General features: G+C 59.0%; 3 protein-coding genes across 5 annotated transcripts in view; 2 read left to right on the forward strand and 1 right to left on the reverse strand.

The window, feature by feature from the left end:
• Positions 1 to 12,253, forward strand: part of LOC119091952 (uncharacterized protein C12orf56) — a 23,313-nt gene extending 11,060 nt beyond the window's left edge. Inside the window, exons 4-8 of the mRNA XM_037214886.1 lie at positions 3,853 to 4,050; positions 5,874 to 6,032; positions 7,935 to 8,060; positions 10,572 to 10,753; positions 11,296 to 12,253. Of these exons, the coding sequence (XP_037070781.1) occupies positions 3,853 to 4,050; positions 5,874 to 6,032; positions 7,935 to 8,060; positions 10,572 to 10,753; positions 11,296 to 11,464 (834 nt within the window). The 3' untranslated portion in view covers positions 11,465 to 12,253. The remainder of the gene's footprint in view (positions 1 to 3,852; positions 4,051 to 5,873; positions 6,033 to 7,934; positions 8,061 to 10,571; positions 10,754 to 11,295) is intronic.
• Positions 12,254 to 17,971: 5,718 nt separating this feature from the next.
• Positions 17,972 to 30,262, forward strand: LOC119091976 (Bardet-Biedl syndrome 7 protein homolog). 3 transcript variants are annotated; one of them, XM_037214919.1, is made up of 16 exons: positions 17,972 to 17,998; positions 18,385 to 18,530; positions 19,647 to 19,770; positions 20,075 to 20,189; positions 20,573 to 20,702; positions 20,893 to 21,089; positions 21,560 to 21,752; positions 22,660 to 22,744; positions 23,163 to 23,271; positions 24,605 to 24,722; positions 25,056 to 25,208; positions 25,559 to 25,761; positions 26,296 to 26,460; positions 26,814 to 26,923; positions 28,804 to 29,037; positions 29,409 to 30,262. In XM_037214919.1, exons 2-16 carry the CDS (start codon positions 18,429 to 18,431, stop codon positions 29,585 to 29,587), a joined length of 2,217 nt encoding a protein of 738 aa, XP_037070814.1. In that variant the 5' UTR covers positions 17,972 to 17,998; positions 18,385 to 18,428; the 3' UTR covers positions 29,588 to 30,262. The 3 variants fall into 3 exon arrangements, with proteins under 3 accessions (XP_037070814.1, XP_037070815.1, XP_037070813.1); XM_037214920.1 differs by lacking the exon at positions 17,972 to 17,998 and adding an exon at positions 18,009 to 18,196; XM_037214918.1 differs by lacking the exon at positions 17,972 to 17,998 and having other exon boundaries at positions 18,211 to 18,530.
• Positions 30,263 to 35,002: 4,740 nt separating this feature from the next.
• Grip (Glutamate receptor interacting protein) lies at positions 35,003 to 60,214 on the reverse strand. The gene is made up of 16 exons (XM_037214270.1): positions 60,022 to 60,214; positions 48,280 to 48,448; positions 47,477 to 47,758; positions 46,913 to 47,085; positions 44,046 to 44,172; positions 42,993 to 43,170; positions 42,443 to 42,552; positions 41,731 to 41,876; positions 41,118 to 41,243; positions 40,555 to 40,716; positions 39,622 to 39,718; positions 39,509 to 39,558; positions 38,680 to 38,874; positions 37,598 to 38,001; positions 36,596 to 36,721; positions 35,003 to 36,189 (listed from the first exon to the last, which is right to left on the reverse strand). Exons 1-16 carry the CDS (start codon positions 60,032 to 60,034, stop codon positions 36,091 to 36,093), a joined length of 2,457 nt encoding a protein of 818 aa, XP_037070165.1. The 5' UTR covers positions 60,035 to 60,214; the 3' UTR covers positions 35,003 to 36,090.
• Positions 60,215 to 69,939: the final 9,725 nt, after the last annotated feature.

The raw sequence follows: 69,939 nt of genomic DNA on the forward strand, positions 1-69,939 counted from the left end.
AGGACCGCGGCAGGCTTTGAGCTAACCATCGCATGGAGTAGAAAGGAGCTAAGAAGTCAACTAACTTTTAGCTAATGGGCTCAAAGGAGAGTGAAGCTCTGAGCTAACCCCCGCCGTTCTACATGTACATGAAGACTAACATAGCCAGCAAGAGGCGCTTAGTGACGTGGTGCGAACGAGATGCCATTGGGGCTTTGCGTCACACGGGGTCAAGAGGGCTGTCTGGCGTCACCTGCCCCTCTCCCCGTGGTAGGGGACGCTAGCATAGGCGGGAATGGAATCCCGCACCTGTTTCCCAAACGCCCAGTGAAACCACTGCACTACCGTTGCCTTGACAAGCGAGTTGACAAAACACGCCATTGTTATCATGTAGATAACTATGCATTGGAATATCCTATTTGCATGAGTTTGGCAGAAGCAGGTGCACTGATGCCCATCGTGTATCTACTGGACAACTGTGCTTGGAATATTGACTGGTTTTCGGCCTGTTTAAGCCTGGCTATCTTCTGTCAACGAGGGAATGACTTCGTAATATCTTCCTCTTCTGTGGATTTGGCGAAAAAATTGCAGGACCCAATATTCTGGTTGGATATTAGTAGCAATAATCTAAACAAGGCGCCTATGTAGTTTGCATGGCCCGGCCTGTCTGGGCTTTGGGCTGTAGCGTGTCGTATCTGAGGGCGGCTTCGGAAAAGGCAGCACTGCTGCCTAACACTTCCCAATCTATGAGCGGCGCACCCGTTCATCAGTCGACAGTGCGTCATAGCAATGTGCAACGGGCATCACAGTGCTAAGAGCTCGAACTGATTTGTGGGCAGTGCTCCACCTATGTCATGTAGCCGGCTCACGTCTCTCCCCTGCTCTTATTCCCGATAGGCGACAAAAATCCTTAAGAACGTCCGAAAACGGTCGGGTCCTGGGAATACGCTAGATTGTGCGTGAAAGTATCCATCCATTGGCCTGCTTTGTCAGTAGCATCGTCCGTTTTCTCCTCCTACAGAATTAGTTAGTCTTGAGTCAATTTGTACTCTGTACCTGTTTGCCGAAGTCTGGGCCGTCTTCCAGATTCCGGTTTTCAGGCATCTTCGTGAGAAATTTTGTGTTTACTGTGTTTGTAAAATAGGGAGCTGAAATTGTGATGATATCACAGCTTTGTAGAAACGTGACGCCTGATCAAAGGTCTGATACTGAAAGGTATTGAAAGTAAAGCAGGATGGATTTTAAAGATTTGTGCCATTTGTTGCTCAACTTGCATGTTAGTGCGACGCGTGGATGCAAAGGTACAAGTCCGTCAAAACTGTTACTGTCCAGGCCAGGTCAGACTGTTCAAGTTTTATAATTTGCTTTTAAACTCGCCGAGACTCACTGATTGACGTAAAGGCTCGCTTTCCTGTGGCCTCGCACGTAGCTATGCACACACATGACACCCATGAATTTGACCTTGCATCGCTTATATTAGCCCCTTTCGAAGAGTCGCGCCGGTGACATTGATCATAGTCTGGGGTGCATGGTTTTGCAAAATATATGGGTGGGCGGGCTGTGAAATGATTGATGAGAAATGAATACTCTTGTTCTCGAAACGCGAGATGAAAACGATGAATGCCCGCAGCTGACCCATTTTTTCTCCTAGTTGGGGCCTGGAATTTCACAAGTAAAAAGGAAACTACAACTCTGGTTATAGCATAGTTGGCACCTTTTATTCTGCACATTGTACACATCTGCATCGACTATCGTGACAATAAGCGCGCTCCCTGGTGTATGTAGTTTTAACAGCAGCTCAAGAATGCTACCATGTCATCGTCTGTTCATCTGAACACAGATTTAAAGCAATGGAGCTAGTGCATTAGGTAAACTGTCATTGATTGGAGCAAATCACATCATAGCGCTGCGGTGGGGATAAAAGTGGCACGCCATGCTTAAGAAACCCGACAATCTTCCAATGTTCTAACGAATCGGCGGGCTCCATTGCAGGACGTATAGAAAAGAGAAGTCTAACGCTGGCCCTTCTGCCAAAGCAGCAGGAGCTGATTACCAGCACTAGGCTGATCCGTGTGGTTATTGAGCGTACATTTGGGCGCAGTTATTGGCGCAATGCGACGTTTCTTCCGTGCCCATCTCCATAGCAATTCGAGTCACGTTGTGTGTCGATGGAAGACGATGCACACCATCCATCGATCGTCACACCGCTGCGGAGACGCGCACGATAGATCTTAATTAGACGGCATCACGCGCCAGGTGGACTGAAAAATGCAGCGAGTCGAAGATTAAAAATGGCGGACGTTGCGTCGATCGATGCTCTCGTTCCTCGTTCATTTTGAGGAGTATCGGCTGACGTCACTGGTCAGCGGTTTTGCAAATCTGATCGATCCCCCTGCCATCCCTCGAAAATTTTACTCACTGTGACGAAAGCGATGGCTGGCATAGCCGTGTCAAGTCATGTACATTGTGTTACGATTCCACATGTTTCTTAGAAAGATTTAAGACGCTACCTCTCGTTATCTACCCTGCGATGAAATTCCATACGCCGCCTAGAGAAATTTACAAAGTAAGGCATGAGCTCGTGAAAATTTCTTTCATAAGACAGCGCGGTTTTCAGACGCGCCTGAGGCCATCACGCATTCTTATATCGCATACACGCGGGAAGATTTGTGATCCAGCATTGTGAATAATAGGCGCTACAAAAAACATGCGCAAGTTAATATCCGATGATATCTTACTTCTGGCTGCCGTCGTGGACAAGTACAGCCGCAAAGGTTTTATCTTTCAAGGAGCACCGTTTCTTATCTGTTTCGTTTCCAGTTTGTTGAAAGTAAAGCGTAGCAGTCACACTATTTACTCCTCATTCGGCATGGCCTGTCAGCCATTCTGATGAGATTTATGGTCATGCGACGATGCCGAAAATGGCTAGCCCAATCCATCGCCTGCGTCCAGGGCTAGACCCAACACGCAGCCGTGCAACGACACAAGCCGGGGGCCGTCGTTTCGGTGCTGTTTGACTAAAGGCTTGCTCCGACTCCTCCCTCGCCGGCCCCCGCGCTGTCTTGCTCAGGGCGTGCGTGATGTGGCCGCGAAATTATGCATGTGTACATCCTCCAGCTCTTTGACTTCCGGTTAAATTAACGGCGAGCTCAGTAATACTGAATTGAAAGCCACCAGTCCCAAAGCCCTCCCTTTGAATATTACTATCACCACCTGTCTCCAGAGGTCGGCAAACGTTTGGGCTCAGACGTCAACATTGGGGTAATATTTGCCCATTTCTCTGCGCTATTTACCATAATGCAATATCAGACAACAACTTGATTACTTTACCTATGTTAGATAATCAAAATAAGTGGGCCTGAAATTACCATGCCAAAAAAACTTCCCGAAGCTACTGCACCGTCACGCACCGAGCCTGCAGTGTCGCACCCCAGCGATAACGGCGGCCGTACGCGTGCGACAAATGAAACACGCTGCTTGGAGACGTCGGCGCGTAGTCAAAACCATCACGGAATCACAAGACCATGCGTCAGGTGCTGGCTGGTGACTGGTAATTCCGAGAGCCCCTGCATTTCAGAGTAATCCATCGCCACTTGACGTGGTGCTGATGGTGAAGGTGAGATCCTTACCCAACGAAGGTGTCGAAGCCTCGCAATAATTATTTAAATGTGTTGTAAATGGATAGTCACTATGGGCTTTCAGTGTAGTTTTTCAAAAGAGACGGCCACTACCACAACCTGCTGACTCCGAGCCCTGTCTCTCGGCCCCCTGTCTATCTGACCTCCTGTCCCCTGCTCGAGGGCGGCCGCCTGTTTGACCTGCTGACCCCGAGCCCTGCCCCCTGTCTATATGACCTCCTGGCCCCTACTCCAGGACGGCCGCCTGTTTGACCTGCTTACCTCGGAGCTCGCCGCCTATCTCGTGTCCACGAGTTCGTTCGACCCAGCCGAGGACGACGACGAGGAGCAGGGACTGCGAGACCGCGAGGACGAGCTCGACCTGGTCGTCCTGCTGATGGAGACATTCGGCGCGCTCCTCCGCGACGCTGAGACGATCCCGCAAGCCGTCAAGGTGAGCGGTCGGTCGGGCCGGCCCGGCTGTTAGCGGCACGACGCCGCCAGCCCGCACGCGACGGCCGCTCACGAGAGTTGAGGGCCGCTCCGTCTGGCGCGGCTGGCGGGCAGCGGCGCCTCGGGAGCCGTTGGCTCGCCCGCCACGCAGGTGAAATGTGACGCCTGGCTGCGGTGCGGTGGGATCGGACGGCGCGGAGCTCTACGCTGCGGCACTTGTAAGCGGCTGGATAGTATCGGCGGCACGGAGCCGGCCGGGCGGGCCCGTGCTGGGTTGGACACCGGGGCATGGGAGGTTTGGATATAGATCCCTGGTTGAACCGCGGACCACCGCCAGGCAGTGGCGAGGCTGCAATCTATGGATCCCTCCGAAACATCGGATAATATCTGTACACTGTAACCCCAGGCTGAAACGTTTTTGGAGAGCTTATCTGTCACGAACTGTCTGGATGTGACGCAGCATTTCCCTCCAAATATTGGCCAGTATAATTGAAGTATGGTCGTGTGTTTTCCAGCCGCGCCTTTGACCAAAAAATTCCCGCGGTTTAAAAACAAAAACAAAACAAGTATAGATGTTTGAATCTTCTAAGCGCCCATTCGCATATATAACTGATTTGCATATGGTTTGACAAAAATATTGTATGTTTTAATTCTGTTGCACCTATTCACGTGTCAGACGACGAAAGCCTTAGCTTCTGATCAACACTAATTGTCGATGAAGTTCCGAACGAAATGATCTGCATGAACACCCACGAACCACACGTTTCATTCTGTTTCAGCGTAGCAGTCAGTATTTGGGTAACACTGGAACCTGATGACGCCTTCCTGACCACTGAGAACCCGCTCCTAATGACTTACTAAACTTAAGCCATTTGCAGCCATCCTTTCGCTCGTACTTAAATCGCTATGCCAAACTCGTATATTGCTGACGCCTGTGACTAACGTGAACGCCGTTGAGTGGGTGCGATAAAAGGGCATGGAACTAACAGCGGTTTTGTTAGTTACGAGTGCTGGTCCAGCGACATCAGCGAACGTATTTGCGAAGGCAATTATGATAGAATATTTACCAATCAATAGCATCGCATGCACCGTTTGCCATTGTAATTATGGTGCCTTTGATGTGCGCCACACTGCATTCTCCTCGTGCAAGTGCGGTAGACGTGGGATTGCAAAATTCAGGAAAATAAGAGTGCAGGATTGTTTCTAGCGATGCACGTATCAACCATTCACAGGCGCTTATGAAGCGGCTGGGTTGTAGGCTGTTTGGATTAGATCCCTTTCAGCCAGGCGTCACTATTTCAGGGTTATGGGGTGAAGAACAATGGTTAGCGGTGGGGCAGAATCGCACGCACCTGGCGGTCGATCCGCAGAGCATAAGGCGACAAGGGGACCCCTATGCGGGATATGTGCTGAGCGTTCGACCAGGGCCCCGACAGGGGCCACTGAAGCCCACTCATGGCTGGTGCGTGAGCTTGCCCCAGGTAATCGGGCGTCACGAGAATACAGGGCAAGGACAACATAAAGATGACAGGGTGGATAGAGCAGCTAACCCGATCCCGCCCGGCACGGTCTCGAATTCGTGCAGGCGTGCTAGGCACACCATCACACGGTTTTGCAGGACGGTCACCCCTTTCCTTCCCCCCCCCCCCCCCACAGCTAGCACGCGACACGCGCACCTGCGCCGGGCCCGCGGCCTCGCGGCACAGGCGCCGGTGCGCCGCTGTTTCTGGGTCATCGAGCGATCGTCGGATTACACCGCGGTCTTTCGACGGACCGGACCGGGCCGGGCCAGTCGCTGACAGTCGCCCCCTCTCCCCTCCCCAGATGCTGCAGCACGAGAAGGGCGCCCGGCTCACGCGGCTGCTGCGCGCGCTCATGAGTCAGCCCTGGGTGCCGGGCCGCTACCTCAGCACCGCCAAACACATGCTGGCCGACTTCAGGGAGTTCGTGGGCGCCGGCTGGGACAACCTGCCCGAGGCGGAGGTAAGAGCGGCCCGACTGTGGTGGACGTCCGTCAGCGAGACTGCATGGACGGCGGGGTGGAATCAAGCAATTACGATACGAAGACTTGGAAGTGGAGGCAGGTAGGAGACCTACTACTCGTGAGGACCTTCCTCCTCGTGGAGGCAAGAGGAAGCCTGTCAGAAGCGGAACAGTGGTCAGGGTTAGTCAATGCTGCTTAGCATTCAAGGTTAGAAGTGCACCAAGCATGTCGGCAGTGTTATGCATCTATGGCCAAACAGGATCCCGAGGATGACAGCTCTCAGAAAGCCGCATATACTTTCGGAACAGACTGCCAACATCAATGGAAACAACGCCAATATGGTGCGAGCCCCACGTGCTGTATATTCGTCAGAAGAGCGGCGGTGTCTTTTCCGCACACGCCTCAAGTGACTACAAAAATAACCGGCTTCGTCTAGCATTCGTCGATTTTATTAAAAACGGCCGAAAAGCTCGTATTCAGTATGACGCGCCGCCGGCCAAAATAACGGCATGAGTGGGATATGAACAAATGAGAAGGAGCGCGTGTTCTCCAGTGCACGCCAACTATCGTTCAGGCACCAAACAGACCGACTGCTCGACGAGTGTCGGCGCTAGGTCTGAGGAGTGCCTACATTGTCCTTCTATAACATAAAAAATCCATTATGCATAGACGGGGGTCGATGCTATTTGGCTTTTACCCACCCAGCCGGATTCCCTTCCATCAATACAGTAGACCCAACTCCAAAGCTGTATTTACAGGGAAAACCGTTCCGTCCTGGACATTGTCTTGTGCGACGTCGCGGAAACGTACAATGGAACGAGTTGATGTATCAAGAAAGCAAGTCTTGTGCAGCGCACGTGCCATTCTTAGAAAAAGCACCCATCTAGCTACTGCCAACACGTCAGTACCAAACGTTCCAATGACGTCACTTCCCAGGGGTTTGCTGTATCCTACTATGCAGCAAACCTGTATATAGGGTGGATGAAGGTGGGTTAGCCTATCATATGGAAGACTAGCCCTGCTTACAGCAAACTTACGCATGTATCACGATGCGTGTTCGATGCACGCAAGAGCCATCGGTCCACGCGCATAGGCACCGTTGACACGGAGGTCTTGTTGCCGCCCGCTGACAAGCACCTCCCCTCACTGAGATAGAATGTGTGCGGACCTGGAGGCGTGCAGAGCTCGGGTTGAGGTTGATATTGCAGGGTCGCTTGGTGAGTGCATGTGGCCAGTATTTTCTGGGCACGTACACATTTCTATCGCGCAAAGATTTGTTATGATAAATAGGATTGGCGTACGCGTCGCCCACCAGGTAAGTATCCAGATTGTCTGGCGGGGCTTAGGTGGTGTCCTTGGCTCGAGCTCTGAATATTTTATATGCAATATCTCAAGAACGCTGAGCACGAATGACATATGATTTACGATAGTGCCGGCTGATGGGAATAAAGTTGAGTGATTTACGTCTGCTTCTATATCCCCGCGATGTCTGACTGGTTGCTGAAAGTCGAGTTATCTTTCACGATGAACAGCATTGTGTAAGTTGTAGATGTAGACTGCTCAGTGGCATCATGCCATTCCTTGTGAACAGTATTTTATCGTTACTCCGACTCTGAATGCCAGCACTGTGGGGCTATGTGTGTTGGCTGTCGCGCCGTCCTTAGGTAGAAGATTGTCCGCTTGAAACTAATGCCCTTATTTGAAGCCCAACCTTTCTCTACCTGAAATCCAATTTGAAAAGCGTCGAAACCAACTCGCCATCACAAACCAACGGCATTCTACCAGATGGTTGTCACTGGCGGCTCAAGTGTCCGAACACGTGCTCCCCTGCGGCCGTCTCCTGCCACAACGCGTGTCAGAGCGCCAGCCGCTTGAGCCTGACGCCCGCCCGCCTCCCGCAGCTGATCAAGCTGCTGGCCGAGGTGACCAACACCTGCTCGGGCACGCTGTACGAGCTGCTGCAGGTGCTGCATCACGTGGACCCGAGCGGCGCCGCGCTCCGCCAGGGCCTGCACAAGATCAACCTGGTGAGTGGGGGACCACGGTCTGCCACGTCGGTGGCGGCTTGCAGACCGTAGAGGCGGACTACCTCCGGCTGGCGGTGGAAGCAGACTCCCTCGGCTTGAGCCATCCAAGACCGTAAATTTTGTCGTTTTCGCGCTTTAAGGGCGGTGTGCGGTCGGTGATCACACACGCGTGTATCTATCCAGATCAATCGTGTATATATCCAGATCCACGGTTCGGGTCTGAGGTGTTATGACTGAAATCCAGGGTGCCTGCGTAGAGACCCTGGAACGTGGTAAGTGCGGTTCGAGCGGCGCTTACGTAGGTTTATAATGAAGGCCGCTTTAGGGAGCCAGCTGTTTGCAATTAATTTTCCCCATCGTCTGATTGCCGTGTCCATTATGGGGCTGGCGGGAGCTCATCGATCAACAGGGCCTTGAAGGGCCGCCCCATGACTGGTATTGATCGCGTCCACTGCACGCGCTTTGGGCGACGGTGCATGCAGAAACGCAATTCGGGTGGCACAGAGTTCTTGGCTGGAGGCATTGAGCGCGTCGGCGCACAGCTATGGGCTTTTGAGAACAAAGAAGGGTCGGGAGGAGCTCAACGCGTAAATGCGCGGCACTGTTACGGTCAGACCTTAGATCGCAATTACGTAACGTTTGCTGCACATTTTGTGGGACGAAATAGGTCAAGCCTTTGGGAAGGAAACCCAAATAAATCACATAAGAACAAAACTTTCTGTTCAGAGGAATGATGCAGAAGATAGATAGAGTTGGAAATACTGCTGCTTGCGGCGATACGAGATTGTTTTATCAAACCTGAAACGTACCTGACCATGCTAATAGAAAATACATGATCCAGCGCAAGCGACAAGACAGCCGTTAAAGACATCGGCTCAGTCAAACCGAGAGACACTATTCACCAGTCAGACAGACACGTGCGTCAGACACGTGCTTCAGACACGTACGTCGGACACGTACGTCAGACACGTATACATACGTCAGACAGGATCTCGTGCACGGCACACGTTCCGTCTCAAGTTTAGTAGGTGTCCTCTGATTGGATGGATTTCTGAGATGAGCGCCCACGCTAAGCAGTGTTTGTTGAGTGAGTACTGGCACGCCATCCAACCGTAAAATTCTGAGTCAGCGACAGAACTTTGCGGCGAAAGCTTAACGTGCCGCAGTGCTCGGCACGACCCGTCTCGCTCTCTGACGTCACCAGACCTTTACCGCGACCGCTGTCACTGCCCGCGCGCTTTTTCAATCAGGGACAAAAAGCGAGCGCCTGAGAGGGCTTAACCCCGCTCCAGCACGGGTGAGTGAGTGGCAAGACAAGCGCTCTAACCAACTAACCTATCGGTTTGTCATCGATGTAAGTGAGTATCGATAGGCTGTATCTCTGGCACCAGGCGGAAATGGCACCGCTCTTGTGCCCCCGGCTGGCTGCTGAGCCGGGTGAAGCTGGGATGACGCATAACTGCCATGAAATTGACACCAGAACTACAGGACCTCTGCGTCACATAAAGGTGCGGGGCATCTCTGTGTGAGAAGCCGTTCGACCACAGGTGTCATCAAAGGTCATCCCATAAAGAGCGTCATTACATTATGGTGTCTTTACAAACGGCTCTGGGCCGAGCCATGTGATAAAGCCATGCTGATCTTCCTTGCGACGTCGCGAACATGAGCACATCCGCCCCGATCTCGCGCGGTCAGCTTGCGACGTCGCGAACATGAGCGCATGCGCCCCGATCTCGCACGGTCAGCTTGCGACATCGCGAACATGAGCGCATGCGCCCCGATCTCGCGCGGTCAGCTTGTGACGTCGCGAACATGAGCGCATGCGCCCCGATCTGGCGCGGTCAGCTTGTGACGTCGCGAACATGAGCGCATGCGCCCCGATCTCGTGCGGTCAGCTTGTGACGTCGCGAACATGCGCGCATGCGCCCCGATCTCGTGCGGTCAGCTTGTGACGTCGCGAACATGAGCGCATGCGCCCCGATCTGGCGCGGTCAGCTTGTGACGTCGCGAACATGAGCGCATGCGCCCCGATCTTGTGCGGTCAGCTTGTGACGTCGCGAACATGCGCGCATGCGCCCCGATCTCGTGCGGTCAGCTTGTGACGTCGCGAACATGAGCGCATGCGCCCCGATCTGGCGCGGTCAGCTTGTGACGTCGCGAACATGAGCGCATGCGCCCCGATCTCGTGCGGTCAGCTTGTGGTCTGTGGCTTCGCGATCGCGTGAGCGAAGTAAGCGCCCGAATCAGCGCTATGGCCCCGCCTACAAGAAAAGGTCACGAGTGATCGACTGTGATCCTGTCACCTGGCGGCACCTGTTCACCGTCAGGCACCTGTTCCGCCCCGCTCGTGACCACGCCTGGCACCTATTTGACCAGCCGTGACCCTGTTTACGGGACCGGTCCTGTGGGAATGCTGGAGACCTCATCCAAAGAAGTAGCTTCCGCATGAGAACTGCTGACCTTGTCTGACCGCCGGGCGGTGGGTGACCTCTTGTGACCTTGTGACCTCAGGAGCAGCATCTGACGGTGGCTGTGACGCAGCTGCTGGCCTTCCTGTACCCGGCCAGGGCCAGCACGTGGTCCCCGAGTGAGGCTGTGCTGGTGTACCAGCACCTGATCGTGCTGCAGACTCTTGTCCGGCAGCTCCCCGGCACGCTGAGCTTCATACAGCGCAACTTCACCGAGGAATTCAGGTGACGGACACACACACACACACACACACACACGCGCGCACACACACACACACACACACACACACACACACACGCACGCACACACACACACACACACACACACACACACACACACACACACACACACACACACACACACACACACACACACACACACACACACACACACACACACACACACACACACACACACACACACACACACACACCGCGATAGTTCACTGGGTCTGGGTGACTGAGACTTATACATCTGCTCTTCGTGCAACATTGCACCGAACAAGAAGCTGAGAAGTTAGCTAAGAAGTTGATGCAACAGCGTCTCAACGATTCATCCGGACATTCACAGTGACATTCACCCGAAAACTTGGAAAGCTTGCAGCCTAGAATGTTTTTGTCAAAAACGAAGCATGATGGCTTGTTCAGGAGCCGTTCGAAATGTTAGTCTGAATCATATGATTCCTGTTCCGTTTATTGACAAGTGTGTCGCGGAAGAAAGACCCCTGTCATGGAGGGTTGTATAAGACATTGACTGACTGTTGCAGATACTATGTGAATACGGTGGTGGTCGGCCACAAGCTGCCTGAGACCTACCCCATCCGGCACCAGCTGCTGCAGGTGATGGAGTCACTGGCCAAAGGAATCCGTGTGCGAAACTGCTCGGCGTTTTCCGCCCAGCCCGACCCCCTCAGCCACGGTCGCATCCAGGCTTGAGAGGTCGCCCACGCCCGGGGCACGGCACAGCAGAGTGAATGCCTTGTCTTGAGCTCGCGTCCGAGACCGGAGAGCACGCCCAGAGGAGCGCGCCGTCGGGGCGCCCGGGGTGCCACCGTGCTGCATGGTCACGTGACGCCCAGGCGCACGGCTGGTAGCATTTGGACACGAGACGGGTCGAACTTACGTGGAACTGCGGAGAGGAAGCCCCGCGGCGTTTTCGGTCGTTGTTGGGGATCGTGGGAATGTGTGGGTGAAGAAAACTCGCATATCTGCAGCCCCGCCCCTTTGGTTTATTCGCTTGGTGAAGCGACGCTGTGCACGGTGCGCGGGACGTGTTTGCGGCTGGAGACAAGCCCGTTTATCTTGAGACTTTTCAGCAGGATGACCTAAGCGTCCCATTAGTGGCCGAAAGTCTCTGCGAGACCCGGCCGACAGTGCCAGAGCCCCCACGGAGCCCGCCGCTGCCTTGTGCCGCTATGGCGACGCGTGGAACAACCGCATAGAAGTGCGCTGGCTTGAAATTTCTCTGCAAAGATCTTAGTGCCTCGCGCATGTCCGCCTCGTCTGGTGTGATGGATGACCTATGCTATTTTCTTGTTGTTGGGTGGCGGATACGTGACTCCTGCACGCGGTGACCTGGCTCCCGTTGACGTTGCACCAGCCGATGGAGGACGTTTGACGCTATTATTGTTGCTGGCTCGACGTGGTGCCCGGACGCGCTCCACGCTCGCCAGGTTTGGTGATCGTGATAGTGTTGTGCCATGAATACACAGTTGTTGCAGACTCTCTCTGGGCTTTGGTTTTGCGAACCCCAATGTTGAAGAACTGACGAAATGTCAGGCTAGAACAGCCTGTTGATGCAAGCTAGAATGCTTGTGACGAGCTGGTTTGTGATAAACGCGTTGGAGTCTGTTTTTTCCCGCCAGGTTTTCAAAGCTAAGCCAGTTTTGACTTCGGTCTGCTGAATTCTATATAACATGCAGCTCTCGGGAACCGTTTCTTGTCCTTCATTATTCCACGCTTTCTAATCATTGTGAAACCGATGGCTTTGCTGCATGCAGACAGCATAAGATATGCAGCTTGTAACTACGTAACTAAGATATGTACCTTGACTGTGTGCTGATGGTTCGTCCGGCATGCCCGTAGCGTAATGGCCAGAAGAGGGCATCCCTGGAGAAAAGCTTCTAATCATGTGCGAAGAGTGCGACTAGGTGCATTCGATGGTGCTTGCATAGGGCACCACCTGCCAGCACAACAACCTTCTCCAATTAAGGAATATATATTATTCGATCGACCGCCAACAGCATATCGCGTAATGCTGCCGGCGAGCCGCAGGAACGATTTTCAAAGGTATATTACCCAATTTAAAACACTTACTCATGCGTAGAGGGCGCAACCGTGTGTAGCGCAGTGGTGCAGTTATGTGCAGTTGTCATCTTGTTAGCGCTATTGGCAGACGTTGTAAATCACTTATGGCCGACATCTTTCTTTTTTTGTTTAGGTCACCTCCTGCCGGCGCATTCTCACACCGGCCGACCTGTTCATATTGTGACGGTCAGAACAAGGCGGCCCGGGAAAGACACTTACAGTCGCCTGCGAAGAGCACGGCGGATAGCGCCTGTGAAGTGCTCTCAGCTGTCACTGCGGCACACTTCTCCGATTAAGGAGCCTAGTTTATTCTGTCGGCCCTCCGACAGCATATAACTTAATGTTAGAGTGTCGGCTGCAGAGGCGAGCTGCAAACACACGATGTCCAATTTGAAATGCTTTTACTCACGCGCGAAGGGTGCAACGATGCACACACGATGGCATTGGTGGGGCTATTGACCCGACAATGAGAGCACTCGGCTAACATGGCCAACATGACCTTGACTACTGGGCGAATTCGAGAGCAAACGAACTGCACAATTTCACTGTCCTGCTCACGGGACTCACTAGGCTCTCAAGCAGGCTTCTTGTAAGCAGTACGACGCGTAATGCTAATCTGGCGACATAGAATGGATTGCAATGCATGCTAGCTGTCCCAAATTAAATACAGAACTACGTGCGTCGCAAACAAACGTGTCAGTGACATGTGTGTTAAAATGTCAAATCACACCCCGAAATTGCGTCAAGAACTGTGTGCGTTGCACTTAACAGTTACGTGTCTGACCAAAGGATTTATCATTCCAGGCTTCAGTTTTTTGTAAAGACTCGTGCTAGTCATGCATTTCAGAACGACCGGCAGGGTGCATTTTTCAGCAAATTTACATTCGGAGCTGTGTGCGTGACAAATAAACTGTTACGTTTCCAAATCGTAAAGCGCGTTATTTTTTACCCCAGTTTTACGTAAAGGCTCGCGCAGGTCACGAAAATAACTGATGCGTGTCATCAGGGCTTGGATACATATCTTGAATAGGGTTCGTTTGCACCACATTCATAGCTCGCTTGCGTTCCTCACTTTCTTCTTTATGACAACGACTTGCCCAGGCGCCCAATGGATTACAACCAAATCCACCAACATCCAGGTACACGGGGTGAATTTGCACGCACGCATTACGACTCTCCCTCCGCGACCGTCCTAATGACCTATCCTTCCTCTGTAATGTGAACACCCCGGTGTTATCATGAGCCCATCGTAATGGGCATTTCTTGGGCTCCCCAGATCTGGTTTAGGCCTATAGTTTTTACTGGGGTGTTTGGTGTTTGGGGCCTCGCGCAGAACGATGCAAGATGGCCTCGATTTGGTCACCGTCTTCCTTCTTTCTGCTACCCAGGTCAACCTAGAGCTATGCTGCCGGAGGGGAAAGTTACTCCTGATCAATTAGGTGCGGCAAAGATCATTAACTGGCTCATTATGTCCGTTGCAAACACAAAGTGTCAGAAAATCTGCACAGCGACGAAAGAGGCGATTACGACACAGATACATATTCCCTACAAGCACACATACGCGTACTACAAAACAGACGTGTTGAACAACAAACACGCGCGGAGACAACAGAAACTGAAATCAGATCCGCCTCATCGCAGTAATGAAGGGAAACAAAATTCCCTTTCGGCTCAACAAGCCTGACCAGCCAACCTTGTTTGTGTTATGCGTGTGGAATCGGGTAGGCCATATTCAGTAACACGGCCAGAGTATTGATAAGGGATGGGTCACAGGGTTAATAAAGGTCCCTCCAATGATGAAAAATCCGACCCGAAACAAAACAAAAATCCCCGGGTATGGTCCCACTTGATTTAGAGGGGACGCGTCTTCAATTGTTTTACGCCGAATTTACCTCCCTTAACAGGAGTAGAAACCAAAAACCACGGGAAGATGTAATTCTGTTTGCATTTTGAAGTCAGTGAACTCAAGGAACAGTACCAAAATGGTTGTATGGCATGGAATCAACTGTCGATGCTGTACATTTTACAAAAGCGCAGTGAACTCTTTCTAAATCGGTAGCATTTAGGGGCTTCGGCAGAATTCGTTTGGGTTCTACAGATATATTGAGGAATCTGTGAACTTAACTTGCGTATCGAAAGTGTGTGAAAAATTTGTATTAGCATGGCGAGACATGCTCGTCTGAGGATGTTCAGCCTTCCTTCAGGATCGAGTTATAAGACATGATGTAACCAAATTATGAACATGCAAGCCTGCAAGTCTTCGAAACAAAAATCCGACGCCGGGCATTGCAGTCTCAACAGGTCGTGCGGTATTGGCCACAAGACTGACACCAGGCTACAGCCCCCGGGTGAACGAGAATGATGGCGTGTATGAAGGAGGTGCCTTGTAACGCTGTAGAAAATAAACCTGTGCGTTTAGAAAGTCCGGGTCAGTATGTACGGACGTTAATAACATGAACAGATTGGCATTTACAGCAGCGTGAACGGGTTTGAAGTCTGATGTTGGAACGTGTTAATCCGTTCAGATGACATCCTAGTAGTTAAAAAGTTAAATGTGCATTCCATTTTAATCCACAAATTTTGCGAGTTTATTCCAAGACTTTCGGAAACGTTTTTCACGAGGGTCGTTCTGATGCGTCCAGCACTCGTCGCCTGGTGTAATCTACAGTGACCGTTTGGTTTCACGTAAACTGCTACCCCGGCCATCGGCGTTCTTCTTCCTAGGCGCGCAACCTCAAAACGTTTTTTTAACGTGAAATGTTTCACTGGCCGATTCAGAAAAAGGAAGGAAGTCCTTGGGCAAACGTGGATAGGCCTAATTCATTTGGACCTCGTTTCGGTCCGTCATTTTGAAAACTGAGGAGATTCCTCGCCTTTTCCGGGTAAGTCGCTGTCCCATAGGTGGCACACAAGGGTACATAATCGTTCCCAGCCGGAGCCTGAATGGCCAGGGTCCGATTCCATCCCAGTGCGGGGTGGCTGCCAGCTTTCATTCTGGTGACACGGTGGCGGGGCCCCTGATTAATCCGGAAGCCCTTAGAGGGGTACATCATACTTGTGTCCCTTCTCTGACGTGGGAGACTCTCTGACCTGGCCAGTTGGCCTCGGATCAACGCAGGGTCTTCACTGGCGCAAAAAAACAGATCCCTTCTCGCCGAAGACGGTAAAAAAATTGGCTCAGATACTCCAATCGGCGTAACGGATCCCAGGCTGAAATGGAGTGGAGGGATTTCCGTTCGGAACTCCCCCCCCCCCCCGACCAACGCAAGAATGTTAACGTTTTGGCATTCGTGTTTCGTGCTATGTTGTATGATGGGAAACAGGGATTTTATGGAAACGATCCAATCGTTCCAGACGGAATGGAGCTGTGACGTCGGGAAAAAGAGTAAGGGAGCGGGTGTGGAGGAGGTCTTTCGTTGAATTCGTGCACTTGTGGGGAACTCTTCTACAAGCTGGTAGGTTGTTTAGTATCACACGGAAGGGGTGGTAAGGGCACGATGACGCACAGGTGTAGCAGCGAGGGAGCTGTAGGTTACGTCTGAGGGATTGCCGGGCACGTTCGTGTCAGTCGGCTGGTTGGCAACTGGTGGTGTCCGAAGGGCACCAGTAACGACCCGAAGGGCGTTGTTCTGGACAGCCTCTTGGGAGGCAGGTATATAATTAAACAGAAACGCACGTAGTCCAAGATCGATCGAAGGGGTGTAATGTAAAGGGTTAGAAATATGCGCCAATCACCACCCTAGGTATGACCTGATATTCAGTTAATGACACCAAGTCGGCGTGAGCAGCGGTGCAGAATGTCTTCAAAGTGAATAGGAAGCGTAAGGCGGTGGTCTCAAGTGACCCCTCGAACTATTTAAAATACTGAACAGAATTGACAACGTTAACTAGAATGCATTAATGTAGCTGGTCTTGCAGAACAATTTGTAAGCCCCATAGGACACATCTAGTTCAAACGCGATTCCAGTCCCTGCATACCGGATGCGATCTAGGTTACACCTGTATACCTATTTTATTTGCGCGCTCAACGCTTGTCGTCGGCGCACGTCGGCTGGCTGAAGTGGAATGCTCCACGGTAAATGACGGCCGAATGGCATTCTTTGATTGGTTGGCTGGTGCGTAAAACACCAGGGAGTCTCTGTTAGCGCTTAGTTCTGGACGAGTGTTGCAGCAACCTTAGAGACTTTTGTCTTTGACTTACGTCCTACCTCTCTCCGTGCGGTTCCATCTCAAGAATTTCGAGCAGACACTGCGAACACTTGGTTTTAATGCCATCATAAGCCGCAGCTGCTTGTTGAGACAGCACGGCTAACAGAACAGCTGATCGAAAAGGACGTCAGGTGACCTGACATTCTTTGACCTACCTTGCGTGTCGAGATGCGCGCACCCGTAGGCAACGGCCGCGCGATCTACCGGGTGACTGTGAAACCTATAATAACTATGCGTGCAGTGTTATGTTCGACGCAGGGTAATACGGATGACAATTATTGATACCTGATGCGTGTGAAGTCGCGCCGTTGGTCGCAGCACGGAACTGCTATCGGCTGATGCAGTGCCAGTTTCTGGCATGGCTGCGTCTCAAGCATGATTAGTGCCTCAGTTTAATAGAGCTGTTCATAGGTCAGTCATCATTGGGAGGAACTTATCGCTTACCCAAGGTCACCATTTTCTAGAATGGATAAGCTATCCACAATGACATATCGATTAGTCAATGTTTGTGCCGACTGGTCCCACAGGCTCAAACCATGGGTTTGTCTGTAGCCAATGTTGGTGCTTTTGGGCACTTTTAATGACGTGACCTGACTGAAGGTCACCATGTTCCGCAAAGGATAGGATATCAACTGTAACACATCGACTAGTGAGCGTTTCATGGTGGTCTGTCACATAGGATCGGTGCATCGGGTTGTTTACAAACTAAGTTTTCTGTTTTTAGCCTTTTTGGTTAACTTTAAACTGACCTAAGGTCGCCGTTTTCGACGAAAGAAGAGATCATTGGTTAATTGGCATACAATGGGCAATATTTTTTGCTGATCGGCTGCAAAGACTTAGAGCTTTGGGTTGTCAAGAAATTTGCCAGCTATTTAGTCCCCCTCATTGTCGTCATATTTCCGTGCTGTCCGTTTGCCTTCTGCTGCTGGATTTGTAAGGGTTATCGGCAGCCGGGTAAGTATCGCCTCATGTTGCAGTTGTTTTTTTCCGGTTCTGGTTGGATGGTGTTTTTAAACTTACATACAACTCTGTTGGTGATGGTCTTCGCCAAACTCCAGTGCTTTGAGTGTGTTGCAGGGATATTTTGCGCACAAAAGTGTGGTCGTTGCTGTATATGCAGCACCAAGTTTTCGAGCATCCAAGGCTAACTGAGTATGTTTTGCATCTTTTGGTAATTATTAACTAGTAATGCTGCTATGTTGGGTCTCTTACTAGATCATTTTGCTGCAGTATTGCAGGTTTGGACCATCTACACCAAGCTGGAGCATATCCAAGTATATCAACTGTACTGTATGTACCACCACAGCCAGTGTCTCACATAATATATGTTCTACCCACAGACCAGATCAGACAAAAGTAGATGTGTGGTTAATATATAAGTGTGATGGATATAAACTTGAACCGGATTGACTACACCCAGATTGCAACTACTCTGCCGAGGACAACTAAACTTCTGCCACCAACCCAGGGTAACAAGCTTCAAAAAGTAAGTCCTTTCTAATGTTATGCCTGCCTTTTTTGAGTGCAATATAGCTGCAATATTTGTGCTGGGCGTGCTACTTAGACTGGATATCTTTCTCATGCAGATTACAGATAGAGCATGCAAAACAAGGTTCATCTGCTCAGTCATCATGATAAAAGTAAAACTTATATGGTGAATTAAGTCAGCCATTCAAGGAAACTTATACAAACTGCCCTTAGCACTCCATTTGGACTTTGCTTCACAAGTTTGACAGACAGAGGTCCACTGATCTTTAACAGTAAAATGCATGTTTACAAATGACAAAGGAATTTGCATGGCTGAGCAACACTTGGCAATCTTCATGGCTAAAATGGTGACCTTTAGAATGTATGCTAGTGATTAAAGGATTGTGAAAATTTCAAGTGTTTTGTGTAACTATAGGCAACAACAAACTGGACAGTCCATCTGCACTTTCCATGGTGTAATCAGGCTTTCTTGGTAGCAGCCACAGTTTGTTTTAGTTTGGTTTCAAAAAATGTTTCAGGTCTATGATGGCATATAGACCTGCACCAGGCAGCTGGCTTCAGGGCTTTCTCTGTTCTGTTTGTGCACTGTGCACTGTGGTGCACACTGTTCCTTGAAAAAACAACAAAGGCAGAGTCACACTTTGCATGCAAGATCTTGTGACCACATGCACATATTTCCCTCCACAACATTCAGTTTCTCAGGTGCCACTCAGACCATGTGCTGTCAAGTTTGGTTTTACTTTGTTTTCCAATGGACTTGTCCTATGTTTTTGTAATTAGGTGTTGTTCAGCTTGAAAATTTGTTGTTGGGGGGAAATAGATAGCATTTTATGCTTACATTAAGTTACAGATGGATAATGCTTGGGCAAACAGACTTTCAGGAAATGTCTGTAAAGAGATGACTCATCATTGAAAAAGTGCTTCTTGTTGCTGAAGGCAGCATGCCCCCCCCTCTTCCCCCCCTAATCAGTGAATACAGACATAAGTTTCCTAAAAGTATGATGGCTAGAACAGGCATGACCACTCAGGCTGAAATTTTTCATAACTTGCAAGTGAAGCTCTACATGGATATGCCTGTTTTTAGTCATGACCTCTGCCTATTCTCACTCTTCAGGTAGCTGTTGGAGACAAGGATGGAGTTGTACAGCTGTTTTCTTTCAAGAAAAATGACCTACAGGTGATTTTCAAGACACTGCCTGGCAAACCTATTACAAATGTGCAGTTGGGAGGAGCTTTAGGTGAGGTCTCAGACATTTTTTATGACAATATGGGGATTACAAAGTTGAATTATGCCTCATCTATTGACTTAACTTTCCTAGCAGGTAGGAATTGTATGACAAAAACTATTAAGTGTACCTTCTTTTGTCTGGAATTGGGTTGTATGTTGATCTGATTTGCATGTGTCCAAATGTGTGTAGTAATTTAGGGTTAAATAAAGCAAACTATGCAGTTGCAGCTGGAACTAAGCGGTCAACTGTGCATTGTACAGATTGTCATACATGCTGGTTGTCAGCTGGTCCTCATTCCATTGCATGTTTTCAGGCACAGTCAAGGACAAGATTTTTGTCTCTGCTGGCAATGCTGTCATGGGTTACACAAGAAAGGGAAAGCAGTTCCTTGGATTGGAAACAAACCTTACTGATGACATCCATTCCATGTAAGTGTGCTGACTCATGTGCATGTTGCCAAAATCACTTAATTGCTTCACACATTTCTAAACCACTTCCAGGCTCTGGGGAAGATACTGGATTGGTTATTCCAAAGTACCTGGTATGAGTTCCAGGGAGCATTGACTGGTCTAACTGACTGGAAAGTTCAGCTGTGACCAGGGAACAGGGCTCCAACTCACAAGTGGTATTTGTTCACCCTGCATCCTGGCTTGTAACATTTAGAAGAACCTCCAAAAAATGAAAAACAGTTTGCAAATATACAGTAATGTTTTCTTTCACCTTTTGCATCAAATATTGATAGAAAGGAATGAATTGTTTTGCATTTCCATTGTCCATTTACCTTTACCTCACACAGCACACTTCATTTCAGCCATATCAGTGGCAGCAACTTGCTGGTGTGTAGCAGCTTCATTTACAACCACTTCTACGACTGTGAAGACACGAACTACTACCTGAGTGGGGAAGAGATCACGGATGTCATCTCACTGCCTGCAGAGAGGGTGAGGCTCTTGCTAGTCTGCTGGTATATGTTTGAAGTGACTGATCCCCCACATCGGAGCCTCGACTTAACGCGGTGTTTGATGTTCATGCGTTCTCCTCTGTTCGTCTGAGATTCCTCTCGCCCTCCGTTCTCCCTCGGCTGCTCCCTCCGCCGTCGCCGCCCTGACCCGACCCCGCCGGCGGCAACAGATCAACTCGTTCGTGCCGGTGCTGGCGTGCCGGGACCGCACGCTGCGCGTGATGAAGGGCAGCGGCGTGCGCTACCCGGTGGAGGTGGCCGGCCCGCCCTCCACGCTGCACCTCTTCTACGGCGACGGCGGCTCCACCTCGGAGTACCTGCTGTACGGCACCACCGACGCCGCCATCGGCTGCGTCTGCATCGGCAGGTGGGGCGCGCGCTGCTGCCGGTGCCGGCGGAGGAGGTGTCGACCGTTGGTGCCGGTCGCTGGTGCCTGCCGCAGGTGCCAGCTGTCGGTGCTGGGCGCTGGTGCTAGCGGTGCGACCCACCGGGCTAGCCATGCCGCGGGGAGTGTGTCGGCGCGGTGGCGCTGAGACGGTTGCGTCCGAATTCCGCTCCTGGCTAGGTTGATGCCCATCGCGCTGGCGAGTTTGTCTTCCCATCAGCTGCTATGAGTGTACATGATTGTAAACAAACCACTTGCTGTCAGAAAATGTTGTGTCGCTTGATTTGTCCGCGTAATGCCCCGTTCTGACACCTCTTCATCGAAAAATAATCGTGTCCCGATGGAAACGTTTCGATAAGACAAGCCACACACCCCGAGGCTGCGTGAGCTGCTGTCTGTCCCGGACCGCCAGTACGCGCCCGCCCCATCACGTCATCCCCGCCGGCCGGCAGGAACGAGCCGACGAACAAGTGGTGTCTGGAGCCGGTGCGCGAGGCCAGCCGCGCCGGCGTCGTCTGCATGGACCACTTCGACATGACCGGCGACGGCGTGCGCGACCTGATCGTGGGCAGGGACGACGGCTCCGTCCAGATCTACAGCTACGACGACGGAGAGGAGGCGGCTCCCACGCTCCGATACACATACGTGAGCGACGAGCGGCGAGCGACGAACGACGACCGACGACCGACGAGCGACATACGACGCAGTGCGGTTGGTAGCGGCGCCGAGTCTCACGCGGGTGGAGGACGAGGACCCGACTTCCGGCTGACGCCGGTAACCCGGCCGCTTCCGTGATCTGTAGTCGTAGGTGCTCCCCAGCACCGCGACGACGCGCGGCGACCATTTTTCGTTTTGATGACACCGCTGGGGTCTAAGACAGTGACCACAGGCCCGATCTGCCCAGACTGGCCAGCGTCACGGGTGGTAACAGGGGCCGCGCCGCGACTGACACGCGGGAGTTAGGCAAGCTGGGGTGGCGGTCGCAGCTGCGGAGCGCGTCACGAGGCCACAGGGTTCCGACGCGCGTGCGAGGCTGGTCGGGTGCGCGGCGGCGGCAGCAGTGGAAGCTCCAGTGCACCGGCGTGGCTCGGCGGCGGGGCGCTGCTGTAGTGACGGGAGGCCGGCCACTGGACGGCACTTGGACGGGATGGGTGGGGTGAGATCGCGGCACGTGTCTAGTGTGCGCACGGAGCACACGAGACGTATTGTTTGCGGCGAAAGGCGCGCGACACGTATGACGGAAAATGGTGCTGCCGGTCAGCAGCATCACGGTAAGCTCAGGAGTGGTGGAAATGCCAAGCGACTATCGAATTAGTCATCGCTGGTTGCCGCTGCTGCCAGCAATACGCTGGTCCGTGCCGATGCTGCTGACTGCGACGCACTGATGGCGCACATCTGCCTTTGTAGTGACTAGGTATTGGTTCCGACCCGTTCCGTGCCCTTGCAGCCGCTGGAAGGCGTTCTCACCAGCCCGCACTGATCCGGAACGGCAAGGAGAAGTGCTGCGAGACAGCGGTGACCATTATGACACGTTGCTATGACCTGTCTCCAGGCGGGCACAGAGAGTGTCACCTCCGTGCAGGGAGGCCACGTCAGCAACGCCGACTACGAGGAGGTGCTGGTCACGTCGTACTCAGGTCAGCCACAGGCTCAAACTCGCAGCTCCGATTCACCACCCGTTTGTCTTGGCGCAACACAATCAGAGTCCGAGTCATCTCGATTACGAAATGATACGCCCCGCCGCGCTTCCCGGAGGGCGAAGCATAGGCTCGCACGCTTGCGCGGGACGCGTTCCTCGTGCCGTCCTCAGCATGCCTCACTCCCCGCCAGCTCTACTAGAGCCGCCTCCGCGTTGTATGCTCGCTCGGAAGCGCGCACGACGCAGACCGTGCGGGCGACGCCGTCGCGCTGGGCGGGCGCCGGTACCCGCACGTGCCGGCGGGGCCGCTGACGGCGTCAGGACACGGTACGGCGCCGCGTCGTGGCGCGGCGCGGCATGGCGCAGCGCGGAGCCGCGTCAGGGGACACCGGGGCTGACACGGCGGCCGCCGGCAGGCTGGCTCTTTGGCCTCTCCTCGGAGAAGCGCGACCGGCACGCATACGAGGTGGAGCCGGGCGTCATCTCGCTGTCAGCCGAGGCCAAACAGCGCATCTACAACCTCAGGTGGCTGTCGCTAGGCGCCACCGCCCGCCGCACCCACACCGGCACTCACACCGGCACCCACACCGGCACCCACACCGGCACCCACACCTGCACCCACACGTGCACCCACACCGGCTCCCTCGTGGTTGCACGTCATGCTCATCGGCACTCATCCGACCATGGGATTCGTCGGATCCGTACGGCTCAGTATTTGTGAAAACTTACGTTGTGCGGTTGAGTCCGTCCGCCGTTTTGGTCACGCGCTGGGGAATATGGTGTCGCCCGATCTGGCATTGACGCGATCATGATTCGCACATGGTGCATCGAGATGTTAATAAAAACTTGGTGCCCCTCTCCTCCATTGCTATATTGCGCAGCTCGACGGATTTAAATCCCCCCAGAATGCCTACGCCTTCACTGCCTGGCGCTCACTATCTGCAGTCTGCTATCGCACCGTGCTCTTGTTCTCTCTATTTCTCTGTCACTAGCATGTCCAAAGCGCACCGCTGTCTCGTCACTGTCGTAGTTCCGCGCACTTCAGCCGCTCGCTGTCCGACGTGCCCACCAGTGTGACGCCCCACGCACGCCGCCGCGCACCGTACCGCCGTCCGTCGCCGCGTGCTGGCCGGCCCGGCGCGTGCCGTCACCGTGTGCCGTGCGCGTGCCGCCGGCAGGCTGGCTGTTCGGTCTGGCGTCGGCCGGCCCTGGCGGCGGCGCCCCGCTCACCGCCGGCCCGCTGCTGCTGGAGCGGCTGCGGCGGCTCAGGTACGCGGCCCGGCCCACGCGGCCCGCCCGCGTCCGGCGGAGAGTGACGGCGGTCGGAGCGGTCGGCTCGGGTCAGGGGTCAAGGGGTGTAGAGTGGCCGCTGACCATATCATAGATGCATGGCATGCGCGCTCCAAGCCATTCTCAGCTCATTTATGCCGAAAGCGGCACAGATGATTTCCAGGTGTGCTGAAACGGGCTATTGTGGGCTTCATTTGCAATTCGGTGCCCGGCGAAAATGTCAGGCGATCTATGGACGCCAACGCTGCTGCTAGTATGGCTCTCGGGTGCTTGTGTGGGACTGACCCGACCGCTTTCGGAAAACGTCCGTCGGCCCACAGGAACAAGCGCTGGTATTGACTAACGGTCAACACGTGTGGGTTGGATTGGCCAGTGAGGACATTTCTGGCCATAGTCGGGAATTTGTGCAGGACATATCAGAATGCCCTCTCTGGAAGGGCACGTGTGTAACCACCTGTTGAGCCACTGCGCCGCGTCCGTCTGTGAGGCCGGCCTGTCATCAGTCGTGTGCTGACCTGATGTCATGTCACCGGTGGCCGCCTGCGCTGACCTGCGCGCCGCCGTCCAGGGCTGACGTGGAGAGCCTGCAGGAGCGCGTGAACAAGGAGCGCGAGCGCTACCACCAGACCACGCAGAGCAGCCTGGGCGGCATCTCGGCCGTGCCGTTCGTCTCCGTCAATGACCGCGTGAGTGGCGCCCACCCCGCCGCCGCCGTCACTGGATGCGCGCCGGCCAATCCCGTGCTTGATGACGGTGCAGTGAACGGATGGGGTGCTCTGCTGGCGGTACCGCCGTGTCCGCTGCGTTTGCTCAGTCCCCGTGGAGAGACAACAGCACGGCTGTCGGCGCGGCCATAAGCCACAAGCATCATGATCCAGCGTGGGCGCGCCGCTTTCGCGACGGCACAGTCTGTCCCTCTGGTAGCCCCGCCGGTCTGGGCACCAACACGGACCGTCTCCGAACCGCGGCCCCCTCCGCCCGCTCCGCACCCGGCGCCTGACTCCGGCGCCCGCTGGCAGATGACGCTGAGCAAGGAGGATGCCTCGTACCTGCTGATGGTCGAGGTGCAGACGCCAATCGACAACGTGATGCTGCAGAGCGACGTGCCGGTCGACCTGCTGGACGTCGAGAAGAACTCGGCCGTCGTCAGCTACAGCACCTGCGACCAGTCGGTCAGGCGCCGCCCCGCCCGCCCAGGCGTCTCTCGATGCTCTTGGTCTCCGTGTGGTGTTCTTAGCCGCTCTTACGCACGCTTAAGAATGAGGTACACGAAGCTGAGCAGTGGCTGAGATGGATAAAAACAGTTGAGTTAGGATTGGCAGGGGCATAGAGTCGTATGGTGGCAAAGAGCATGCCACACACTCGCACCTGATGATTCCCGTGACCGACAGCTCTCTGTCGCGGCCTCTACGCGTCTCACTGTACGCCACCTCTTCATATAAATAGTCGCTTTTTTGCAAATCCCGTTATGGCCATCTTTGAAACGACGAGCGTGTGTCTGGAACAGTGCGTCATCTTCCAGACGGGCAACTTCTTGCTGGCGACTTACCGATGCCAGGCGAACACCACGCGTCTGGAGGTGAAGATCCGCACCATCGAGGGCCAGTACGGCACGCTGCAGGCCTACGTCACGCCGCGCCTGCAGCCCAAGTGCTGCCAGGTGCGCCAGTATGAGGTCAAGCCCCTCAGCCTGCACATGCGCGCCCACCGCTTCGACCCCAACAGGTCAGTCGGGGAAGGGGTGGCCGCCCCACAACGGCATATTAGCAGCCGTTCCACCGCCCACCGCCAGCACACCATCCCACAGCCGCCGCCAGCGAGGCCGGGCGGTGGTTGTGGGGTGGTGTGCTGGCGGTGGGCGGTGGAACGGCTGCTAATCTGCCTGCTTTGGATGGGGTCTGGGCGGTCCTGGGGCCGGGTATGGAGAGGAGTTGCGCTGTGTGCTGATAATGGCCCATTTAGTGTCACATAAACTGAAATGCTGTGATCTATGTGCCGTCTGCACTGCCGCGCTCTACACTCCGCCACTGTGCTGACTGGTCTGCTATTTCCACACGTGTGACCCACTTTGCTGCCCTGTGGACTAGTTACTCCTTCATAACATGAACAACGTTCGCACTAAACTGGGAGCAACCAAGTGTGTCCCAGTGTAGCGGAGTATAACCACTGCCGCTGCAAGCCCGGCGCGACACGCGCCTCTGACGCCAACGCTGCGGCCGTCGGTCCTGACCGCCGCCTCACGTGGCGCCGCGCCCTCAGGCCGTACAACCGGCTGACGCTGACGGGCAAGTTCAGCTACGCCGAGGTGCACGGCTGGCTGGCGTTCTGCCTGCCCGAGGTGCCCGACCGGCCGCCCTCCGAGGAGACGGCCACGCTCTGCTTCGTCTCTACCTTCCTGGACACCATGCTGCACGTCTCGTACACGTCAGTGCCGCCCCGCTCCGGCGCGGCCGCGGTGGTGCCGCGCCCGGCGCCGGTCCTCTCGCGCGCTGGGGACGCCGCGCGGGTCTCGCGCCCCTTGGTCGGTCAGCTCGCGCTCCGGCGGTGCTGCAGGGGGGTGTACGCGTTCGGAACCCGCTCCGACTGCCATCGACTATCCAGAGTCGGACACAACGTAAACAGCTTATAACAGGACCAAAAGGCTGCGCAATCTCCACTTTTAGCTTTATAAGCCGTGAGTACATCATTTGGTCGTGTTTGCGTCAGCAATCAAAAAACCAATTGAAATGTCAGGTATATCGATTCCCTAGCAGTAATTCATGTGTGTTTAATTCCAGACAAGGTGAGGTGGAGTTCAAATCTGACAACATATCCACGATCTCCATCATCAAAGACGTGCTGACGAAGGAGGCCACCAAAAAGAAGATTCACCTCAGCATTAACTGCGGTGAGACGTCTGGAGGCTTCGCGAGCTCCTGAGGTGATACCCGAGCTCTTCATCGCGCGTGTTGCACCTGCGCAGCACTAGATGCTGCAACAGGTTCGCGCACTGAACCATCTCGTCTCCGCAGGAGGGTTATGCGGACGGAGGCTCGGTGGCACATTTGAACGGAGTTTTTCTAGATCATCCCTGCAATTCACCGTTATGACCTTTTGAACCCTTAAATCCCGTTGTTTTTTAGCGGGACGCACGCCAACTTGTGGAGACTTTTTCGCGCCGTCAAATTAGAAATAATTCATGCATGTATGACGTGGAGACGTCACATGATTTCCTCGGCCTGTAACCTTTGTGTGTTCATTGTCGCGATGCCATGTACAAACGTGGCATTGCGGAAAAGGTGCAAGAAAACCACAATAAAAAACTAAAACACACACGTACCGCTAATACTATAAACGTGGATGCCAAGACCACTAAAGCCATCTCGCGGTGTATGAAGTACCACAAATTAGCCTCTTTGCCCGCTGCAGTGCTGACCATTCTGGCAGCGACTCTGACCCTCTATGTCAAACGCCATCAAATGATGACGTATTGGGGATCAATTTACTAAAAAGTGCAAGTTTTGTAATTTAGAGCAGTCTTTCGCACTTATAAAGCTGTATAGTTACAATGCTTGCAAGTGGGCTTTTCCATCATGCCTGGTGGTTGCCTCATCTTCAGAAGTGAAATTCTCCCCGTAGGCGATAAAGAGATGTTTCGCCACCCGGCCGACCTTTCGGTGTTGAGACGATCTCGGAGATGGGGCGTTTTGCAAGCATTAACCTCTGTTTACGGCACTCAGCTCTGACCTTTATTCTGCCATGTTTCAACGAGGACATTGTCTGTTGGTGTTTTGTTAGACACGGCTGGTCTTGATTGAGCATGAGACTCGTGGGGTAAGATGGCACCAGACACCCAGGCCCTGTAAGTCTAACCTATCGCCGCGGCATGCCAACAGAGGCGGGGACTGCACTGGGCGCACACGCGATAACGAGTGCTTCAGAAAAAGGGACCAAGTTTTTGGCATGCACCTTATAACGAAAACAAAACACAGAAAACGGTCCACTGGTCTCTTGCTGATACCTGAGAAACAAAAACGACAACATAAAGCGATAATGTTAAGCTTGCCCGCTGGTGATGTTTAATCACGCGAGTCCGATTCTGGTCGTTGAAGTCTCCGTTGTTCAACTTGGTATTAAGGTCAGCTTTCATGGCAATTCTGATACACATGCAAGGGGTGTAGTCTCCCTGCTCAGTCCCTCGTTGACTTATTCAGCAAAAGTACGCCCCTTGCCATGTGGTGAGGTGGGAAAGGTTTGCTCGTTGTTTTTCTTTTGCATGCCTAGGATATGTGAGGTCGGCTTTTCGATTACAATAATTCCCGTAATTCGACCTTTGTTCATTGTGATAAGATGAATACAGGTTGTTACGGGTTTGTTTTGATCGCTTCAGAAACTCCCTGTCAAACACCTTATTACCGCTGGGTGCTTCATCCGCGTTCCTTAAGGTGTGGGGCGCCGGACGCCCCTTCACGCAGAGGGCAGCTGACGCGTACTGCTTGCTGGGACGGTCTCCCTGTTGTGCCATGTACTGGTGGTGGGTCATACCATGTATTGGGTCGGCAGCGGTCCATGCCAATGAAAATATGTAAATTTGTGGGTTTTTACGTTGACTCGTTACGCGCAAACAATGAAGAACATGTGCGTGCTACTGGGAACTGCGATTTTTTTCGAAGTAAGCTATCCCAGACTCAGATATCCCAGTAAGCAAGTTGGAAATGGGGACAAAAGTCTCTCCCCAGACCAGAACATGGACGAGGTGCTGACCATCCCCGGACTGGCCTCCCCCAGACGTGAACGAAGGCAGCGTGGTGCACACGCTGCAGCTGCTTCACCCGAAGCTGGAGGCCCAGCTGCTGCTGGCCAAGAAGGTGGCGCTGATCGGGCCGCTGTCGGAGCTGGTGGCGCACGAGCACGACGCCGGCGCCAGCTTCCTGACGCCCGAGTACCGCTCCATCCTGGAGAACGCCGCCCAGCTGCAGGAGGAGAGCAGCCGCCAGCCGGCGCACCTGGAGCGGCTGTACGGTACGTCGGCGTCCCCGGCGCCCTCCGGCCCCGCGACGCGCCGCCCGCCGGCCAGGGGTCAGGGTGGGGCAGCCGCCCTCCGGCACGTCATGGAGGGGGTGGGTTGTGGCGCTCGGGAGCGGCGGTGGGTGCGCGTGCGTCGTCTGGCGCGCAGTTTGTTGCTTTTGTTGCAAACACGACTGAGTAGTCTGGTCAGAATGCCAAGACCGATTGTTCGAATGTTCGTGATTGGTGTAAGCAGTGGTACAGAAATACTCTACGGGTGCACATTTTCGACGTGGCACTCATACCTGAACCCGAGGTAATGCACGCCAGTTATGCATTCTTTGGTGTTCTACTTGACCAGAGTTTGACGCTTCCCCCTCTTCCAGGAATGATCACGGATCTTTACATCGACAAACACAAGTTCCAGGGCGTGAACGTCAAGTCGAAGGTGCCGCAGCTGCTAGACATCCTCTACAGCTACGACCTGAACAAGCTGCTGGCGTTCTTCACCCAGGGCTCGAGGAGGGGCCAGACGCCCACCTCTCCCAGTGGCGCCACCGGATAAATTGGCGCGCGGCCCTCTCGAGACCTGTTGATCCCTCCTTTCGTCAGGGAGGCCGACTTTGGTTGTCAGATCCTTTCACCCTGTTCGTAGTAGTCGGGTCACTAGTGTTCTCGTTCCGTTAGTGATCATCATCTAGTTGTAGCGCCGTGCTAGTCATTCCCACAGATATCGCAGTTTTTGGTTTGTGGTAGGTCGTGTTCGTTTCAGTTTGAACGATGTTTCCACGTCAACATGTAATTGCGTGATCGCTGTTGGCAGCACATGATTCAGTTTCTCTGCAGATCTAGGACAGCGAGGAAGAACTCTAGTGTGGTGCGCGGAAAGGGAAGATCCCAGTTCGACGAAGCGCGCGCTAGAATTTTCTGCGACTTTTTCACCACTCCGTCCAATTCCGTCCGAGTTTCCGTCCATTGCTTACGGCGTGATGCTGTGTATATTATTCAATGTGTATTGGATATCGGGCGTGAATAGCGCGATGTGTATTGTTGCATTACACTCGAAGCCTTTGATAAACGTGTCGTGATCCCGCCCTCGCATCCTGAGAATGGGCGCCACCCTGCTACTAGCCGCGCACCAGCTGCGTGCCTCCACCTGGAGCAAGCGTGCTGCTGTCTGACAGACTCACCCGGGCGTCGTGCTGCACCTAGTCAGAAAATATATTGATCGACGCGTGAATAACTCGTTTGTTTCAAAGTGATTAACAATAGAGCTGCTCAAGACGCAAGCGTAGGATGAAGACTGTTATGCTCCTAAGTCGAAGTTCTGTGACGGCTGGGCTCCACAGCAGGGTGGCGCGTCGGCGACAGGTTAAGGTCGTTCGGAACCACGCTCTGGTATTTATTTTGGGCGTGCTGGTAGGCACCACCATGGCGATTGTCTCCTTTAAGTACTTTCCAATCATAACCCGTCCTCGCCGCCCCCTCCCTCGCAGATTGCCCGTGGAGATGGAGCAAGACTACGCCCCAAGCGGTAACGGGTCGACGCCCGCGTCCGACGCGCGTCAGCGGCCGTCCAAGCCGCTCCGAATCTTCTGCATCGTGATGACAAGCTACGGGCGCATGGACAGCGTGCGTGCCATCAGCGCCACCTGGGCGTCCGGATGCGACGGGTTCATGTACGTCAGCGACCGGCGGCTGCCGCGCGGCCTGCCGTCCCGGGTGCTGTCCGAGCCGCGGGCGGCGCCGGCGGCGGCCAGTCAGTACGGACAGACCCGCGCTGCGCTCGCCGCTGCGCCCTTCTCCGCCGCACGGTACGACTTCTTCCTCGTGGCGCCCGACTCGATGTACGTCGTGACGGCGAACCTGCGGCGGCTGCTGGCCGGCGCCGCGACCGACCTGCCCGCCGCCTGGGGCCTGCCGACGCGCAGCTACGTGGCTGGTGCGGGCGACGTGACGCATCTGCACGGTCGCGCCGGGTACGTGCTGAGCGACGCTGCGCGCCGCCTGTTGGCCGCCGCCGAGTGCGGCCGGCTGCGCGAGCCGGCCGAGCTGGAGCTGACACGCTGCCTGCGCCAGCTGGGCGTCCCGCACCGCGACTCGCGCGACCCGCAGCGGCGACCGCGCTTCCACGCCTGGCCGCCAGAGGCGTGCGCGGCGCCCGATCGGCCTCCGCCCGCGCGCCTGCTGGACCGGCTCTGGCACTGGGGTGGGAGCGCCCGCGAAGAGCGACCCCGAAAGAGCTGCTCGGCGCTCGCCGTCACGTTCGGCATGCTGAACCACGCGGCCATCCGCCGCTGCCACTACCTCTCTCACATGGGCGTGTACGGCCTGCACGGCGGTGGTGCCGGTCGGCTGCCGCGCCAGTGACGGGCGGGTGTAGGTGGCCCGCAGTGGTCGGATCTCCACTCTTCAGGTCATAGGGAGCAAGTAAACACACGCAAGCCTGGATTCAAGAAGCGTCTCGGCTCAGCTGGTAGAATATGACGCTTCGAACGCATTCGGGCAAGAACCTGACATCCCAACACTGCACGCAATTGGATGCCTGGGTGCAGATTGGCTGGCGGGTGGGAAATGAACGAGTTTTCATTTTGTGAAGTTATTGATTCATTCTCCTAATCGACAAGCTTCCTGAATATGTGGAACGCCGACTTGTGCTTGACGTCGGCTGCGTAGTCGATGCTGTTAGATGCTGTTGTCTTAACTTGTACCCAAATGGTCGGATGTCATTCTGTGGGAATGTGCGTGTGCGTTTGTGCGTTGCGTTTGGTGTATTTGGCAGGACGCCCTCCCGTTGGGTGCTGTCACGAACGATAATCTGAAAAGTGTCTTATGCAGATATTTGTGAAATATAGCTGTCTGTGCCGCGATACGTATGAGGACCCGGCTTCTACCACGACACGCCTTAACGGCTTTGGCGCCTGTGACGGAAAGACCTCAGTGGAACTTGGAATAAAAGCGCATAGAGCGTCCTCCAGTATCGATCAAACGTCACTAAGTGGTACTGGCATCTCTGATTGGGTCGCATCCCGGGGGCTCCGCGGCTTTATTACCTCGTAGTTCCACATCCAGCATGGGATCCGTCGTTACATTATGGATTGAATAACCGTGGCGGCACCCGGCTACACCGACGAACGATCCTGACCAACGCTGCTGTCATGGCAACCGGGCATAAACAACAGCTGATCCGGCACGGCATGAGCGAAGATCAAGTCATGCGTCCAACGAAATCAACGGACGCCCCAGTAGGCTTGCGTTAGTGGTCAAGGCGTATTCTGGCACTGGGCCCTCGAGGCTCACAGGACCTGTCTTGGCAACGTTGCTGGTATCTCGGCATCAAGCTGGTAGACGAATTCGTCTTGGGCGCTTGGGCTGCTGAAACTGGCAATATGTGCTCGATTCCCAAGAAAGACGAAGTTTCGGATATCTACACGGCATGCGAAAATCTTCCCGAACGTTTCAACAAGCCAGGTGAGCGTCACAGAGCCACGGTATTCGGTGGGCCCTATTTCGCCACACTGCGTTGGGATTTCGAGGTAGTCTTCTGCACGTCTTCCCCCCTAGCGCGTATCGTTGCGCTTTGCGCAGGGGGCGGGTGTGGTCCAGGGTATCTTCAAGGCCAAGATATCTAGCAGGCAGATGCATCGATGCCATAGACATTATGACAGTGTAGCGGGTCGAACACCAGTCCCAGGGTCTTCAACATGACAGTAAGTACTATGTCAACCGTGGCTTATCAAAACACTCATGTCACCAAACATAGCGGTATGCGGTCTCGTGTCGTTTTCTAAAATTTTAGAAAGAAGCTATCTAAAACTGAGTCGCGTTGGCATGCGTATAACCACATCGTGTAACATGAGTTGTGACGTAGTATCTAACATGTTTCGTCCAATGGACCAGGGCTGGTGACCTGGCCTGTCTGCAGGTGACGCCCGGTACCGCTGGTGATGATTTTCCAACTTCTGCAGATTGCGTGGGAGGCTACGGACAACGAAAGCAGCACCCGCTGTACAAAACTACTCAGAACGACTACGGACGACTGGCGCCGAACGTCCACACCATGCCCACGTGCTTCTACGGATCTAATAAGAAGTTTACGGAGGGAACTCTACGATTCGGCATGTTTCGCTACCATGGTCTAAACACAGAGTTGGATAAGTCGGTCATCATGGCATTCAACCACCAAACTTCAGTTAGATAGTTTGTGGTTGCATGGGTCAACGTCACGTTGTGTCCCAGAGCCGTACCCTTAAAATTGTCCGGCGTTGTTGAGGTGAGTTCTGTATATAATCGGTGCGTTATCCAAAAAGCGCAGTTGCGACGCGCGCAACCAATAAAGCACCGCATGATCATGTCCACAAGCGTTATGGCGACAACAATTCCCCTTGTGTAGTTGTAATTATACAACATGCATTGACGGAGGCTTTGTCGGTCGATATAGTGACGCCATTGCGGGTGAGGTCGCAGGTCGAGATGTCTTCACAGCTAACTGGAATTTTCGTTGCTAGGCGACCTGGCTTTGCCCGACCAGTTGTGCTTTTGATGGTTCCATTTTCTTGCACCTGCAGATCGCACCTTCGTACAGCCTCCGGCAGCGAGAAACGCAATCATTTTAAAAGTAACGCTGTGTAACGTTAGACATCTACCTACAACCTGTGTGATCTGGAGTAATTTACCGTCCGAATTACGAGAACAAAGTACAGCCTTCCCGTTACATTAGCACGGCTAACGTAAAGTTACCGATAACGGAAATCTGCGGAGCGTAACGCAAAGCTTGGCTCAAGTCTTGATAACGTGGCGTCGCTGCTATACGGGAACAACGCGTTTAATGAGAACATGAGTGATGGCGTTGACACAACTACGGGCCGATCGAGTGCAAACCATGGACCCACAGGCTTTACGGGAGAGTCGAAACGAGTTATTGGTATCACGGATGACATAGCAGTTCGAACTGTCGTCCCCGTATGGCGTGTTGATGGCAAACGAACACGCCAGACGAGCACGATAATCCAAACAATAATATGTCACTCGTGATGGACCCACCGTCTTTGAGGCGTTCGCGTCAGACAGATCCCAGCAACCGGAGAAGCTTAAAACCGTGAAAACATCTATATTGTTTAGATGACTATACCGTCCACATCGCGTTAAGCGAGCTTGATGTCAGACGCATAGCGTCATCAGTGGTAGACCAGGGGGCCGTCTCGTAGCCTTTCTAGACCCGCTCTCGAATTATCACGAGGTAGGGTCTAAATTGTAAGATTGTGCTATCATCGCTACACAGAGGAATACCTAAGCTCACGTTAACCAAAACCCACGAAAAATATGTTAATTTTTTGCACATGCTTCATCAGCCACCAAAAACCTAGATCATTCGAAGTTCGTTGATTAGTTTAGATTAGATTAGATTAGTTCGTTCGTTCGGCCAAATTAAATGGCCTAGATTGCTTTAGGCCTAGCCAGGCCGAAAGCAATCCAGCTTTTAAGTAATATCCGCAAATTTGCACGCGAATGCCGTGAGTCTACTTCACTCATCGAAGAGACCGGTAACACCTGTTCGCGTGGGTCCCAAACGCTACCGGCTCCATCCCATCTCTCAGAATCATGAGCAAATGACAGCACGTCCATTTTCGCCTTGCTGGTACCCAGCTGTAAAGGGCATATCAACGAGGTGACGGGTAAATTTTAGCCGCCGTAGGGTACACGTATGTGTTTTATGCCTTGATCAGTCATTAACAACGGAAGTTGATGGGGTGCACTCACACATATAGGCACTGTATAATATCTGGCGGGAACGACGGCGACTATGAATGTGTGCGTGCTGGTCGTACCTCGTCTGTGATGTTGGATGTACCCTTCCACTGACACCTGACCCGTATTCCCAAGTTCCGCAGAAGAAACGTACAGTACTGAGCAGCCACCTCACGTCGGGTGAACGTTCACTACTTCAGGCGAAAGGCAACGCGCTGGGGAACGACCAGGACGCTTGAGGACGTTTAATGCTCGGCACATGCTTACAACAAGTTCAGCATGCGCTCACATACGTATATGAATGAAATGATACAAATAACAAAAATTTGCTTAAAACAAACTTGCTTTCTGGATATGATTCAACATCAATCACCCTAAAACCAGTACACAAACTGAAAATGCCCATCAGATTAGGCGTACCAAAACGTCACATCCAACACTGGTTAAAACTGACGGCTCTAATTTCACGTAGCATGTTTGCAGTATACCAGGAATACTTGAACGACAGCTTTGCAAACAGCAATTGTCCTCGCATGACAGAGTCCTGTGACAAGGCAGGTCCCACAAGTCGCCTCAAAACGTGACAAACCGCTCGCAAAACGACAGCAGAACTCGTACAGAAAATAGCCGAGCCGGCAGACCCCATCGCTCGCCGCAAGTACAGGACGGCGTGGCCAGCACCTCAGGACAGTGCAGTGGACGGGATGTGTGGCTCAGTCACTCCCCTGCCGCACGGTGCCTGCCATTCTGCACCCAGCAGTCAATGAGCAAAACGCGGCTGGCCTGTTCCCGCGTGCACAGGATCCATCGTTACGCCGGCCTGGACGCGTGCCATGTCCGAAGGCAGGGCCGCACGCTCCGGCCTGCGCGGGGCCACAGTGACCGCGCCGCGTCGCCGCGGCCGGGGCCCATCTAGACCAGCGCCAGCTCGGCACGGCGCGATCAGGCCAGCTGGACCGCTGCAGCTGGATGAGCGAGGATTCGAGACCGCGCTCGGAGCGCGAGCCCAACACACTGGCTGGGCTGTCTCCGATGCTGCCCTCCGAGCCAGGTACGGCTGCAATCAGGCCCGCTGGACCGCTGCAGCTGGAGAGGCGAGGCCTCGAGACCACGCTCGGAGCGCGGACCCAGCACACTGGCTAGGCTGTCTCCGATGCTGCCCTCCGAGCCGACCAAGGGCCGCGATCAGGCCCGCTGGACCGCTGCAGCTGGAGAGGCGAGGCCTCGAGACCGCGCTCGGAGCGCGAACCCAGCACACTGGCTGGGCTGTCTCCAATGCTGCCCTCCGAGGCGGGTGTGGGCCGCCGGGCACAGGCAGCGCTATAGCACGTGGTTGACCAGGTCGGTGGCGCCGGTCGGCTCCGGAGAGGCGGCCAGCTTGTCCTCGTCTTCCACCCACGGATGGCGACCCGGCTCGTCCTGGGAAGACGGGGCAGGTCGTGGCGTACCGATCCGCTGCTGACCACACGGAGCATAGATCATCGGACCATTTAAGCCATATGGAACCGGCGTTTGCTGAACACTGGTGCCTCACCCGTTAGCACCTCATTACACTAAAGTAATCAGTACCGAAAACTAACGCAGTAGCCGAACTCGAGCGACTCAACTTAATAAACCGGCAAGCGCCACGAGCATTCAAAACACGACCCTGGCACAACCTGAGCGGGACTCGCACTCGATTTACCGTCGTTTTCATTCATTCATGTGGACCATCTCAGCGTTCTGACCGAAACACGGAACGGATCGCTTAGCGCGCGCTTCTCTGCGCCGGCCCTAGCACGCCCCCACACCGAGCTCGCGCTGCGCCGGCGCCGGCGCGTCCCACCTCCAGCTGGGGCTGCTGATCGGTCAGCGGGTTACGCGCCACCACCAGGTCGAGTCGGTCGCCGACAGAGGCGATCAGCGGCACGATGTGGCAGCAGTCGTGCTCGGACGTGACCGTGTCGTTCACCTGCGGCCGGCGGCGCGGTCAGTCAGCGCCGGCGGCACGACCGCCGGCCGCGCCCGGCCGGCACCACACGGCCCACCGCCGACGGCGAGCGTGGCGACATCGGCGGAGGGCGCTGGCCGTCGCGTCTGCCGCCACTGCGACCGGCCGCAGCACCTGCTGTCTGGACGCCCGACCAGGCCAGGGTCCAGCGAACGCTGCTTTGTGCGGGACGGTTGGGGTGGTACGTCCAGCAGTGATCACAGGCGTGCCGAGCTGGTGGCGCGGTATGTATAGGGCGCGGATGCCAGACCGGGTGCTCTGGGGTGCAGTGCGCGTCCCGGACCAACCTCCGGCGCGGGGCTGTGTCGCAGTAAGCTCCTGATCCCACAGACGTATGTCTGAAGCAGACGGCCGCTCCTGTCTTTAGCACGCGGCATCTATCAGGGAAAACGTGCTGATGTTGTTTGAGGCCTCTGATTTGCGAGCGCAGCCTTTTGTGTACAGCCAGCCTAGCAGCCTTGCGAATGAGTTGGTCACAAACGCACACCTCACTGGCCGCGAAAGCTAGGTCTAGGTTGAAAATACCAACTGGCGCCGGATAGTATGAAGAAGACGTTGGCAAGCATCGTCGAGGATCAGGGCTCAAAGAATTGACCTTTAATATCAACAGCGACAAAATGCCTGAATGTACGACTCCTAGCTTCAAGCACTCCAACCACAGCTAACAAAGCGGGAGGGAACATCAATGAAAACACGAGTGAAAAGAACATACAAAACACAGACACGATGAAAAGGAAGAGCCGTTGCAAATCTGACCGACAACGCCGGCTGCCCACTTCAGACTCCCACCGGGTGTTTAGCCCCTCCCAGCCCGCGTCGGCCCGGGCGCCGGCTGACCTGCAGGATGCGGTCGTGCGGCCGTAGGATGCCGCTCTTGTCAGCCGGCCCGCCCGGCTTCACCCGGTTCACATACACGCCCTTCTCGTACAGCGCGTTCGACAGGCTGAAGCCGAAGTCCTCGTACACGGCGTCCTTGAAGAGGGTCACGCGGTGGATCTGCACGGGCACCAGGTGGCGCGAGTCTCGGCTGAGCGCCGTGTACGAGCCGGGCAGCCGGAACTCCGGCGCGCTGGCAGTGCCGCGCGCCTCCTCGCGCGGCCGCGGCAGCGAGGCGGTCAGCCGGCGCTCGGCCAGCTCCGACTCCGACTGGTGCGGTCCGGCCTTCTCCGTCGTCCAGTTCGGCTGGCGCGGCGGCTTCACCGACACTGCCCGGCCACCCGGCCGCCGACCCAGCGGACAGCCTGCGGGGGAGTAGAGGTGGTCAACAGAGGAGAGAGACCGACGGGCCGGACCCAGTGGAGAGCGTGCCGGGGCATAGAGGTGGTCAACAGAGGAGAGAGACCGACGGGCCGGACCCAGTGGAGAGCGTGCCGGGGCATAGAGGTGGTCAACAGAGGAGAGAGACCGACGGGCCGGACCCAGTGGAGAGCGTGCCGGGGCATAGAGGTGGTCAATAGAGGAGAGAGACCGACGGGCCGGACCCAGCGGAGTCTGCCGGGGCAAAGAGGTGATCAACAGAGGAGACCGTCGGCCGGCCCCAGTGGAGTGTGCCGGGGCATAGAGGTGGTCAACAGAGGATAGAGACCGACGGCCGGCTGAACGGGCAGTCTGCCGGGGCATAGAGGTGGTCAACAGAGGAGAAAGACCGACGGCCAGCCCAAAACAGCTTGCCGTCGGTTACAGGCGGTCAATAGCATATCAAAAGTGACTTTTTATCATAGCTATCACGTACAGCTGATGAAGCTTTAGTTGCTTTTCAGATGATGAATTTGTGTCAAAGGCGAGAGTTTCGAGACGCCACATTATACGGAGGAGTAATATAGACAACGCCTATTTCAAATCTCCCGAGATTACGGCACGGCCTCACACCCATCACACATCACTAGGCAGCTGATCTGACACGCTGGGATCAGACTCACTGTCGTCGAGCCGCTGGTCCTCGAAGTCGCGCCGGAACGACTCGACTTCCTCCATGTCGGAGAGCACCTTGTTCCAGTCGTCGTCGGCCTCGGTGTCGTCCCCTTGCGCCGACTGGGGCCGGCCGGCCAGTCGCTGCGAGGCCGTCTCCCAGCGCTCGCCGCCGGCGCCGCCCGAGTCACGGTCGCACGCCGAGCCTGCGGCCCCCACGGGCGCCGCGCCACGTCAGAGGTGAGGTGGCCTCCACAGAGGTGGGCTGGCTTCGGCACGGGACCAGCCGCCTCCGCCGGCCAACCGCTGCTATAGCATGAGGTGTTGCGATGCAAGTGGCGGTTATTGTAGCCTTTTGAGTTTTGGACAATATTCAAACAGACACGGCTGGGCCTCACACATATTAACAATGAGCAGGATACAGAATAGCCTGACGCAATGTCGGCCAACGCACAGGTCCGCGAATCACACCAATGAACGTGACACTGCGTACGCAGCGACAGCTCGTCTGAAATCGGTGGCCCAAGCTCACTGCTGCTCCACGACCGGCCTTAAGGTCCTGACATCAACCACGACCGCCCGAGCTCATTGCTGCTTCACGTCCGGCCTTAACGTCCTGACATCAACCACGACGCCCCCCCCCCCCCCCAGACCATCACCTCCCGCCGCGTGACACAATCCCCGCGCGCCCGCACCTCTCCCCGCCCGGCCAGACCGTCCTCTCCCGCCGCGTGACAGTCCCCGCGCGCTCGCACCCCTCCCCGCCTGCCCAGACCGTCCTTTCCCGCCGCGTGACACAAGTCCCCGCGCGCCCGCACCCCTCCCGCCTGGCCCACATACCGCTGCCGGCCTTGGCGCCGTCGATGCTGTCGGTGCCGGAGCCGGAGCCGGGCCCGGCGGCGGCCAGCCGCAGCCGCGGCAGCTCGGCAGCGGCCGCCGCCGCGCTGTCCCACGATTCGACCGCGCTGTCGACGGAGGGCAGCGCCGAGCCGGCTGGCCGCGCCGCCGTCTCGCGCAGGCCGACCAGCCCCGTCGGACTGCGGGAGCGACCTGCGGGCGCGGCGGCGCCCGTCAGCGCTCGGCGGCGGGGCAGCTCGGCTGTGGCGCCGGCACAGAACGATGTGGAGGGTGACGTGGTTGTTGGCAACGGCTGGCGTTAGAATCGGGGAGCAAAACGGATGTACAAGACGCCATTAATCACACACCAAAACCCAATCAAACAGCCAAGATTCCGCCTATCCAGGCGTATTCTTGTACCGGCGGCTCGGTTATATCAAATAAGCGCATACTAATTTGGTGTTATGAGTTCAAAGTTCTTTGTTGAGTTGACGACCTTATAGTGCTAACTATCTACTGAACTAGTGAAACTATGCACTTTATTGGCGGTGAGCACCGTCAATATAATCATTTTGCACAATGCCATTTAACCAGCGCCTCCTGGTACAGTGAAGGCCATCAACTCAACATATGAATTATGATCTCATAATGCCGAAAAACCAGGAGCTGGAGGCTCTTTGCCCTTAAACCAAGTACGCATGAATTGGTTCATGCACAAAACTGCACAGCTTTATCATTCCAAATTACGAGCCCACGCACTCTTCTAAATTGCGCCGTGCATTTTCAACAGTCGTACCTTCATCCACCTCACATCATCAGCGTTGAAGATGCAAATCATTCACGCGTCGGGCGCGTCACTAAAACAAGCCGTGTATGGCAAACGGTACGTCTCGCGCACGGCGCTGATTATGTCTGCGCACTACGCGGGTTCGTGACTGCGTCTGGCATCCCTCGACCTGGCCCCATCGCCCCGCTCGCCACAGGCCGGCGCCGCTGGAGCCCGCCGTCCCGCAGACACGGCCGTCTCCGGCGGCCGGGCTGCCACTCACGCCGAGTCGCGGCCGCCTTGGCCACCTTCAGGCGCACCACGTCGCCCGAGTTTTGCAGCATCTGGATGGCCTCCGAGAGCGGCTTGCCACGCAGCGTGTTGCCGTTGATGGCCAGCACGCGGTCGCCCACGTGCAGCGCGCCAGTCCGCTCGGCCAGGCCGCCTGCCGAGCAGCGGCCGCGTCAGGCGGCGACTCCCCGGGGGTGGCGCTGAGGTCAACCGTGCCCTCACCGGGGTACGGTGGCCACAGGCCGGGGCGGTGCTGGCAACCAGCGGGGACGGTCGGTGGGACACGTCGGGCCCGACCTGGCAGCCAACTCAAACTCAATAAATAAACACGAGTGGGCTGACCAATTTTACACGACCAGTTTTCTCGAAGCCTGTTAACTCTTTACCCAGTTCTGTATTAATTCCTAAATTATATCTACTCGTTGTGTTACAGCCCTGCTTTACACCGTTTCGGTTGTCTTAAACTCTGCCTCCAGCATGCCCCGCCCGGCCTCCAGTCGGCCCTGGCCGCCACGCCGGGCCGAGTGGCGGGGAGCGTGGCGCCGCCGGCCCTACCGTTCGTCAGTCCGGAGATGAAGATGGGGTCGAACGGCTCCTCGGTGCCGGAGATGGTGAGGCCCAGCGGGCCGCCGTGCCGCTCCAGCTCCACCGTGAACACCACGCGGGACGAGTCCGACGCGTCTGCCGACGAGGGCAGGCCGGCGTCAGACGGCACACGGTCCGACAGCGGGGTGGGGAGGCCGGCGAGGCGGTGGGACGCTGGACGGCCCGGCACCAACTGATGGAGTGCGGCAACAAGACACAGTTAGGTCACACAAAATATGTCGATGTGATGTCGAAACGTCCTACGGACTCGTTCCGATATCATACATATTACGGAACAGAAGTGTCCACAACTTAAGGACTACCATGAAACAGCGTGCTGAACTCTTACGACCACTTTAGTTTGTAGGTAGCTCAAGTGGTCGTAAGAGTAAGAGCTAGCTAGAAGCTTGACATGCTACCTACTGCCGCTGGAAATAACAGGAGCATGGACTCGCCCAATCGCCGCCACCACCCACCACACCGAACGCCTTCCCACACCCCAACACAGCTTCACCAACGCCACCGACCCGGCCAGACTGCCTCCCACACCTCAGCGCCACCCCCCGCGGCGGCGGCGGCTCACCGGTCCAGAGGTTGTCCTTCTGGATGCGCAGCGTGACGATCTCGCCAGCGGCGTGCAGGCGCTCCGCCGCCTCCTGGATGGTAAGCCGGTCCACGGCGGCGCCGTCGATGCTCAGCAGCCGGTCGCCCGGCTCGATCGTGCCGTTCCTGCGGCCGGACGGTGGACACGCGCGGGTGAGGCGACGGCGCCCGCGCGCAGCGGAGCGGCGGGGAGTCCACGGGAGGCGGCCCGGACCGGACGGCCTTGTGGGCTCAGTGGCAAGCCGGTACGACCGTGTATGGGCAGCGAAGGCCACAGCAATACGGGCTGACAGTGACGGATGAGAAGAAATAGTGGTGCAGATTGTGTGACCAGACAGACGGAGGAGCGACAGCAGCTCCTTCTTGCCGCCGACACGGCAGAGAACAGTGTGCCACCGAATAAAGAGGACCATAAAGCGAGAGGAAGGAAAGAATGCGTTCACATTTTAACAGCTACCGATTTATCAACTTCGCGTCATTGGGATATGCTGCTATCAGTGACCTTTGAAGACCTCTGATTAAACAAAGCTTGCGAACTGGATAGCCTAGGCCTATCAAAAGCACACGCCAGCACTGATCTGTCGATAGGAGCGCCGGCGGCACTTCCTCGCCGTCCCACGGGCCAGCGCTCGTGGTGCCAGCGCTGGTGCCGTCTGGCCCCGGCGGGCGGCGGCCGGCCAGCTCGGACTGACCTGTAGGCGGCCGAGCCCGGCTCCACGTCCGCCACGATCAGCGGCTCGCCCAGCTGGCGAGACTTGGGCGCCGACACCGTCAGACCCAGCGACGGACACCGCTTCACCAGCTGTGGACGAAAACGCCGTCAGACTTGCTAATCGGTAGGCACGGGCCGCTACTGCACATCAGGCCCTCGTCGAACATCTTCATCACAACCACAGGTGTACGTACTTGTGTACGCATGAAATCCAGACCACCGTCGACACCGCTTGCACCCAGCCACCACTTCGTCGAGCTCGGGCTACATTAACCCATGCAAACGCCAAAGGAGGTGTGCGTCTATGCAATAGCAAGCATACCGATGCAAATCTCGATGCAAACGTAAAAGGCACAAATATCCCGAACCTCAGATGTGCCGGAGCACCAGAGGAGAGCACCCGCCTGGACGAGACATGTGCCACCATACCATCGCACCCCCTCCCCCAAGCCAGCGCGAACGGCCAAACCCACCTCCACGGGGCACGTGCTCCATCAGCGCCCCGCCCGCGCCGTCGCCGCCTCACCAACCTTGACGAGGAATGTACCGGAGCTGGGCACGACGGCGTCGGCCACGTCGAACTCGACGGTGAGCGTGGCGCGCGGCAGCCCGTCGACCAGCAGCCGGGACGCCTGCTCGGCCGGCAGGTCGTCCACCGGCTGGTGGTTCACCTCCAGCAGACGGTCGCCCACGTGCAGAATACCGCACCTGAGGCGACCGCGGGCGGACCACGGTCGGAGAAGGCTCAGGCCAACACCGTAACGTCTGGCGTGTGCGTACGCCACTCGGAATGCGATGTTTGACGCGACAGTTCACTTTATGGGCACTCAATTGACAAGTCCTAGCAACGAAGAAAAAAAAATACTTTGATGATTTAAACCACTAAGCAGCACCTTCCAGCTCATACCGCTAAGACTCCGATTTCCTATCACGCCCGGTGTGCCCAGTGTGCCAACACCTGCACCACCTGTGGGCGCATCGCCCGTCCACTCCGAGGCCAGTGTGCCCAAGCCTGTGCCACTCTGTGGCCCCATCACCCGCCGGCTCGGCGACCTCCCCCTCCGTCTCGTGCGGTAATGGCCCCGTTTTCGGCCGGCCCGGGTCGGCTCGCCGCCGACGGCCGTAAATCGAGCCGAGCCGCGCCCGGCACGCGGCACCGACACCGCCGGCCGCCGGCGGCGATGGCGACAGGTGACGGGCGCCAGACGCCGCGCGTGTCCGGCGCCACGACAGAACACGTCACACGCGGAGCGGAGGCGACCTCGCGGTGCGGCTGCGGTGAGGCGGACGGCCGTCCATGGTCGCCTCTGCGCGCTCTCCACCCAGCCAAGGAGACAGCGACCCAAGGTGACAATCGTGCGTCACCTCGTATTGTATCTTCAACAACCTGACCTCCCCACGAAACCGCTGATAAACCCTGACGGCTTCATCACTACCTTATCTCCCGAGCAGGCGAGTACGATCCGACGCCACAGCTTTCTCCAAGTCCCCCGGTTTCCTCCTCCACCCCCCTCCAGCCCGGCTGGACATGCCCGACGGCTGCGGCGCCGGTCCGGGCGCGGGGCGGCCGACCTCCGACCCACCTGTCGGCCGGACTGCCGGGCTCGATGTGGCCAATGACGGGCGGCGCCGGCTCGTCCGGAGTCGAGCGCGACGTCAGCGCCAGGCCGAAGCCCTGATTGTCGGCCAGCAGCGTCAGCGCCGTCGTCTCTTGGTGGCAGAGCGTGGCGGCCGCGCCGGCGTACGGGCCCGCCGACGACACGGACCCTGGCGGACACCGGCCGGCCGGTCAGCAGCTGCCGCACCGGCTGTCGCACGCCTGGCTCCTGGAAACGCTTTGGCCATTCGGTCATTTCTCCGCCTCGGTGTTATCCCTAGCTCTGCCATTATCCACGCGGTAAGCAAACATGGGAGACAAATTGGCATGACATTCGACACTTTGCACGCACCAATTGGAGCTGAGCGCGTCTGCAAGGCACACAAGTACGGTCAAGTAACAACGGCGGGGTGAAAAATAGCCTGCGCCTGGAGGTACAACACGTGCCGACTGAGCCCTCTACCAGCCTGCAAAAACACTCCCGAAGCCGCCTGGCGAAAATACCTTCCAATCACGTGCCACTTTCACGCAAAAACGGGGCGTGCCGAAGCCGAGCGGGGATGAGCCGCGGCCAGGCGTAAGACCGGCTGAGCGGGGCCTAATTCCGCCTAACCATGCGTGTCCCCAGACAGATACGGCGGCCGCCTCCGCTGTGTGACGACCTGCCGCTGGTCGCCCGCGCGGCGTAACGGCCGTTCTTCGGCGCCGAGCAGCTGGTCGCCGGGATCGCGGCGGCTCCTCCGCCCCGCTCTCGCAAGGCGGCAAAGCAAACACGGGCACCGGACGGAGCCCTCTCTTCCCGCCGCTCGGCGGCAGTAAAGTGTGCGGCTCCAGCGTGCGCGCCGCGCCGGCGGTATTTCCGGCGGCGGCGGGCCGCGTGCCGGCCGCGTCGCGTCACGGACGGCAGCCGCGTGACGGAGCCGTAACGAGGCGCGCGCCGTCGCTAACGGCCGACGGGGTGCGCGACCGGTCAGGTGGCGGCGCGCGCGCCGTCCGCCGCTCGTTAGTCAGGCGGCGGGGCACAGGTGCCGCGGCCGACGACCCGGCGCGACCGGCCGTCCCTCCGCGGCGCTCGTGAGCCGCCAGACCCCGGCTGTTCTCCCGCCGCTGGCTGTATCGCACCGCTGAGCACGCCTGAGGCAACCGCCGGGTCTGCGACGGCTGCTTCTTCCTTCTCACGGGACTGCAGCCGCAGATCTCGACAGAAAGCTGTGTGCCGACCAGCCCGGACGCCGCGCGACATGGGATTTGTGGGCGGCCTCCCGCACGAGTGACAGCATCACTCCGGCAGAACAACGGACACGTGGCACCGGCTGAATGCGCGCGCGTCCCGGCTCGGCCCAGAATGAGATATCTGGACGTGTGGCGCGACTCCATCAGACCAAAAGCACTCCATGCTCAGTGATGGGCTTCAAATCAATCATTCAATCCCATAGCGATCGTGACTCAATCCCAATCAAGGCTAGACTGCTTCACCTTGAGCTACAAGGGCCATGCACATCCAATACAGCATATTTCCCACGCATCCCAACCACGCTCGGGTGCGAGGCCAGGCCTTCGCCCATTACCCGGAGCGGTGCGATCAACACCTCACCGCAGCAGCTCATTAGCGGCAGGAAGCAGCGACTTATTCCCCCGTTCGCGAACTGGGCGGCGCCCGTCACCGGCGACCCTGACCGGCGCTCCGGCGCTGCCGAGCCGCGCCGCCGGCAAAAACCCGGCCCCGATGGCGGAGACATGGCGCCGCGTGTTACCGGCCGGGCGGAACGGCATCAGGACGAGCCGACGACGGACGGACGGCCGAGACGGACGGGCCGGGACGGGCGCCGACGGCGGCCCACCTGGCCGGACCGGCTTCAGATCGGCGCCGCCTGTCCGTCTGACGGCGCCGACTAGGTCGCTGGCGAGGGGGTGGGGACGGCCCGAAGAGGTGGGGAAGAGGGAATGGCGTGTTCAGATCCATCGCCAAATGTCAGGACAAATGTGCGGCGACAATCTCTATGATATTTAGGGGACCCTTGCAGCTTCTCGACTTTCCAGCGCAAGTCGACTATCCCTTCCATGGGAGAGTGCCCGCAGCGCATGCAAGAGACGGAGGGTTTGGCATCAGATTTCCACTTAGCTTCAGCCGCATTTTCCACGCCCATCCCTCTTACGTCTGTCCAGCCCTGTGCAGAAGCTTACAGCCGATTCTGTTCTCCTCCCACTCCTGACGCACCGCTCCTGCTGCATGGCGGACCCCACCCTTCCATCCCGCCCCCACTTACCCTGCTCCAACGGACCCCGAGCCTGCCCCGCCCGCGTCGGTGACGCCACTGACCGGCCTCCTGCCGGGTGCCGGCGGCGCTGCTGCCGTCGCCGTGGCCGCGGTGCTTGCGCGCCGGCCGGCCCGGCTGCCGGCGCCGGTACGCCGAGCCCAGCGTGTTGTAGCTGCCCGAGCCGCAGCTGCTGGTCGACAGCGCGCTGCTCGTCGTCTGCAGCGACGGCGGCAGCGTGGCTGCGAACGGAGACGCTGTCACGCGCCGGGCGAGGCGGCACGGCGCGGCGCAGGACACAGCTCGTCCGTTCTCCGCTCCACATCACGAGCTGTGCAGTCTGCTGCTCGTCTGATATGGTCGGCCATCAGCAGGCACGCTCACATTAGAATACCCACACGATACGCGGTGATTCGGGAGTTGATTATACGCGAACGGTGCTCAGCTGCACAAACCATTACGCTAATGAGCGACCGGGAATCTCTGCTGATCTCTACACGATCCTGACCGACTAACCATTCGACCGAAGCGGGACATCGGCAGCCCCACCCAGCCCCAGCAGTACAGCGGTTCTGCGCGCCGGTGGCGGCCGGCTCACCCTTGCAGCGCTTGGCGTCGCTGGCGCGGCGCGCCGTCACCGGCACGATCTCCAGCCGCACCACGGGGCCGGCGCAGCTCTGCAGCAGCCGCGTCGCCTCGGCCGTCGACATGTGCTCCACGCTGACGTCGTCCACCGCCAGCACCTGGTCCCCGACGTGCAGCGCGCCCACCCTGCCGGCCACGCGCGGGTCAGCGGCGCCCGGCCGACGGACGCTCCCAGCGGCGGCGGCGGCGGCGGGCACAGGCGAGCGCAGCGGGTGGACAGACGGCGCTCATGCTCAGATATAGCGTCCTTGTTAACAGAAAACATGGGCGCCGGTATCTCAAACTTAGATATGTCTGGCAAAAATATACAAAAAGAGACAATACCCAAAAGGCTTAAAAACAGCGTGGGCCACAAGGGTGTGGCATACAAACGGGGCGACTTTTATATCACTCGTTGATGCGGCCATGCTGTCTGAGCGAGACGATGGAGCAGACGGAGCGCATCACAGACCACACACACTGGCCACAGAGCAGACTGCTGACGACCGGCTTCCATCCCACCGGCTGTCGCGCCCACCTTTCGGCGATGCTGGCCTGGCGGATGCTCTCGATGACGACGGCCTGGCCGGCGGCGCTGAGCGCCAGACCGAGCAGCGCACCCGGCGGCCGCTCCACCTCCACCAGCAGCGGGCCGGGCCCGGCGCGCACCGCCTCCATCACGCTCACGTCGTACTCGACCGTGATGACGGCCTGCCGCTGCACGGACGTCAGCGCCCGGTGCGCCTCGGCCAGCGAGGCGTGCGTCAGCCGCACGCCGTCCACGGCCAGCAGCCGATCGCCGGGCTTCACCGTCCCCTCCCTGCGGCGGAGGCGTCCGCCGGCGTCACGGACGCGGCTGCATTACGGGCGGCGAGGCCGCTCACCGCGATGCGTGACCGTGGGCCGTGTGTGACCAAAGGCAGCTGGATTGCCGGTGGGTCACACGAGTATTGGACTCAGTGCGTGCCACCAGTGCGGCATCCAGCCTAGTGTTACCCGTCATCACGTCTCATGTGGCGCTGTGAATGGCACGGCCGCAACCACAGCCGCTGTCCCGGCGTGAGTCAGCCAACCAGCGTGTAACGCATCGCGAGCTCTAATGCGAGCTTCAGCGGGGCAAATCGACTTCGAAGCCGCCACCCCATGTCACGCCAATGACCACCCCACGCCATCGTCAGGTCATCAAAGGCGCGGCGGCCAAGGCCACTAACCGGGGACCATTCCGCGGCGGTGATGGCGCTCGCCTGTCACCGTCACCAGCCCTGCAGACGCCAGCCTTTTACATCTAATGGGGCTTCACCAGCTGGGCCCACCAGCCGCTGACGCGGGACCGCCGCTCACCTGTCGGTCGGGCCGCCGGGCCTCACGTGCGTGATGGTGAGTGGCCGGGAACGGGCCGGCTCGTCCGGGCACGTGCCGCCGCGCACGGTGAAGCCGAAGCTGCCCTGCTCCTTTTCCAGCATCACCTGGATGACGCGCGGGCAGGCGCACACCGACTCGTTGCTGACCACTGCAACAGGCCGGCGCGGCTGGTCAGTGGTGGGCGCCGATCATGGCTGTCTGTTGTTTATTTTCGATTATGGACATGGAACAGAACATAACATGATGAGAGGATTGGCGCAAAAGCGCAACGCTTCAATCTGAGCGCCTCTCCTAACAATAACGAAAAACAGTAATCGCCGCTAGCTAGCTGAGACAACCGTCGCCGCTGCGCGACACAACTGTAGCCGTCTCCGGCCGGCGGCGGACACTCGGTCCTGTAACGTCATTCAGCCACCTCTCACCCGCCTGCGCCTGCTGGAAGTTCTGAAACGAATCGGTTCGTTTGAAGAAGAAATGTTTTTTTCTATCTGCTGCCCGGCATCATTTTGTAAATCGTTTCTTATGGGATAAATACTCAGTTGGTCGTTGTGCGTGGGCTCGCAAAAGTTTGGGATGATGCGACCTGTTTCACGCAGCATTTAAAGTATGATTTGATCACAACTAGGTCAGTTCAATGCATAGTGTGCTTGGTCTACAAAAGGTGACCACTCAAGCAAAAGGGAATGGACGCTGCTGAATCTTGAACTTTGAAAATGAGGGAATCTGGCATCTGGAGAGGTCTGACATACTCAATATCAGCCTAATTTTTAGGATGTTACCAAGCCTGGATCCAAAGCTGTGATATATTGGAGTTGCAGTCGCACCACAGCGCTGGTATATCTCCTGTTTGAAGGAACGAGAACACTAGACGGATGCAACAACGGGCCGGAGTTGGTTCCATCTTCTCGTGGTTGATAGAAGGTAGGAGTTTTGGTATGTCGGGATTCTGTTCGGTGGCAATGTGAGTGTCCTCGCATTGCGTAGAGGACGTCTTGTTGCAAATTCTCATGCATCGGATAAAAGTGCAGTGATGTTTGTTGGCAGTTGATGTCGGTTGTGGATGAGGGAGTGGAACAGTGTCCGTCTGCGTACGTCTCCTCGTGACATGATTGTGCTCCATCCCGTGTCGTCCAACCGTGTACGAGTGTGTGCTCTCTAAAAGGCACCGGTGATGAATCTGGCTGCTCTGTGCTGTTGTCTTTCAAGTCTAAGGGAGTCGCTGGCTATCAAAAGCCCGTCATATACTACGTCACAATAGTCAGACAAAGGAAGAATGTAAACCGTTGATGCACACCCAGCGCCCGGCCATCTCCCATGAATATGTCGAGGCAGAAGTCGCGAAAGTGGGTAGAGAGGCTTAAGGGCCCTACTAATGCATCGGCTCGCTGTCTCATACAAGCGCCCATCGCCACGTACAGCTTGTCGTTCTTTCACAAATGTGGGTGTGTCGCATGCATGCCGCAGACCTGGCGTCTCTAGATTTTGTGAAGAGCGATGACCTGCGAAGTCTCTGGACCGATATCAGGGCGCGTGAAGGCCAAGTGCTTAGCGCCTTCGGGTCGCACGTGGAGTTGGCCGAGCTGGAAACGCGGTTGCGCCATGACCCTAGAGCGCTAACGTGGCCTCTGTAGTTGCTGACGCTCCATAAATAGGTGCGCGATGACGTGCGTTGCATTCCCTTTAAAAAGAAAACGAGGGCATATTATGACGAAAATAATAACAGCTAGCTGGCGTGCGGTCTCGGTGCGTGCGAAACATTGAAACATTTGAAACAGATTACAGAGCTGGTATTGTTGTAATCACACACCTGACACTGATGAGCCGCACCTGACTAGCCAGCGGTGCCGCTGCCATCTCACCCGTCACTCGAGCCTGCCTCAGACCGAACACGTGTCCCACGGGCAAGCCATTCCCTGGCGCCATCAAGGACTGTGCAGCACCGGGGTGCTAATGAGCAGATTCGGCCCGCCGGTGGAAAGAAGTGCGTTCGGGATAACTCAGAGCTATCGCTGCGTAGAATGGATGGCGCACGGCCGCCGGCGTAATCCCGACCGAGCGCCTCCATGTGGTCTATAGAGCGAGGAGCCGGGTCCCGTCCGTCACGGGTGACGCCGTGCACGGCCCGGAGCCGTGCAGAGCGGCCCCGGGTGGACGGCGGCTCAGGACGGTCGACAGCACTGCACCGGTGTGGGGCACGCCGGCTGAGTGCTCCAGGCCGCCGGCAGCACCAGCCGGCCCCGCCCGACCGCAGCACGGGTCACAGACCAGACATCGGGGAGCAGAACCAGCCAGCACTCTGTAGCTGTCGCACTCTGCGTGATGGGGTCCCGCGAGGCGCAGGTTCTGATGAGCTCGGGCGCAGGCATGAACCTCGAACACACCTCCGTTAGGCTGCGCTCTGCCATTGTCTCTCGTCTGTCGGCCCAGCTCTAGGTGTCGTCGCACTGAAGATGGGCGGTTCATCAACAAACGCCTCTGAGCGACGCAACAGACACCACGCCCGCAGCATCCCACACAAGTGGCAGTTCCCCCCAAGGGATGTCGCCGCTGACCTGAGGTGCGGCAAGAACGCCAATCACCCAAAACTCTCACCTCCCTCGTGTAACAGAGGGTGGGCATCAGTGATGGTCCGACATTTCGCCACAACTGAGGTTAAAGCGCCGGTTCAGGCCGGTCGAATTACACCTCTCTGGCGGCCTGCCACGACCGGCGCGATGCAATCGAAGCGGTTGGAACAGAGCAGCAGGTCTGCTGCTGTCGCAACCGCTCGTCTGACGCTGATTGATCACAGCTGATTATTCAGCCGCGCCGCCTTCTCATTCACGCGTCGCTCGCCGCCGCTTCATACAGAACACGTGTTATCCAGACCAGTTATACACTAACGCGAACAAGGGCTGCACTGCAGCACGGCGGAACGAATTGCTGCAGAGCAAATTTGGCCGCGCGACACGGAAGCGTCGCTCGATGTCATTCGTTGCTGTTGTCGCGGACAGGGGATGATTTACTCTGTAGCGTTGCCCAGCCTCAACAGACGCCATGCATGATGGGTGTCGTCGGACAGCGGCTCACTACATCCTCTCTCCCCCCGCCACCGCAACAAGGCAACAGTAAGTCTTATCCAACCTCTCACCACCGAACGAACACACCACCCAGCTCCGGCCAACGACACACGGCAGCCCCAGGTGAGCGGGGTCAGCTGAGGTCAACCAGGGTCAGATGGGATCAGCGAGGGTCAGCCGGAATCAGCCGGGGTCAACCGGGGTCGGCCAGTGTCAGCTGGGGTCAGCCAGGACCACCAGCCGTGTAATCCAGGCACTGGGGTCAGCCGGGGTCGGCTGGGGTCGGCCGAGGTCGGCCAGGATCGGCCAGTGTCAGCCGGGGACAGCCAGGACCAGCGGCCGTGTGTCCCGGGCGCCGGGGCCAGCCAGCGGCCGACCCCGGCGCCCGCGGCTGTGTCGCCCATCAGCACGGCCAAATGAAAAGTCAACAGCGGGGCGGCGGCCGCCGGGCAGACGGCCGCCGCGGGACCGCTACGGCAGTCCCCAGCAGACCTTGGACGCCCCGAGACTGCTGTGTTGACGCCGGCGGGCTCGCAGAGGTCAGCGACCGGCCACGCTGGGGCCCCGGAGCGGGAGCGAGGCCCGGAGAGCGGGCCCGTGGAGGTAAAGTCGCAGCCGGCCGCAGGCGCGTGCTTCTCGTCCGAGCGCGGCGCCCCGCCAAGACCGCCGCCAATCACCGGATTTATGGCCGACGCGGAATGTTGGTTTTGCGCATGCGCTCAAAACGAAAGCACGACGCTCTTGTTTACGGGACGGTTTGCCAAAGGTGTGAAGCTTTAATGGCCTGTATCCGATGGCACGTCCACGCTCCATTGGCGGACGATGACACAGAAAGCCACGCGTAAAAACGGCGCCACCCAGCAGCGAGGCGCAGGGACCGGAGGATCCGCGCGGCAAGCGCCCAGGTGAGGCGCTCACCGGCGGCCCAATCCACGGCCGCGCGAGTGGACCGACAGGTAATGAGACAGCCGCCGTCGCGCGATGACGCATCGCCCCCGCCCCTTCCGACGCATCGCCGCGGGCGCCATCAGCGAGCCGGAATCGCAGCGCGGGTTCACGTGTAACGACCCGCCCGGCCATCCATCTCGGCGAACGGTGCGTGCCGTTCGCCGGCCAGCGCAGCCGATGGGCGGCGCGGCCGCACCGCCCGCCGACGGCCCGGCAGTTTCATCACGCGACACCCGCCCGGCGCGCCGTGCAGCGCCGCCGGCGGAAACACGAGCCGGAAGACGAGAGGCCGGCGGCACGTGCCGACCGCAGAAGCACGGTCCGTCGCCCGCCGCCCGCCCGGCGGCCAGACGCCATCCGTCTCCGCGCGTCGGCCAGCGCTATTTGTTTTGCCGCTTCACGCGTCCCAGAAAACGCGATATGCGCGCACGGCGGCGGCGGCGGCGTCGTCGTCGCGGGTCGGTGCGCGCCGCCGGGCCGCCGCGACAGGTGCGCGTCGGGGCGACGAGCCTCGTGCGGGCCGCGCGGCCCGGCCAACACGCCGACAACGCGCCGTTCATCGGGCGCAGGCACGTGACCCGGGTACGGGAGGAGTGGGCGGCCAGCCCCGGCCGTGCGTGAAAGGCGTCCGCAAATCATCGGCCGCTCGGAGTCCTCGCTGCAGCTGCGCCAGGGCTGCGGGGAACGAGGGCGGAGGGGAGAACGATGGGCAGGCTTTCCATGGACAGCCGCAGATGGGAGCCCACAGCGGTCCGCGTCGCTGGGAGCGTCTGGCGACGGTCCTTCACGGGCTTTGTCGTCCAAGTCTCCGCGACAATGTGAACAGAGTGGGATAGTTGTTATCTTGGGCGGTAGCCATGAACATTCAATGCTAAACCAGAATATATCATGACGTTTATCATAAACTCGCACGTCGAGCTCACATTTGCCTGACGCAAGCCTGTGGCGCCGTCACCGGCACCTCCGCACAGTGCGCAGTTCAGTGGCCGGCCGTATTTCGCCCACGCGCCGGGAATGTTTCGACAGCGGGCCGCCGCAGACAGATCACCGGCAGCGCCCTCCCCGCCCCACCCCGGCTGCCGAGACCGACAGCGAGGACGGCTCGGGCCGAGGCCGACCGGAGTCATCTGCACAGCCGGCGGCGCGCGGTGCCGGAGCCGTCCCGCTGCCAGCGAGGACGGCTCCGGCCGAGGCCGACCAGTCATCTGCACGGCCGGCGGCGCTCGGTGCCGGAGCCGTCCCGCTGCCAGCGAAGACGGCTCCGGCTGAGGCCGACCGGAGTCATCTGCACGGCCGGCGGCGCTCGGTGCCGGAGCCGTCCCGCTGCCAGCGAGGACGGCCCCGGCCGAGGCCGACCGGAGTCATCTGCACGGCCGGCGGCGCTCGGTGCCGGAGCCGTCCCGCTGCCAGCGAGGACGGCTCCGGCCGAGGCCGACCGGAGTCATCTGCACGGCCGGCGGCGCTCGGTGCCGGAGCCGTCCCGCTGCCAGCGAAGACGGCTCCGGCCGAGGCCGACCGGAGTCATCTGCACGGCCGGCGGCGCTCGGTGCCGGAGCCGTCCCGCTGCCAGCGAGGACGGCTCCGGCCGAGGCTGACCGGAGTCATCTGCACGGCCGGCGACGCTCGGTGCCGGAGCCGTCCCGCTGCCAGCGAGGACGGCTCCTGCCGAGGCCGACCGGAGTCATCCGCACAGCCGGCGGCGCTCGGTGCCGGAGCCGTCCCGCTGCCAGCGAGGACGGCTCCGGTCGAGGCCGACCAGAGTCATCTGCACGGCCGGCGGCGCTCGGTGCCGGAGCCGTCCCGCTGCCAGCGAGGTCGGCTCCGGTCGAGGCCTATCTGCACCGGTGGCCGGCGGCGCTCGGTGCCGGAGCCGTCCCGCCGCCAGCGAGGACGGCTCCTGCCGAGGCCGACCGGAGTCATCCGCACAGCCGGCGGCGCTCGGTGCCGGAGCCGTCCCGCTGCCAGCGAGGACGGCTCCGGCCGAGGCCGACCGGAGTCATCTGCACGGCCGGCGGCGCTCGGTGCCGGAGTCGTCCCGCCGCCAGCGAGACAACGGCTGCCCGGACGTCTCCGCCTGCCCGCACCAGCTATGCGGAACACAGCGTAGACAATCTCCTCTGAAATGAATGCAACACCAGCCAGGTGGACTGCACCATCTGTTGACAAAGTAAAACCACCACCGGTTCGCGAGCGCCGACTGGCTGTGTCCGTTCAGATCAGCATCACACCTAGGTCGCGACTCCGACTACCCGGCACAATCATGCATGCATGGGAGACGCTTCCGGGCCGGGCGGCAGCCTGATTGAATTCGACCCGACTGAAGCCGTTGTCGGGCGGGTGAGACAAGAGCCGGCGAGCCGGCACCGGAGCGCAGCCACCGGACGCCGGCCGCCGCCAGGTGACCGGGTACCGCGGGATGGCAGGGCGGGGTGGGCACGGACCCTGGTCTGTTGGGCCGGGCAGTCAGACGGCCGCCGCCAGGTGACCGGATACTGCGGGATGGTGGGCCAGGTGGCCACGGACCCTGGTCTGTTGGGCCGGGCAGAGCCAGACGGCCGCCGCCAGGTGACCGGGTACCGCGGGATGGTGGGGCGGGGTGGGCACGGACCCTGGTCTGTTGCGCCGGGCAGAGCCAGACGGCCGCCGCCAGGTGACCGGATACCGCGGGATGGTGGGGCGGGGTGGGCACGGACCCTGGTCTGTCGGGCCGGACAGTCAGACGGCCGCCGCCAGGTGACCGGATACCGCGGGATGATGGGCCAGGTGGCCACGGACCCTGGTCTGTTAGGCCGGGCAGAGCCAGACGGCCGCCGCCAGGTGACCGGATGCCGCGGGATGGTGGGGCGGGGTGGGCACGGACCCTGGTCTGTCGGGCCGGGCAGAGCCAGACGGCCGCCGCCAGGTGACCGGGTACCGCGGGATGGCAGGGCGGGGTGGGCACGGACCCTGGTCTGTCGGGCCGGGCAGAGTCAGACGGCCGCCGCCAGGTGACCGGATACCGCGGGATGGTGGGCCAGGTGGCCACGGACCCTGGCCTGTCGGGCCGGACCGGGCGGAGCCAGACGGCCGCCGCCAGGTGACCGGATACCGCGGGACGGTGGGGCGGGGCGGCCACGGACCCTGGTCTGTCGGGCCAGGCAGTCAGACGGCCACCGCCAGGTGACCGGGTACCGCGGGATGGCAGGGCGGGGTGGTCACGGACCCTGGTCTGTCGGGCGGGGTCGGGCCGAGCCAGACAGCTGCTCAGGGTGAGTTTCAAAGGCTAGTCCTCCGGCAGAGAAATCACCCAGAACGATTGAGGTCCTCAGGTCCGGGAACATTCCTTATGCATACGAATGAAGCGGCTGAATCACCCAGTGCAAGTCCACAGGGACTTGAAGAGGAGATGGTATGGATTTCCGTTCGAAGCTGTTCGCCACTCGAGGCTTAGAAGTAGCTCCCATATCACTCCAGAGCTCTGCCAGGTCTCTTCCCCTCTTTGATGTTCTTTTGAGGATATGCACCGTCGCCCGTTAAAGACAGTGCCTCCTACATGCTCCCAACCTCTGCCCATGAGGCAGCGTAAAGCCACTAAATCACACGCTATCTGACGTCGCGCGTCCTCGGCCCACTGCACGACGCCATCCGGCCAGCGGGCAGTCCGTCACTCCACGACTTCTACCCCGCCCGTCGCGTCCGCTGACGGCGGGGCACCCGACTGGGCGGGGCCCGGGGGGCGACAGCGACGCCGACAGGCCGTGCGTGACGTCACCTCTCCTCAACAGCAGCAGTCACCGCACGGCGACATCGGGTGACGTCACTCGGCGGCGGCGGTCGCTGCCAACTGCGGGCCGCCAGGGGCCGCCGCAGAACTGGGTGAAGATGGCGGCCCGCCCGCGGCGCGGCGGTCCGGCCCGGGCGGGACACGGGTCAGCGACGCGGCGCCGTCGGTCCCACGTCCGCCGGCGCCGGTCACACGGACGCACGTGCCTCTAAACGCCACACTCAGAGCGTGATTATGCTTGTTTGAAGACGGATGACAGACCAACTCACGGAGATGGTCTGCAAATCAGCTCAAATGGCCGTGACGTAAATCGTGCCGCGACAAACGGAACGCCGCGTTATAAGGATTACAATCATTGTTTGAGGAATGCCTAATGCTCTACGGAAACGTCATGCAAATGAGCCCAAAGGGTATGGGGCCTTTCTCTCGGAACTTCCGCGCAGCTCCCCACTAATGCCCTGAGTTCCGCCGGTCAGTCCCGTCGCGGTCCGGTGGCCACGCGCAGAGCAGACTGCTGAAGTTTTCGTCTAATCCGGTGCTTGTAATGCATCAGCGCGTCCGGGCGAGACCACTCCGCGTTCCGACACTCCAGACTGCCGAGCGCTCCTGCCCACTCCCACCTGGCACACACTCCAGGCGGGCCACGGCGGCCGACACGTGATGCTGTTCCGCAGGACACGATAGCCATGCGGCACAGTGCACGCTCCGACAGGCTCAGCGGCTGGGGCGATGCGACAACGGCATTTCCCTCGCCAAGACTGAACAGGTCCAAACGTGAGTTGCGAGGTTGTGCGGAAGACAACGAGCACGCGGCGCGAGATTTCAAATCGCGCGTGGTGCGCGCATATCGCGCCATACGGCAGGCGTGCGCCTGACACGCAATTTGAGGGCCTCGCACGCCTTGGCGATAACTGTCGCACCACCTGACCTGGACGCGTATAGACCCGTCCAGTCTGTGTCATCATCGTCCTATCTACGTTGGTCGATGGGACGCTGTCGTGACTGGTGATAGGCAAGCAAAAGCTTCGACGCTTATGGGACGATCAGGGCCTCATCTATCAGCCGTCGATCCGCTAGAGCGGGCAAGGCCAGCAACTTCGGTGGAAGTTGCTGACAGGCCCGCTGTATATTGAACACGATGGACAGGCCCCTGGCAATGACGTCACGCCCAGGCGCTGATCTCGCACAAATTACATGGCAGCGATGTGAGCCTCAACTACCAGCGATGCACGCCAGGCCCGCACATGCCGGACAACAGCACAAGCGTTGGAGAAACGTCTGCAAATGGTGTCATTAGAAGCGAAACACCGTCAACACATCGCACTCGTCACGCGCAACAGCACCACGTCTCCACGCACAGCACGGGCGCCACGGAGGATGCGCGCCGCATTGGACCTGACCGACACAGCTCATGAGCCGGGGATGCTGAGCACCTCGCAATGCGCCGGGAGGCCGCTCCTGGGACCGGTCGTGGCCAGACCGGGGCAGGGCGGGGCGCGTGCCAGCGGCGGGCGGCCGCGATCGCCGCCCCGGGGGCCGCCAACACCAACACGGCGCACCGGCGGGACACGGCCCGGCCGCCCATCACGGCAGCCGCCGCCGCGATGGGGCTTAATGTCCGGCAGGATCAGCCGCCCGGTGTCGCTCGGCGGGGCGGCCGGCAGCGGCGCCGCCATCACAGCTGTCATCGCCACCATCGAACACGGGGGGGGGGGGGGTGACGTCACGTCTGAGGTCTGAAGGACGGGGGAGGGGAGGCATGCGACCGCGACAGCCAGCGCTGGCACCGGCGTCAGCGCCACGTGAGGCCGACACCCTGAGAGATGGCCGGGCACCGGGTGCGCCTCAACGAGCGTAGCGGGACTCAGTCAATTTGTGCCGCAAGCGACCGGTCAGGATTAAGCGACGAAGCAGCTCGCATGGAAACAATGTTGATCATTTTCGGAAGGCAAGCCGACAAGATTCTGAAGCGTCGATGACCACCGACACGCCGAAAGCCTCATCGAAGGAGTCAACGCTTGACAGGCGAACGTGACGGAATATCGCTTCACGCAGACAGCGGCAGGGACCAACCCGTCGCAATACCGTCCCTGTGGAGATCAGCAGTGAACCAGCTCCTCCCCGTCCTGCCACAAGCCCCCTCCTGTCCTGCGCACGCGTCGTGAGACAAGACCCCGTGTGAGTTGTCACGCACAGGCGGCTGCGGTGGGCCGGCTTGCAGTGGTGTGCCGGCACGCATGCCGGCAATAATCAACGCATTTCCTTTAGCTTACTCCGCTCGCTACGGCCGCGGCCATTAACGCCGCAATCCATCACGCTGATTGCAGAGGGCGAGCCAAAACACAGCCGCTCCCGAGCCGCCGGACCGTGCAGCCTGGCACGGACACTGATGATGTTTGGGGTGCTCGTCGCTCGCCGGCCAGCCGAGGGTCGCGCACGCCCGCTGAACCTCGGAGGCGACGACGGACGACTGTTTGATGCAGGCTGTCGACGAATGGTGCGGCCGACACGTGATAGCATAAACAGCGGACACGTCAGCGCCACGTCCGATGAATGGGTCACCGTGCACACCGGCGGCGCCCGCAGAGACCGGGAGCACGGGACCGCGCAGCGAACCCGGGGATGAGTGTTAAAACCGCGACCTGGTATGCGGACACAAGATGAAAGCGGTGAGGCCGAAAAATAACATTTTGACTTGCGTGAAAACGAGCATGTCCATCGCAGCGGCAGATTTATTCCGAGCGGTGTCCTGTCCCAACGGGAGCAGTGTTGAAAGACGCAAAAGAAAGGGTAAGCGAACTATCTAATTCCGGCGAAAAGCAAAACAAGCCGTTGGCGCCTGACAAACGGGCGCTGTCCACCACACTTTATAGGATCACGCAATAACAACATTAGACCTGCTGGCCGCGGGGACACCGCAGGAAGCCCGCAGCCGGGCGGGACGCCCGACAACACCCGCCATCTAGCTCTGCGGACACACACACACACACACACACACACACACACACACACACACACACACACACACACACGCACGCACGCACGCACGCACGCGCGCACGCACGCACGCACGCACGCACGCACGCACGCACGCACGCACGCACGCACAAAATCACCAGGAGCACCACCAGCGGCGCATCTATCGGGGTGAGACCCGTCCGACAGCGTTCAAAGTGCTCTACCGCCGTGGCTGATCACGCCGGGAAGGGGTCCACGCCGGAGGGGCAGCAGCCCGTCCCGCCGTCGTCCAATGCGCGCCACGGCGTGTGATGACGGAGCGGGCGGCGCCCCGACTGCCCAGAGGAGTCCCGGCCGGTGCGACAGCACGCACTCCTCGCCCACGGTATGTCCTCGCCAAAACAGGGACGTCGTCCCTCGGAAGCTCAAGGGACGCTGCCCTGGGTTGACCGATGCCAGAGTACCCGAAAAGGCTGCCTTACGCTTGGTTTGAAACCACTGTGTTCTACTCATGGGGCAAAATCGGAACACTTTTGTAGATTGTTCCAAGGATGAAATAATTCTTCGGCCTGGCATCCTCATCAGGTGAGTTAGCACGCATAGATGCTAACAGTGCACACGCGCCAGTGCGTACACATGCATACAGCAGTGTATGTTAGTTTGTACACTGTATGCGCAAAGTATACATGCTCACACACCAGACGACGACGGCAGTCCGAACAGTGGTCCCATCCGCAATACTAATGCCACGTCCCAATCCTTCCGTAAAACTGTAACATGTTTGTTCCTGCAAGTTCTTCTTGATTTCGAATCTTCGCGAGCCTTGCGTCTGCGGGTCTCACTGACGCTAGAGAGCAGAGGGGGGGGGGGGGGGGGGGCTGGGCTGCGAGTCGAGAAGGGAACTCCAGCCTCCCCACCTGTGCTACCCTGAACATCACTGTCTCGCGCCTGCACGGACAGCCCCAGCCCGAACCCTGCCGCGTCGCCACTCACCTGACTCGGGCATGTCGTATTCGAGCTCGAGCTGGACGCGCGGCTCGGTGCCGCGTAGCAGCTCCAGCACCTCGTGGTGCAGCAGGCCCTCGGTGGAGCTGCCGTTGACGGCGCGGATCCGGTCCCCCACGCAGACGGCGTCGGAGCGCTGCGCCGCGCCGCCCGGCGTCAGGGCGGCCACCTGGGGCCGCGAGCCACGGTCGGCGCCGCCTGCCGGGTCGGGTCAGGTCAGGTCAGGCCTGGAGATCAGCGCACGGGGCCAAGTGCCGCAGTCGGCCAGCCCACCGAGCCGGTCTGGGTCAGATCAGGTCAGGCCTGGAGAACAGTACACCGGGCCAAGTGCCGCAGTCTGCCTGCCCACCGAGCCGGTCTGGATCAGGTCAGGTCAGGTCTGGAGAACAGTACACCGGGCCAAGTGCCGCAGTCGGCCTGCCCACCGAGCCGGTCTGGGTCGGGTCAGGTCAGGCTTAGAGAACAGTACACTGGGCCAAGTGCCGCAGTCGGCCTGCCCACCGGGCCGGTCCTGGTCAGGTCAAGTCAGGTCTGGAGACCAGCACGCAGAGCCAAGTGCCGCAGTTGGCCTGCCCACCGAGCCGGTCTGGGCGAGGTCGTTGAGCTGCGTATCGGCTGCCTGCGGCGGGCGGTCAGGGCTGTTGTGTAACCCCAGGTCAGGTCCCATTCAAACCGCAAAGCCCATTTCCAAGGGCATACAGCAACGCCCGCACATACAGATCAGGTTAAGGCACGATACACGCGTTAGTTCCGGTGAGTGATCATGCCACCAAAATCTGGCTCGCCTGGTCACCGCCGATAAAGCACGCCGAGCTCTGACAGCAGCGGAGGCTAAACCCACAGCTCTCTGCCCACGAAACGTCACCTAACCGCAGTATGTCATTCATCACCTGACATCACCCCACGCGCAGATCAGCACCGATTGCCAGCATAAATAGCGCATCAATCAGACGCGGCCAGTTTCCAGGCCGGACCGCGTCTCTCACGCCACACGGCCGGGCCGGGCGGGCCTCCACGCCGGCGGCGGCGTCCGGCCCGGAGGGGCGGGACCGGCCATACCGCCGGCTGCCGGCAGCGGCTCTATTTCGGGCCGGCACAGAGCGCTTAATGAGCGTGTGGACCGTCGCTTATTCGGGGCGATACCCCAGGGGGGGGGGGGGGGGGGGGTTATCGTAGCACACGCCCAGCTAGGCAAACAGATGTCCGGCTAGAGGGGCCGAGAAGACGGACGGAGGGCCGCGAGGGGACATGCCGCTGGGCCGAGAGGGGCCGCCACACGGGGCTGCCCTCTGCTGAGCGGCCGGACGAGGTACGCGCAAGCAGCGGCGTACGTGCCGAGCGGCTCTCGACGATTCACGCCAGTCATCGCGCCGAACGCTAACTCCCTCCGCACACACACAACATGCACCGCCGCCTCAGGGACGGCCTGCAGGGGGTCTGCAGTGTCAGACATTCCGCCCTGGGATGAGCCGCATCGCCGTAAGCTGCGCCGAACCGCGCCGCGACCGCCTCGCCGCTGCTCTCCCCGTCGTGACCACGCTCAGGAGGCCGCCGCCGGCCAGCGCACCGGCGGCGCTCGGCGGGCCAGGCTTGGCAGCCGGGCTTCCAGCGTCGCGGCGTCACCTCGGCGGAATTTCCTTCCCGTCAGCGGCGCCGCCCGCCGCGTGAGCGGTGGCCCCACACCGGCAGAGCCGGCGGCGGCCGCGGTTCGCTCACTTAAGGCGCGGCGGGGCGCTGGGCTACCCGCCCGGCTCGAGTGTTTACGTCGAGGGCTACAACTTGCTCCGCACTCGAGACCACTGCTGGCTCCGAGCACAAGGCGCATTGACGGATGACGTCACAGATGACGAAACATCCCCAGAATACGCATGAGATCAGCGTCTGAAATAAACGCAGCTCGCTGGTCTCGTTGTGGTCACGTCACACAAAACTTCCGTATGGAGTGACATCTCCACAGGATCTCGGCCGGACCGTGCTGCGATGCAGTCAGCGCAGTTTAGCCCCCCCCCCCCCCCCCCCCCCGGACACGACGGCCACCTGTACTATGTGGTTTTCTTACTGCCAGGGGAAATACGAACGATTCTCTAAGGACCCAACCCGATGTGAGTGCCTTAAGCTACACTCAACTTTCGCTTTCCACTCAAGGCTGGGCAAAACTGGCGTAACGGAGACCGCGTCGGGAAGCCGTCAGGACTGCGTGGCTGTACCTCGGGAGAGACGCTGACTGAGTTTACGGTCGACTCGACAACCAAAGCCAGGCGCGCTTTCTTGGAAAAGAAAATGGCGGCGAGTAGCGAACGGACCACAAGCACAATCAAGAAGCACGTCGGGCAGGTGGATAGAAGGCTGACTGGTCCACCAGCAGCAGCCCCAGCGTGCCCCAGCACCGACCTGTGAAGATCCTGACGACGGAGCCACAGCGGAGCCGCGTCACCACACAGTCCATCGCCTCTGTGCTCGCGCGGCGGCGCCGGCCGCACCGTAGTCGCGTCCTCCCCGCTGCACCGCCCGGAGCAGCGGCACACACCGGCCGTGACGCCCGCGGCCGCGGCGCGCGGGCCGGCACGCCGCCAGACCGGCTCTGCGGCCGGGGGGCAGCAGCCACGGCACTCGGCTTGGCCCCGCTCACCTGGCCGGCCGGGCCGCACTGGCCAGACGGGCTGGCCGAGCACCGCAGCCGCAGCCGCAACTAAGCCGTGAAACACTCTGGCAGCGGCGGCGGCGGCCGGCGCCCACGGCCCGGTACAATCGGCCCGCTGCCGAGCGCAAACAGATAGCGGCCGGGTGACTGACGGCTGCCCGCCCCCCACCACCGTCGGCACCGACGGCCGACCGTCGGCAGCGGCGGGCCGCCGCCGGCCGCTGTCGGGGCCGCCGGAAGCGGTTCGGACGTTCGCGGTGCGGGGCCATCGGTCTCGGCACGGGGAGGGCTTAGTTCGGAGCTGACCGTCCGAAAGGCGCCACAGTTCGCCGAATCGATGTATCCCAAATATCATGCGAGGACAGGCGACTTCATGCCGCGAGGATTTCACGGCGGGGCTGAGGGCAGACGCTAGCCGGAGAGGGCAGCATCGTAATCCCGGCTTCAGGGACTGGTCAGAGGGTCGTAGGCGACAACGCCAGCATGATGAGGAAGGACGCGATCAGCATCAAAAAACGCTGTGTCGGAACGCCACGCCACGAACTGCGTCTGATCGGCTCTCCTGCAACAGGCACCGAGTACCAGCACCGTACCGGTTCTCTCCTTCACGCCAGGAATGCTAAGCATCCCGAAAAACAGCCTCAGACCCCACGGCCGGGCGGGTATGCCAGGACGTCGGAGCCCACCACCATTCTGCTCCGGTGGCCGTGCTCAGGCACGCCGTCGCCGCCGGCGTGCTGCAGCTCCGCCTCGACACCGTGCAGCGGTCAGACATACCGGCCGAGGCAGCGGCCCGCCCCCGCTTCACCGCCGCTGACACCACCTGCCGGCGTGCTGCAGCTCCGCCTCGACACCGTGCAGCGGTCAGAGGCAGCCGGCCGAGGCAGCGGCCCGTCCCCGCGTCACCGCCGCTGACACCACCCGCCGGCATGCTGCAGCTCGGCCTCGACACCGTGCAGCGGTCAGACGTGCCGGCTGAGGCAGCGGCCCGCCCCCGCGTCACCGCCGCTGACACCACCCGCCGGCATGCTGCAGCTCGGCCTCGACACTGTGCAGCGGTCAGACATGCCGGCCGAGGCAGCGGCCCGTCCCCGCGTCACCGCCGCTGACACCACCCGCCGGCGTGCTGCAGCTCGGCCTCGACACCGTGCAGCGGTCAGACGTGCCGGCCGAGGTAGCGGCCCGCCCACGTGTCACCGCCGCTGACACCCCCCGCCGGCGTGCTGCAGCTCCGTCTCGACGCCGTGCAGCGGTCAGACACGCCGGCCGAGGCAGCGGCCCGCCCCCTCGTCACCGCCGCTGACACCACCCGTCGACGTGCGCCGCCGGCTGACGGTCGGCAGCTGGCCCGAGCGGCGCCGACCGGCCGACGACGGTCGAGCCGGGTCGTCCGCCGTCAGCTCGCCGGGCCCGGCGGCGGCTCGGGCCGCGGCGCTCCGTCTTCCCGGAGCCGTCGAGCCACCCCGCGTGACGGAGGCCACTTCATTTCCCGGGGGGCGACGCTCCCGGCGCTGGCACGCGCTCAAAGAGCGCGCCGGCCATCTCTCAGTGCTGGCAGGCCGGCACAAAAAGCGCGCTGTTTTGTGGCGCGCGCCCGGCGGCCGGTCCGCGGCCGTTCGAGCCGTCTCTGCCGCTGATCCCGCCGGAGAGTATGCCGCCAGACTGAGGGTACAGCGCAGGTGCAACGCCCAGCTGACGTTGCGAGAGGTCGCCGGCAACGGCAAACACGCTCGGCGTGGACACCACTGAAGCGAGCAGCCGCTAATCGGCGAGCCTGCCGCCGCTGCACCGGCACGCTGGGACACTGGGACCGCCAGATACACCGCGCGGACCCAGGCGGCCCGGCCTGTCCGGCGGGCAGCGCGTGCCTGCGGGCATACCTCCGCGCTACGGCCGTCACCAGGCGCCGCGTCCGCCTCGCCGGCGATCCGTCCGTCGGCGCCGCGTGACGCGGCTGCGTCAGACTGCGCCGGTGGCAGGGGCCGCGCAGCGGGCGTCTTCCGCGCGATCGGCGACGCCGCCAGCGCCGCGACAAGGCGGCGTCGTCACAAAGAGTGCCGGCCAACCCCGGCTGATGAGGCAACCGGCTGCCGACGCGCGAGGCGCTGTGAGAACGGGGAGCGCCCGGCCGCGTCACGGCAGCGGGCGGCAGCCTGCCGAGGAGCAGCCGGGGACTGGAGTCGGGGTCAACAACTCGGCCGCACGGCGCGAGCGGCAGAACCGGCCTAACGCGGCGGCGTATTGGGCCTTCAGCGCACAAGCATCTCGTCTCGCTCTTCGGTCCATCTAACGCCGAGCAGCGACGTAGAGGAATGGCGATAGCGGGGCAGGAGGCGATCCCGTTTACGTTCCTTTGTGACGCCTCTCTCTCTCCTGCCTGACGGACGTCATGTGCCGTTACGGCGGCGCCGGCGAAGCGAGCGGGGAGGACGAGGAGGCGCTGTTTGTTTTCCGAGCGGGGCCGCGCCGTCAGCGGCCGCCGCCGCTCCGTCCGGTTATCCGGCCTGTTGACACCAAACAGCTCGAGTGACGACCGCCGCGGCCGACGGCGCACGCGGAAATAGCTACTTACCGCGGCGCGGCGGCCGGCGGCGGCGCGAGAGAGTGCCGGCGGCGGCGCCAGCTGCGAGCCGTCCAGCGCCACAAACGGCGTGCCGCCGCCGCCGCCGCCGCCGCCGCAGATGGGCCGTGTCGCGGCGCTTCCGGCGCGGCCGTGCCACTGCACGCCCCGGCGCCGTGGCCGCTGCAGGCCGGGCGTGAGTGGCGGCCGCTGCACGGCCGTGACCGGGGACGGGACGCCGCCCGGCACCCGCGGCCCGAGGCCGGCGCGAGTGTCGAGGCGCCGGGCTTCCGCCGGGGCGGCGGCGGCGGAGCGCAGCCGCCGGCGGGGTGACTGACCAAAGTTAGGCAGTGCTCGTCCATCCGGACCGAGCCGTGAACTTCGTCAGCTTGATGGTCTGGACGGCTCGGGGGGAGGGAGGGGGAGAGACGCGATTTACTGTGCGGTCAACGGACGGCGTCAGGGCATGTCTCATTCGGGAGCCCCATTCCATAACATGTTACATACCAATGGAAATCGGGTCCTCTTCGCAGACTAGTCAGCACACCAAAACAATGCAGCGCTGCATTCCAAACGAATTCCGCGACGGAGGATGTTCTTTTTTTAGTAAACGACAGGCAGGTATAGCATACTCATTCCGATGCTTCATCCGTCAATAAACAGTCAATGACGAGGGTCCATCAGTGTTCCTCTACCGACACATCACGCCGCTTCATAGACAAAGCGCGTATTATTCTTTCATATACCAATAAGCGCCTCCCCTCCCTCCCCGATAAGTGGCATGGCTGTGACGCCACATAATTCGACGTGTGAGCTCCGACTGTACGCAAGTGCAATCAGACGCGGTGTGGAGAGCGACCCGTAGGTTACGGCCTCCCAGCCGGCTCCGAGGCCGGTACGGATGCACCAGCCCTCTGTCCTACCCCAAGCGGGCCCCAGCCGTCGTGCACGGTCGGGGAGGACGGCCGCCGCTGCCGCGCCGCTGTCTGCTGCGGCGATCAGGGACGCGGTAGCGGCGGCAGCGGCGGCCGGCCGGTATCACCGCCCGCCTGGGAGCGGCGCCCGGCCGCAGCAACGTAGGGTAGGCCCCGGCTCGCCCGGGTATAGGCTTGCGTTCGGGCAGGGCCCGGCTCGCCCGTGCACCCGCAGCCGTCCAGTCTTCAGTCGCTTATCCAGAACGCATAGCGCATTGTCATAGGCGCTGAGGAGCCCAGTGGTGCCATAACGTTCAGAAAACGCATCATACCGCTGCAGGGCATGGCAAAACTCACCATGAGGCTGCCACGTGTGCGGCTTTACAGGACTACGTCAAACTGCGGAACACGTCGACATTTCTGGCAATTCTATCCGAGCGCGTAGCGGCGCAAGCTACATGTTGAAAGCCTTTCGGCGCTGGACCGTATGGCGTAGCCTACATACGGCCCCGCAAGCCGGCTGAGGCACTGCCGAGACCAGGCAGCGACAGGGCGCCCACGTCGCCGCGCCACTTGCACAACGGTGCCGTCATCGCTCGAACGCCGTAACGTCTGATCAGCAGGGCGAGCCCCCGAAAACACGCGTGACGCGCCGGGCGCAGCCGCGCCACCGATGGATGACGCAGCACACCTGCCGATGGCGGCCGATCGCCGAGCCGCGCAGGGCGCAATGAACGGCCGCGGGATCGGCCGGGGCTCCGTCCCGAAATACTCGAGCTGGCCCCGGCCATTGAGCGGCAGCGCCGGGTCAGCGGGTCAGGCCGGCGGCAACGGGATCAGAGTTGGCCGACCCGTCATCCGGGCGGTGACGGTGACGGCGACGACGGACGACCGGCACGGATGGGACTAGGAACGCTCCAGCCTGCCGCGGAGCTGGGAGCGGGTGAACACGTCTGGGGTCAGACCGGCGGCACCAGGGATCCAGAGTCGGCCGGCTCGTCATCCGGGCGGTGACGGTGACGGCGACGGCGGACGGCCGGCACGGATGGGAGTAGGAACGCTCCGCCTGCCGCGGAGCTGGGAGCGGGTGAACACGTCTGGGGTCGGACCGGCGGCACCGGGACCAGAGTCGGCCGGCTCGTCATCCCCGCGGTGACGGTGACGGCGACGGCGGACGGCCGGCACGGATGGGAGTGGGAAAGCTCCGCCTGCCGCGGAGCTGGGGGCGGGTGAACACATCTGGGGTCGGGCTGAGCGAGGCAACGGCTGGGAACAGACTCAATTATGGGAGCATGCAGAGGCGTATGGAAGGCCAGACTGGAGTGTACCAACCGTCGGAGATGTCCGGGTAAAACAACTGGAGTCTAACAAGATCTGGAGACGTCTGGAGATAGACTGCAGTCTACAAGATCTGAAAATATCTTGATAACCAGAATGGAGTCTGGCAGTACGGGAGGACCTCTGGAACAATCTAGAATCTGGCAGCAGCTTGAAACGTTTGGGAAGATATTGGAGCCTGGGAGTAGTTGGAGACTGAGAAACGGACCGCAATCCGGCGACAGCTAAAGGCTACCTTGAGTCTGCAGGAGGCTCGAGACGTTTCTAGACTGGCCGGAGTCTGAAGAGTGAGACGCGGCCGGAGAGGGAAGTGGACGGACAAGCTTACCGACATCTGAAGAAGACCAAAATCGCCGGGCAACGGTAATGTGCGGCAAGAGCGACCGACAGAGAGTGAGAGCGCCCGGCCACCAACAGTCAGGTGTCGTGGACGACATCAGCACCCGCTTCAGCGAGAAGAGCCGCGACCAGAAATAGCGGCGTCCAAGGTCCAAAGGCACTGATGTGTTTTGGGAGATGCCATGGAAATTAAGGGACGCACTAAATGGCTATGGGTCAAAATAAATGGCTCTGACTGCCGGCAATGGCTGGACAAATGGGCTAATCTACACGTTCCTATGGGTTAAGTGATTAGACCCTAGCGCCTCACGTAAAAATGGTTTAAAGAACCTGCAAACCAGGAGACTTCCACTAAGCTTTTCTAGAGATTGTCCATCATCTTCTTCCAGCGTTGGCGTTGCCAACAAAAACAAACTCTGATGATGTGTGGTACGACCATGGATAATATCTTAAGCACCCGACGACCTGTTTTTGCAGCAGGGACTGAGTGCGTAGGCCAGGTGCACCCACTGCTGGATTAACCAACAAAACAAAGTGAATCCGAAGCAATTTCCTCCCTCTCTGGTAGGCACAGCACGACAGACATCATATGCAAAACTTAAGCGGTCATTAAACAGCAGGAGCTGTAGGTACGAGATGACGAGGCCGAGCAACTCTGCAGCCGAATTTCAGAACCGTCACCAACTGTTTTCCATGTGGTTGTGTCGAGGTTCTGTCGAGGAGCACTCTGGGCTGCCCATTTACTGACGTGTGGCTGTCAATACATTTTGCAGCCTATCAGCATTCATCACTAAGGCACGGACGGCGACAAGATATTCAAGTCAACATTTTACTGCTACAATGAATTTTGAACGGAGATACATATCACAATGCGTTGCAAAATATGTCTATGCTGAGTCCCAAAACGCCCTGAGTTTAAAGGCGAGTCTTGGGTTTATTCTCGTCTGGGTACATTTCCTGCATGCCATCAGGGAGGATGATACACAACAACGATGTTACGTCACACAGAGATGACGATACACAACGACGGTGTTACGTCACACAGAGATGACGGTACACAACGACGGTGTTACGTCACACAGAGATGATGACACACAATGACGACGTTACGTCACAAGAGCAACATTCCAGAATAGGTCCAAAAATAAAAAGCGGTAAGCTTTAACCTTGTTTATAAAGGATGACACGCTCCATGTGCGCAGTCTCCACTGTATCGGAAAATGCAGATCCGTATATGCAGTAAAGGAGGCAGCACGCGGGTGGCGTCATGTTAGTTGGTGCGGGACGCTATGCACGGTGTGACGTAAACAGTTAAACATCCTCGGTACTGACAGTCACATTTTCCATGTTGCCTAAAAAAAAACATACCGCTAACCATTGTCCAGCGTACTCTCCTCAGTCAAATGTCGTTCGATGCTGTAAAACGACAACAGTGGAGCACTCCACTAAGACAACGGATAACTCATAGTCATAAACAACTGCATTCAATAAATTTCCGGAGAGGGTAACTTGCACGCAATAGCAGACACTCCCTCTACCGGGCCAGAGACAGACCCCACCACGGCAGTAGCCGTGTCCCTCCTCCCGACGTCCGGGGCACTCACGTCTCTTCGACCTCGGCGAATGAATGAACTCGGCGAACCGGCGCAGGGTGAACATGTTGCCTAGTGACGTCACTCCACTCAGGCGAACCCCAGCACCGTCCCCTGCACCGGACCCGCAGCGGGAGCGCAGCACCGCCGGCCGCACCCGAGCGGAGCCTCCGGCCGGCGGCAGCGGCGGCGGCAGCGGCTCACTGACACACGTGCTCCCCGGAGCGGCGTCCGCGCGGCGCACGCGGCCCGGCCCTCGGCGGCAGCGCCGCGGCGCGTCTGCGGACGTCTGCGGACGGACGACCGGCGCCGCTCCACTCCCGAGCATACTTTATTTCGGGTGGCGTTTGGCAGCGCGGCCGGCGAGCGGGCCGCCGCCGACACGCGTGAGAGGCACTCACGGTGTGGCCGGGCCGTGCGTGTGGCGCTTACGGCAGCGTGACGTAATGGGAACGTCCGGGGACGGGGTGGCCAAGCCGCGCCGTGCACTGGTGGGATTAGCGGCGGAGGGGTTAAACAGAA

This window comes from Pollicipes pollicipes, unplaced genomic scaffold (genome assembly GCF_011947565.3).
Source record: "Pollicipes pollicipes isolate AB1234 unplaced genomic scaffold, Ppol_2.1 Scaffold_3447;HRSCAF=4054_pilon_pilon_pilon, whole genome shotgun sequence".
Lineage (NCBI taxonomy): Eukaryota > Metazoa > Arthropoda > Thecostraca > Pollicipedomorpha > Pollicipedidae > Pollicipes > Pollicipes pollicipes.

What these genes read in the sequence shown, in the direction of transcription:
- Grip (XM_037214270.1), bottom strand. An exon ending in CCCGGCAGTCCGGCCGACAG is followed by an intron (nt 43,171 to 44,045) that starts GTGGGTCGGAGG and finishes CGGTCGCCTCAG; the next exon opens with GTGCGGTATTCTGCACGTGG. An exon ending in CGCACGACCGCATCCTGCAG is followed by an intron (nt 36,722 to 37,597) that starts GTCAGCCGGCGC and finishes CGCCGGCCGCAG; the next exon opens with GTGAACGACACGGTCACGTC.
- LOC119091976 (XM_037214919.1), top strand. Translation starts at nt 18,429, where the DNA reads ATGGATATAAACTTGAACCGGATTGACTACACCCAGATTGCAACTACT. An exon ending in ACTGATGACATCCATTCCAT is followed by an intron (nt 20,190 to 20,572) that starts GTAAGTGTGCTG and finishes ACTTCATTTCAG; the next exon opens with CCATATCAGTGGCAGCAACT. An exon ending in TCTCACTGCCTGCAGAGAGG is followed by an intron (nt 20,703 to 20,892) that starts GTGAGGCTCTTG and finishes CGGCGGCAACAG; the next exon opens with ATCAACTCGTTCGTGCCGGT.